At 37.6% G+C, this 72,089-nt stretch overlaps 1 long non-coding RNA gene across 2 annotated transcripts; it reads left to right on the top strand.

Moving 5' to 3' along the window:
* The first annotated feature begins 22,782 nt into the window (after positions 1-22,782).
* On the top strand, positions 22,783-45,381 carry LOC138151850 (uncharacterized). Of its 2 annotated transcripts, XR_011165942.1 has the most exons (3): positions 22,783-22,876; positions 23,798-23,964; positions 44,674-45,381. It is a non-coding gene; the product is annotated as an uncharacterized lncRNA (long non-coding RNA). The 2 variants fall into 2 exon arrangements; XR_011165941.1 differs by lacking the exon at positions 22,783-22,876 and having other exon boundaries at positions 23,680-23,964.
* Positions 45,382-72,089: the final 26,708 nt, after the last annotated feature.

Raw genomic sequence — 72,089 nt, 5'->3', positions numbered from 1 at the left:
TTCTCTTTGATCATTCTCTCTTTTTGGGGTTGCTATCTTCTGTATCCATCTGTGTCCTTGTTTTCTCTTAATTGTGGTTTTCTCACTCTCGGATAGATGTGTTATCTGCCACTTGTCTGGTCCCCCCAATAACATGGTGTATGATAGGTAGTAAGGGAGGAGAAAAGTTGGAAAGAGGGAGGAAAAAGGTTTTTCCTGTTCCTAAAAGCAGTTTAGCTCCCTATCAGGAGCTTGGCATAAACTGGAATCTTCACTTCCCAAATGGAAGCCTTCCACTGTTGAGCTGGATATTAATGGACTAAAGCAATTGCTAAAGTTGCTTCCCTATTTTAAATCTCCAGGGTCATGATGCGCTTCTTCACCTAATTAAAGAGGGTCAAATCTTATAAAGAGATCACTTTATTTATAATGATGGCATTAGCTGTCATGTTTATACATTTAAGTCTTCATCTTGCCCTTACACTGATTTTATTATATTAATTGAGGCAAGGTTTAGAACTCCATTTTGCATACATACATACATACATACATATGTTTTCATGCATAGAAATTTAAATGGAAATAAATCAATGAAAAATAATAATTATAATACCTACCATTTATAAAGCACTCTTGTCTTCAAAGTCTTTACACATATTATCTCATTTGATTCTCACAATAATCCCGTGAGCTGGATACTGTTATTTCCCTATTTAATATATAAAGAAAGTTATACCAAAAGAGATTAAGCACTTTGCCCAGTATATGTCATAGACAGTAAGTGTATTAGGTAGGAGTAGAATTGTGATCATCTTCATTTCAAGTCAAAAGTTTTATCCACTGTATTAAGTTGAATTTACATGCTAAATTGAAGGTAATTTGGAGGAAGTCACTAGTAACTGGAAAGATCAGGAAAGTTCTAACTTAGGTGGTAACATTTAGGCTGAGTTTTGAAAGGACCTAGGGCACAGGTGGGGAACCTGCAGCCTGGAGGCCACATATGGCTCTCTAGCTCCTCAATTCAAAGGGCTGTACTTGAGGACCTAGAGGGCCACATGTGGCCTGACCTAGGGATTCCAAGAAGTAGAGGTGAGGAGAGAGTACATTCTAGAAATGGAAGACAGTCTGTATAAAAGCATGAAGGTGGGCAATATCATATAACAGGCACATATATAGTGGTTGGAACTTAGACTCATCTTCCTCTTAGGAAGAAGAGTAGGAGAAGGAGGAGGAGGAAGAGGAAGAAAATTAAATATTTCTGGAAAGATACTTTGGAACCAGACATTGAAGGGCTTCACATGCTAAACTAAGAATTTTGTATTTTGTCCTAAAGGTAATAGTGAGTTATTGAACGTTTTTGAGCATGGGACTGACATGGTTGGGCAGTTAGGTGGTACAGTAGATACAGTGCTGGACCTAAAGTCAGGAAGACTCATCTCCATGAGTTCAAATCCCCCTTCAGACCTGATTTAAAATATGAACTCTTTCATTTATTAGCTGTGTGACCCTGGGCAAGCCATTTAACTTTGCCTCAGTTTCCCCATCTGTAAAACAAGTTAAAAAGGAAATGGCAAACCACTCCAAGATCTTTGCCAAGAAAACCTCCAATGGGGTCATAAAGAATTGGACACCATCTAAAAATTACTCAGCAACAACTATTTAAAAATACAAATTTGGGGACGGCTAGGTGGCACAGTGAATAGAGCACTGGCTCTGGAGTCAGGAGGACCTGAGTTCAAATCTGGCTTCAGAAACTTAATACAAAACTGGCTGAGTGACCTTGGGCAAGTCACTTAACCCCAATTGCCCTTCCAAAAAGCAAAAAAAAATAATACAAATTTGCAACTGTGTGAAGGATACATTGGATGGGGAAGAGACTAGAAGTAGAGAATATGATTAGAACTTTCAATTGTTAGGAAGAGGGGTGGATTTTCTTTCTTTCTTTCTTTTTTTTTTTTGACAGTGGGCAAAACATACTACTTTGGACATCATGAGTATGAGATGCTTATGAAATAGACAGTAATGATGTCTAGAAGGAAAATTGTGAGCTGGGATTCAGGAAAGAGCTCAGGGCCCAGATACTTGATTTGTGCCCTCAAAATGAAGCTGCGGAAACTACTGAGATCCCAGAAAGAAGGACAACACTGGCCAGAGTCCTGGGCTACCTACATACAGTGACTAGGAAATGCACGATGACCAAGCAAAAATGGTGGAGAAAGATCAGTTGGACTAGTAGGAAGAGAACCAGAAAATCAGTATCTCCAAATCCAGGGAAAAGCCAGTATCCAGGGAGAGGCTATAGTCAACACTGAAGACAGGTCAAGTAGAATCAAAGAAAAGAACATTGCATTTTGCAAATAAGAGATCATTGAGAGAGAAAAAAGAAACATGACTTATTTTAGCTTCATGGTCCCATTGAGTGTTAACGTATGAACTCCTGAGTTCACTTCCCAAGTTCTATCTTCAGGGATTGTAGCGTCTCTAATTGTTCCCACAAGGCTGCTGCTCACTAACAAAGGCATACCACACTAATAGGATCAGCAAGACTGTGGCCTTCTGTATGTACCTAATCTCTCCTTTGTAATTGAATGCATCTTTGGAAAACATGGGGAGTTTTGGATGACAGCCTTTCCTGGTCCCCTTTGGTGGGATAACCAGCTCATTAAATCCTGACGTGAAGGGTATTTTATTATAAAGTGACAGATTCAAAGATTTATTTTTCCATTTTTCACCTGCCTTCCCCCTCCTGCTTATGCCTTTATGTTTGTTAATGGCCTTTCTGTAAGTTATATAATCCTGTCAAGGGTGAAAAAAAAATCACTCTGGGCTTCTCATTTGGCCTAAATCACTCAGCCTTTAGCTGTGACAGGCAGTATGTAGGCACTCCTCAGTGCAGGAGGACAGCTGTCCCACTCCCCAGCCATTGTCACTGTGTGCTAAGGAATTGTACAATTTTAATAAGATCGTAAAGGGGAATGACATGAACTCACGTGATAGGTCGTTTTCATTAGCATTAAGAATATCTGGGTTCTGTGGGATAATAAATTAGAGCTGTTGAGCAGAAATGGGTAATGTGATTATTCAATATTTTTTACTATACCAGCAAATGAAGTCAAACCTAAGCAGTTCCATTTGCTGGACTCCTCACCATGTGATTTGGAGACATCCCCCACCCTGGATTTGACTTTTTTAGGGGGGTGTGGGTGGGTGAGGATGTCAAGAAGCCAAACAGCACAATAAATATACATTAATGATAAAGAGGAAGAAGTCCTCCAGGCTCTTCATGTACAAGGTTCTTAACCATTTCTGTCCTGGGACCCTTTAGTAGCCTGGTGAAGCCAATGGAGCCCTTCTCAGAATAAAGTTTTTCAAATGCATTAAATAAAATACAGAGGGTCACACAGGGAATCAATTATATGGAAATGCAATTCTCAGAATATAAAAAAATACATGTATCTGAGTTTAAGAATTCTTATAAAGAACAAGGTTTCCTTTAAAACAGCCCTCTGAGGATGGTAATTTCTATATTATTATCCTCATATTTCAGATGAAGAAAATGAGGCTTAAAAAAGGGAAAAAAATTTATGATCATAGATTTAGAACTAGAAGGAGCTTTAGAAGCTATTTATTCCAACCCACTCATTTTATACATTTTTAAAGTCATAAATGTAAGAGGGCAGAGATAGAACTTGAACCCATGTCTTGTGACACCAAATCCAGTCATTTAATGTATTCTGAGTATGCACTGTGTGCAGAAGCAATTCCTACTTACTGTGGGTCGCACTTCCTGAAACAGGTGTTATGGGTTAAAATGATAGTGTTGTTTAGTTGTTTCTGTCATGTCCTTCTCTCCTTTGACAACATTTGGGGTTTTCTTGGCAAAGATCCTGATGTAATTTGACATTTCCTTCTCCAGCTCATTTTACAGATGAGGACACTGAGGCAAACAAGCTTAAGTGACTTGCCCAAGATCACATAGCTATTAAGTGTCTGAAGGCCAGATTTTAATTTACAAAGATGAGTATTCCTGTTTCCACGCCCAGTACTCTATCTACTGTGCCATCTAGATACTAGTAAAATCTTATTTTCTCAAAGAAACAATGATATTAATAGAAGTTTGTTCTTTTTTTTCTTTTTCTTTTTGGAAGGGCGAATGCAGGCCAATTGGGGTGAAGTGATTTGCCCAAGGTCACATGGCTAGTAAGTGTTAATTGTCTGAGGTGGTATTTGAACTCAGGTCCTCCTGACTCCAGGGCCAGTGCCCTATTCACTGTGCCACCTAGCTGCCCCAGAAGTTATGTTCTTAAAGGGCTGATTACCATTGGTATGAAAATGAACACAAACACTTTAATCAACTAGAAAAAAACATTTCAGGCCAATACTTTGAAGAAGACCACAGTCATATATAGGTAAAAGTTTTGAGAGATCTTTTCCAAAAGCTTGATTGTTTGATTTTATCCTGGATAATAAAATTTGCATTTATCATTTCTATTTCACAGACAAGGATCCTTGAACTCAAAGTGTTCAAGAGATTTGCCTGAGATCACAAAGTTATAGTAAGGGGTAAAGTCAGGATTTGAATCCAAGTTCTTAGGAGTACTTAGAATTGCATTAAGATACAGTCCTGCTATGCTTTCCCTTATTGTCATGCTTCCTCAGAAGTTGAAGGAAACTTTCCTCAGGGTCATAGAATTCAGAAGGTCTTTGGGGGAGGGGGGGTGTTTATTTCTTGGAGATGTTTAAAGCCTTCCTGAAGTAGACTGAAATTGACTAAACATGACAAGCAATCACAGAAATTTACATTTTAAAAGATGCTACATCATAGCACACTATACAAAGTTAAAGTCTTCACTTTTTCGGCCTTTTTGTTGCTGTCATGAATCGTAATAACTCATATTTCTAGTTCACCTAATAGATATGATAGTCCTGCTGTACTTTTCCCTGAACAAACTATATCTAAAGCATAATGTCCAGGTTCTTTTCCTTTTCCCCTAATCATCTTGGGAAACAGACCTAGTAGTGGTATTACTGGATCAAAAGGTATAGGCAGTTTTTTGGGGAATAATTCTAGATTGCTCTCCAAAATGGTGGATCAGTTCACAGTTCCACCAACAGTGAATTAATGTCCCAATTTTTCCATATCTCCTATAACATTTGCTTTCCCCTTCAATTATTTTAGTCAATCTGATAGGTGTAAAATGATATCTCAAGGTTGTTTTCATTTACATTTCTCTAATCAATAATAGTTTTTTATATGACTATAAATTGTTTTGATTTCTTCATCAGAAAACCACCCATTCCTATCCTTTCACTACTATCAACTGGGGAATGACTTGTATTGTTATACGTTGGACAAAGTTCTTCACATATTTGGGATATAAGACCTTTACTGAGAATCTGTTTATAAATTTTTCTCTAATTATCTGTTTTCCTTTTAATCTTGGCTACATTTGCTTTATCTATACAAAAACCTTTAAAATTTAATATAATTAAAATTATCCATGTTATACTTCACACTGCTCTCTATTTCTTATTCATAAATTGTTCACCTGTCCATAAGTCTGATAGGTAATATATTTTATGTTCTTCAGATTTTCTCGTGATATTTTTTTTGGGGGGGGGGCAATTGGGGTTAAGTGACTTGCCCAAGGTCACACAGCTAGTAAGTGTTAAGTGTCTGAGGCCAAATTTGAACTCAGGTCCTCCTGACTCCAGAGCCGGTGCTCTGTTCACTGCGCCACCTAGTCTCCCCATGATATCTTTCTTTATATCTAGGTCATGCATTCATTTTGATCTTATCTTGGTAAATGTTGTAAGACATTGGTTAATGCTCAATTTATGCCAGACTGTTTTCTGATTTTCCCAACAATTTTTACCAAATAGTGAATTTTTATACCCAAAACTTAAGTCTTTACACTTGTCAAATACATGGTTACTATATGTTTCAAGTGATGCATTTCAAGGACATAATAAGCTAAAGACCACCTGTAGGAAAATCAGCAAAATTCTAAGGTGACTGGGGTAGTATTGTAGAAAAAGCATCTCCATCTTCAGGGAACTCCACATCTGATACTTCTAGGTTGTATGACGTTGGATAAATAACTTTGTCTCTCTGAGCCTAAGGTACTTTATCTGTAAAATTGGGGTAATATCCTCAGATGATTATCATGAGGGAAGCACTTTTAAAATTTAAATAAATAAATTAGTTCTTATTGCTGTTAGGCCATACAAGGATCCTCTTAAAGGTACCTTTAGAATAGAATGAATAAGGATGTGAAGAGTTTCTTTTATTTGAAGTCTATTATCTAGAAGAGGAACTAGTACAGCACATATCTGGGCTCAGTTTGGGCACTTGCACTGGTAAATTGAGTTCCCAGAGGACAGCTGAATACTTGTCTTCTCAAGATTCTAGGAGTGTTACTGTTTCTAGTATGGTTACTTATGAGCCCCCATCTGGCATGCCTACATATTATTAATCAACAAGCAGAATTCAATTAGTTTCTAGAAAAGAGTATTTATTATATAACAAATATTTATTAAAGGCCTGTTATGTGCCAGTCATTGTACTAAGCACCAAAGGTACAAATAAGAAAAACTTCCCTGACTTCAAGGAGTTTATAATCTATTTAAGGAAGACAATAAAGGAAAAGAACTAAAAAGCAGGAAAGGAATGAGGTGGGAGAGACACCAGAGGGTATCCTCCATAATGGCAGATAATCATGAAATTGAAACTAAGCAGAACAGCTAGTGGCAAAAGAAGAAATAGCTGAGATTTTGAGCCCTCTATAAAGGTAGGCTACAGAAGGAGATTTTTGCTCTATCCTCCAGTACTCCAATTAGAGGGGCATAAGCAATTGACAGTACTGATTTGGGATGATTACCAAAGTTGAAGCAATTTCCATGATGATGAGTTTCCTGGTGATGAATTTGGTAGAGAAGGATAAGGTTGATGATGATGTTGGAGTTGAAACCCAGCAGAGCAGCTAGAGACAAGTGAATATATATTGAAAAGATATAGCAACAAAAATATGATTATAAAACACGCTGGCCCTGACCTCTGGGGCATATTATCTTCTTGTACACACAAAGTTCCTGGGGAGAGTGTATTCAAACTTAAAGTAGAATGGGAATGTAGCACAAGTGTAGAGAATATGCATGTCCAAGGGGTACCTTTTTCTCCAAGACTAAGTATTCCTTTCCTTCCTTCATAGAGTACTTAGCTCTCTGCTGGCTCTAAGGATTGGCACTTTTCAAGGGAACACAGTCAAAGTTTCTGTCTGTCACAGGCTGAAACTGTCACTGTCCTGAAGATCCTGAAGATATACTACCATCTGCAGGTGCTTCCCCTAGCACTGGTCACTACTGCTCTTGTGGACTACTATCAATCCTGTTTTCTTGTGGGACCTCTGATGGCTTTGATGCATATTTGTCCAGGTACTCCTGTCTCAGGATAGTCATTTGTCTAAGATCAGCAAACATTAAATGCAAAAGAAACTATGTGTGCCAGGACATATGGTGACTAGGTAGGGGGAAAAGCAGCCAGCTTTTCTCCCATATCTAACATTTCACATTTAGCCTTCTCACTTGAAATCCACCAAGGAAGATAAAAAGAAGAAGAATGGATCATTGCCATCCCTTTACATGTTAATTCAGTTCTGACTCACTTGAGTAAACAATTCTGACTCAGAACCCCATGAGTCATCAGTCCTAGCTCCTCAGCAAATTAGGTGAACTGTTTTTGTCATCATACAGATCAGACCGAGTCAGGCATGACTATAAACAGAACACTCAAAATTCCACAGTTTGGATTGGAATTAGACAAGGAATATCTGTGCCATCTTTGTATAACCCACCAGGAAGGATAAATGTGGTAATTTGTAAGGACTGGGTACTCATTGACCCATTCCATCATTACAGTAGTCTAGTTCGATGTGGCACCAAAGGGAAGAAATGAAGGAGACATAATGAGAGTAGGCTGCAATGAGGCAGATTTTGGGAAAATGAAGAAACTGTTACAAATGAAGCAAACCAATAAAACAGAATGCCTGATGCCTGCATCCTTGTAAGTAGAAAGGATAACAGTCACCACATAATTGGAAATAAATGTTGTGAAATTATAAAGCATAAGCACAAATCCAAATAAGCCACAGAAGAAGATACAATCCCCCTGCCCTCACACCATGCTGTTGTAGAGATGTGGCAGAGGAGAGTCCTTTAGTGGGCAAAGCTGCATGTATTTTCATTTTTTCCATTGTATTAATTGGTTTTTCTGACTTATTTTTCTTCTTTATATAGGATGTATCTCTTGGCTGAGAGAAGAAAGAGGGGAAATTTTGTGCAATTTTTAAAAATGGCAATGCAACATGCATCATTTATTTATTTATTTGTAAAAAGAGAATGGCAGGAGAGCTTGAATTGAATAGCCTAAATTTTCATAGCAAAGTAAGAGAGAAGGTTATCACATGAAGGAGGGAGAAAGGGGAAGCCTGGAAGGCTGGAAAAGGAAAGTGAAGGTTTGTAATAGTTTCTGTAGGGAATAAAATAGGGAATCAATTAGGAAGAAATAAAAGGACTACCTTGAAGTGAGGGTTCAATTTAGGGTGCATAACATGAATTTCCAATTATGTTTGAGAGATACAAAATGTAAATAATAGGAAGGACTAGCCTGCAAGATGGCAGAATAGGAAAGAAACACCACTGGGATTGTGATGTTGGTGTTCACACATAGTTGTCCTACTTTTCTTGAAGTTGAAAAATAATTTACTACAATAATCTTATATATGTGGCGTTCAGAGACTGGGAATGTGACCTAGGACTCCACAGAAAATGTAAACTACTTTGAATAAATGTAAACAGCAAAAGAAGCTCCAACTGTACTTGGAAAAACTTGTACATGGTTCTGGGTCATCCTGACAATTTGCTTTCTTGGTTCTCTTTCTATATAACATCTGGCCTGGCCCGGGGCTGGTGTGGGGTCCACAACGTTACATTGTTCTTCTGCTGCCCAGGATGACTGGCCTCTTGTGAGTAAACTCCACCAATTAACCTAATTAACTCTAATAAAATCTATTAATAACCAAGCTGACTTGGGCCCCACTTTCTTTAGTATCTCAGTATTCTCTCTGAGGGCATTCCACCCTACAAATGGCATAATTAGGGCAGAACAGATCTGCCCCCTTACATCTTGTCAATTTTTCTCATTTTCCTCCTCTTTACTTTCCTGTTTCAATTTTTGTTCTTCAATGTCCTTGCAGTGACTTTGCTTATTCGAATCTCTTACTAAACTTTATTTAAACTGTTTTTACCCTCCAATGCCTCTTTCTGCTTTATGAGATAATACTCCTCCTAGTTGCCAACCATCCTTCTTTATAGATTTTACAAAAGAGTTTATATTCTAAACTTCTGTTGCCTTTGGCATTCATCTGTCTCTGCTTGGCAAACAAGTCCAATGTTTGCCTAGGAACTTTCTGGGCTTTGGTCTTTTTATTGTGCAATAGATTTACTATAGTTAAACTTCTCTATGAAGTTATTGTAATCAGTGTTAATGTCTTTCTCATTTCCATTTCCCATTTTTCATTGCTAGTTGCTTGTTTAATTAGTTCAGAATCAAATTGTTGCAATTGTATGCAGTATCTTTTCCCCCCTTCATTCTATTTTCTTCATTCTTACTAGTTCTGTTATTTGCCCTGACAAGTCAAGGGTCTCACTGTTCAAAGACAACTGATTCATGAAAGATATCTACTTCATTTTGTGGTTATACTTGCTGTTTACTAAGTTCAGTGCCTACCATTTTTTTTAAAAAGGATGTTACTGTTAATAGGCATGAGTCTTCTGTATGTTCTATATAAGCCTCTCTCATTTATCCCCCCCAAAATTATACCTTCTCATACTTTCTTCCCATTCTCATCTTTCTCTGCCTTTGCATTAATGTCACTGTGTATCAGAATATATACTAATTTAATTTGGAGGGTCTTATCAAGAATTTTATACAACTTCTTAACCTCTTCATCCTCAGCAGCTGAAATCGGTTGATAAATTACAATTACTTTCATGGTGTTCTTTTTGAAAGTACTTATCAACATGAATAATCCCTGAAAAAAATGCTTTTGGAGAAACTATAAGATCTGTGAACAAGTGACAGGGTGGGAATTGATCATAATGATTAGTTTCCCAAGGGTGTAAAGGATGCAGGCAATTACTCAGGGGTATTTGAATAAGAGTAGAGTCAGGAAGGAGGCTATTACAAGAGGTCAGGACCTATAGTAGGATGAAGGCAGTGGGAATGGAAAGAAGGGGTGATAGAGAGAGATAGAAAGAGAGACAGACATACAGAGAGAAAGAGGGGAGTGGGAGTGAGAGAGAGAGAGAGAGAGAGAGAGAGAGAGAGAGAGAGAGAGAATTATTACAATGAATTTTAATGCCTGAAATCTTTAATTAAGTGCCTAGGTGTTTGCTAAGTGCTGGGGATGATCAATTAATCAATCAACAAATATTTAAAAAGCCAGAGAGAAACTAAATGAAGACTCAAATACAGAAGAGAGATAGTCCTTGCTCTCAAGGAGTTTATATTTTACACAGCACTTAGAAAAGATAGTTAGTCAACACGCGTTTATTAAGCCCTTACTTTGTGCTTTGCACTGTGCAATGTGCTGGAAATATAAATACAAGTAAAAAGGAAGTCTAGAAATGTATATTCTAATGGAGAAGAGAACACATAAAAGGAAGGTGAAAGGGGGCAGGGAGGATGAAAGAGTACCTGGGAGGGGTAGGGGGCATCATGGAAGAAGATGTCCAGAGTACAGTCCAAGTCTTGTGTTCAGTTTTAAGGGCATTTTGACTAAATATATGTCATAAAAAGATTGATAAATGTTGATAACTTCATTGTCATCTGATTGTCTGGTTCTGCACCTGCAAACTGGTGGTTGGTTTCCCTACTTTGCTCTATGGCTACATCTGAGAAAATTGGACCCTTCTGTGACTGAGCTCTATGAGTTATATTGACCCCTCCCTGAATTCTCACCTCAAACCAAGGAACTGAGCTCATCAGGTGAAAAGGATTTACAAGCCCACAAGTAAGTAGTAATTGGTAAGACAGTGCAATCCATTCCTCACCTCTGGTTCTCATTTTCTTACTCTGTAAAGTGAGGTAGGGGTAGATGTTGTCTAGGTTTCCTTCACATTCCAATTCCTATAATTCAAAGCATATCAGAGAAGTGCAAGACAAAGTACTGGGAAATGCCTGGGAGGGAATGGTAGTTACTAATATATGGTGCATTAAGGGAGGCTTCCTGACACTAGTTTTATGACAATAAAAGCACTGACTGAACTAAAAAGGAAGCCTCTCAGAGAACCCAGGACTCCTGGAAACATTTTTCCTTTCTCATTGGTTAACATTCAAACTCAATGCAAAAAAAAAAAAAAAGAAAAGAAAGTAAAACCGCCAGGTAGGTTAGAGAGGCATCCAAATTAGTCGCAGCACATTTAAGGAATCGTACTTGGGGCAGTGAAGTATACACGACAATAAAACCAGTTTTTTGGGGGAAGGGTAATTACATTTTGGAATAGATGCTGGGAATGTCTCCCCTATGGTACAGTAGTAAGAAAAAGATAGGGATGGTTGAGATTGCTCCTAATAGGTGACTACCCTGTGGTGTGTTTTATCTCTTGCTTGTTAATATTTTGGAGAGTCTTTGGTGTCAAGACCTAGGTTCAAATCCTGACTCTGGTGCTAATTACCTCAGTGAGCTTGGGAAAGTCACTTAGCTTCTCTCATTTAATGACTCTCTCACTTAAAATGAAGAGTGTAGAATAAGTTAGAACTGGGTTTAGAACCAGAAGGGCCCTTAGAGATTATCTAGCTCTCTCTCTCACACACACACACACACACACACACACACACACACACACACACACACACACACACACACACTTTTTTCTCCAGATGAGGAAACTGAGATCTCTAAACCACTGAGCCTTCAGTCATGTTGGACTCTTCTTGAAGCCACATGTGGTCCTCTAGGTCCTCAAGTGTGGCCACATGTGGCCATAAAGCCATAGGGTCTCACCCTTGTCCTAAACCAACAGCAAAACAGGGAATTGAAAACTTAACACTAGCCACTTTATCTATAGGGTAAGAGAAGTTTTGGAGCCTGTAATCTGTGAATTAGATCCCATGCCAGAGCAAAGAAACAGCCCTTTTCTTCCCCTGAGTTGCCACCGTGGGAAACATGGCTCCTGAGGGTTATTATTGCTATTATCTCTTCTTCCATGAGGCGTCCTGGCCACAGTCTGACTGTTCTCTCCTGGCACTGGAGATTGTGTTGATTGAATGGGCTCAGCACGTTCTATTCTGCTCAGACTCAGTGTTTCCCCTGCTGGGCAACAAAAAGCCTGCCTGTACTATACAACTTTAGTTTCAACAGCTGGCAGTTACAAATTAACTTTTTGACTTCATTAGGCTAATCTGCTGAATTGTCCCTAATTTGAAACACCTGAAAACTTCCCTCCTGCCTTCCTCTCCTCCTCCGGCAACCTTCCCTCATCAATCAGAAACTGAGTAGGAGGGAAGTAGCATATGGAGACCTGGGCAGGCTTGGTCACAGCCAGAGTTTGTTTATTTTATTTTTCCTATCCAGTCTAAACCACTTAATAACATAGATGGCACAGATAAGCCCATGACCTCTCTGTAGGGGGAGGGAGCAGATGTGGACAGAAAAGGCCACTATGATTGGCAAAAGAGAGCAAGTGTGTTGAGTGACTTAATGACTAACCAATCAAGTAATCCATCAATAAATATTTTTAAGCACCTACTATGTGCCAAGCACCATGCTTAGTGCCAGGGAAACAAAAAACAGTTCCTTCCCTTAAGGAGCTTATAATCTAACCAAAACAACCAGGTAAAATTTCAAACTTTCATACACTCACACACAGGGAGATAATTTCAGTAGCAAAGTAGTAAAGAACCAGAGTGGTCTACATTTTCACCTTTTCTTTTCCTTGTCTAAATCATGAGGATAAGAATCTTTTTTGAGAAAAGATTATAGAAGAGAGTCTCCAGGTGGAAAGGACCTCAGAGTCTTCCCATAATTGAATAGGAATCCCCTCTATAATAGTCTTCACAAGTGATCATTCAGAATCCAATCAAGCAACCTCCCGGGAAGGTGAGCTCACTACAGGGTTCCTTTGGGGACCTCTTCTTGCTAAGCAATATCCTTTCTTACTTCACATAGACAAACATTGGCATTTCTATGATCTCTACCAATTTCTTCTTGTTCTGCCTCTGAAGGACAAAAAGACCAAGTGAAATATTTCATCCTTGGGAGACATTTGTAATTCCAGAAGACAAAAATCATATCTATCCTTTCTTGTCTTTTTTTTTCCTTTTGGATTTTTCCCCCCAAAGGAATTTTACATTCAAAGATTCATTAAGAACACATATTACAAACATGTCTCCCAATACTTTATGGGCATACTCCAGTCAATACTGGTTCAAGTCAATAAGCTTGTATTAAGTGCCTATTATGTGTCAGAAGACCCCAAAGAAACAAACAAAACAACAGTCCCTGTTTTTATGGAGCTCACAGTCTAATAGGGAAGATGGTAATGTAAACAGCTGTGCACAAAAAAGGTATGATGAATTGGAGATCATTTCAAAGCAAAGGAACTAGCATTAATGGCAATAGGAAAGGCTTCTTGCAGAAGGGAGGATTTTAACAGAGGCTTGAAGGAAGCCAGGAGTTGCATGCCACCTCCACTTCTTTGGGAATAGGACTAACCATAGCCCAGGTCCTATATAGTATCGGTCCCAGCAAGTTCACAGAAAAAGGGAGCATCACTGCTGAATGAGTTCTCTTATCTTCTGTTGGCAGGGCTCCAAAAGTTTGCTTCTCAATATCATTCCTTGCTCCTCAAGGCATGGGCTGCCTACAATAAATACCTGGTCTTTATTCTGACTATCAGAATATTGTATTTACTCCTTCTTTTTATAACATAATCTCCAGTCCCTTTCCCATCATGGCCATCCTCTTCTGAATGTGCTCTAAACTCTGCAGGACAGCAATCCCTTCCCAAAGGGAAAGCAGTATTTCAGTTTGGCAAATCAAACAACTATGGAAAGAGGTCCTACTTTCGATACCCAAAATCTGTATCCACTAATGAGGGACTCTCCCAACAACCACTTTTGGATGACTTTCCTTTAAACCCCAAAGCAGTCCAGTCAAATCTGTAGACAAACTAAGATCTTCCAACTATCCTGTCAGGCACAAGTGCCAATTTTCTTCCCAGTTTTTCCTAGAGGACCCTGATGGAAAACTAGCACAAACACACAACTCTTAAATTTTCTTTCATATCCTGATGCAGTGCACCCTGTAGATTTTAGAAAATAAAAGTCTTTTCATCATGAGATACTCTAAGAACTTCCCTGCCCTAAAAGCCCAGGCTAGAGAATGAGGCTGAGGAGACTGGAAAGGCAGATAGATAAACAAGATTTGCTGGAACCAAAAAGCCCAAACATCTCAGGCTTATATCTTAATACAGGAGTTGTACTGCATAAAAGCAATTCTGATACACTTTGTACATGTAGTTCCTGTGGAAATAGCTTCTTGGAACTAGGGCTTGAACATGGCAGGTGAACATTGCCTTTAGAACCTTAATTTTTAGCCATTTGTTTGAGCTTTGGGGATTGTATGGCATATGCCTTTATATTTTAGGGTTTACAAACTACTAACTCCCTCCCTCAACCTCTATCTTCACATACTTACAGAACCTTAAAATTAGACATATCTCAGGGCTTGAGAGTTGAAAGTACCTCTATCGCCATATAATTCAATTCCTGCATTTAAAAAAATCCCCTCTACAGTACCCTTGACTATAGGTGTTGTACCTATAGGTATTGCTGAGGAAGACCAGAATTCAAATCTGGCTGTACTCATATCCTTACTGTCTGTGTGATCCTATAGAAGTCATTTCACTTCTGTCTGATTTAGTTTGATTACCTGTAAAATGGTAATAATCACAGTAGCTGCTTCTTATTCTAGTGAAGATAAAATGAGATGATATTTCTGAAGCTTTGCAAACCTAAAAGTGCTATATGTTTGCTAGGTGGTGTTGTTGCCTTTGCTTGAAAACCTCTGGTAAGAAGGAGACCAAGTCCTCTTGAGGCAACCCATTTCACTTTAGGCTAGCTTTATTTATTAGGAAGTTTCCCCAACATCAAGCCTAAATCTGCTTCTTCTCATTTTATCCCCATTGGACTTTATTCTGCTTTCTGGAGCCAAGCTTCAGAAGTCTAACACCTCTTCCACATGTTGCTTTCCCAAGTTCATTCTTTTCACTTGGCAGATTAGGAACTTCAGGATGATAGGATGGCTGACAAAACCAAGAGTGAAGTCAGCTCTCCTAATTCCAGCTCTTTCCACAAAGATTTCCACTCTTCATTTCCTCTCATTTTAATAACCTCGCAGTAGTAAACCATATTATTAAAGAATTAAGAATTAGAAATCACTGAACTTAGTATACACATTTTATAAACAAAGGAACTGCATCTCTTGACTTTCTGGGCTTCCTTCAAGGCTCAAATATCAACTCAAATCCCACTTTCTGCAAGAGATCTTTCCCTTTTCTCTGCTATTGCCCACCCTCTGAGATCACCTCCCATTTATACTACACATGTCTTGTTTGTACATGGTTATTTACATATCACCTCTGCTGTTAGACTGTGAGCTCTTTGAGGGCAGAAACCACGGTTTTATCTTTCTTGGTATTCCCCAGTGTTTAGAACAATGTCTGGTGCAGAATAAGCAATGGACAAATTACTTTTGATACTACTGCTTATGCAGATGCAGATGATGATGATGATGATGCCCAGAAATGGGAACTGAGTTGAGCAAGTTCATCCAGGAAATATTTTACAGTTGGGTTTGTATGTAGGAGCTCTGATTCAAATTCACTTCTTTTTCCACTGCATCATGTTGCCTCTCATGGCCTACTTCCTCTTCCTTGATTAGATAATTCTGTTTTAAGGTGTGGTGCTCATGTAGGTTATATATACCATATATTGGAGGGTGCTGTTGGAGGGTGGTTTGAACAAATACATCTAAATCTTGTCCAACTCCTTCAAGTAAGACTGATTCCTGCCAGAGGGGAGCAGGAAAGTGGAGTCATGAGGTTGGCTGCTTTGCAGCAGTAGGTGGATATTGGACTAAAATTGCATCTGACTCCTAATTGTAGTACTCCAGTGTAAAGGACTTTAATATTTATGTACTTTTTTCTGGTTACATTTCCTTAATACAACTCTATCCAAAGGCATGACTTGCTCCCCACCAAATTCTAGTCATATAAAGACCATCTCGGTGAAAAGCAAATAAATCCATTTATCTGAAGTCTATAACAAAAAGAAATCAAAGAAGTTATGCAGATTAGAATATATTCTACAATATAACAGATATCTCAGCTCAACTGTGGCAAACAGTTCCCAATCTACCCCAAGTGGAAATTCTGCAAATATTGTGGTAAGCTGGAAAAAAGAGGTACTTGCTCAAGGTGTTCGTTTCTCTACATGTCCATTTTTTATCAAAGTCTTCTTCTTCCTTTAGGAGACAGCCAGAAACCATGGGTCTCTTTTCTCCAAGCTAGGAGCCAGAGAAAGAATCTCATCCCTCCCAAGCATTCCCTAATTCCAAGCTTCATGTAGGCATGATACCCAAGGAAGAAATTCTTATGTAAATGAGAAGCTAGAGGCCCAGGTTACACTCAGATTCTTTTTTTTTTTTACACTCAGATTCTTGACACACAGTATGGAAATATAGAAGACAGGAGACATGGCCTTTGTAGTTAAGAAACTTACAAACCTGTTGAACTAGAGGTAAGTAACAAAAAAACTGAGTTGGATATTATAATTGCTTTATCCCTTTCAGGTCTTAAACCCTTAACAGAGTATTAGTTACAAATTCAAAAGGACTAGAGAGAAATAGAAAAGCATATAGGAAAAAAAAAGTACCAAAGAAACATGGAAGGAGAGTGGGCCAGAAAGACATATTAGAAAAGTAAAAAGAAATTGGGTTGGTTTGTACAGGGAAGGGAAAACTAATAGATAAGGTGCAAAGAGCTCTGAACTGGGAGCCAGGTGACTGAATCCTGTTTCTTGGTAAGATTATGTCTATGGTCCCTTCCAGCTCTAGTCTTTTTTGTTGTAAATATAACCTCTAAGAATACAAAGGTTTTGAATGGAAAAAAAAAGATCTGACAATGTTTCTAAGACCACCAATCCAGAGGAAAAAGAATTAGATTAAGAGAGGGGATAGTTTTGTTGGATACAAGGAAGAACTTCATGTTTATAAGGGGAATAAAACTGAAATTGTTTTGGTTTTGGTTAGGCACTTTCCTATAGATATCTGTGAAGAACCTTTTCCAAATCTAGGGTTTTATGAAAAGTTATGGGCATAATCCATCAGGGAGAATGGACTCAACCAACATTCTAGAGAACGTCCCAGACTCTCAGGTTCTTGGGTACCTTTTCTTCTGCTGATGACCCCATATTCCTGCAGACGCTTTTCTCTGGGTTTTCATGACACTACCCTCTTTGTACTCCTCCTACCCACCATTTTTCACTCTTCTTATTCCACTCCACATACTTTATATTCCTCACATGTGGTATTGTCTTCTATTTATGTGCTTTTGAACTGACTGAACCCTATGTCTAGACTATGTTCACTCTTCTTATATGTTCTTATGTTCACTCTTATAATGCCTGGTTTCCTTCAAGATGGCTTAAGAGGTACATTCTACATAAAGGCTCTTCTGCTCTCACCAAGTTGCTAGTGTCCTCCTGTGCCAAACTAACTTGTTCTCATTTTAAAATGTATTCTGTATATGCTTATTTATGTGCATGATGTCTCATCCATTAAAATACAAGCTCCTTGAGAAAAGAGACTTTCTTTGGGTCTCCAGTGTTTAGCCCAGTGCCTGTTACATAGGCAGTTCATAGATATTCATTGATTGAGGATGTGAATATAATGTCTCCATTATTCTAGGACTTCCTCTCACTAATAGGAAGCATTTCCTAACCCCCACACCCCCAAAAAACCTGCCTAATAACTTGCTGTTGTTGTTGAGTCATAACGTCCAACTCTATGTGATATTACTTGGGATTTTCTTGGTAGAGATACTAGAGTGCTTTGCTATTTCCTTCTCCAGCTCATTTTACAGATGAGGAAACTGAGTCAAACAGTGTTAAATGACACGCCCAGTATCACATAGCTTGCCCAGGGTCACATAGCTAATAAGTGTTTGAGGCTAGACTTGAACTCAGGAATATGAGTCTTCCTGACTCCCCTGGCCCTCTATCCACTGCACCACCTAGCTGCCTGACAACAGCTCTCCAGAAATGGGATGTGCGTCTTTGGGAGCTGATAGTTTCCCCTCTCATTGCAGAACTTCAAGGAGAGGCTGGATGATTATTGTTATTTGGGAATTGCTCTTAGGCATGACCTGCATGAGATGGCCAATCCAAATCTTAAATTCTATTACTCTTACTAGCAAATGATCTCTTCCCCTCAAATGATCAGGTGTGTTCTTAGCTGTATGCATGTTGTATCTCCTAGTAAAAGGTAAGCTCTTTGAGGGAAAAGTGTACTTTTTGTTTTGCCTTTGGATTCCCAATGCCCAGGGGACCTAATATATCTTTGTTGGATTGCACTTGAATGTACAGAACAAAAAAGAAAATACAAGAATCATACAAATTTCCTGCATATCTTTTTCATGTGTTTTTTACACATTTGCAAAGAAAGTAAAGCATGGAAATTAAAAAACCACAGTAGGATTATTGTTCTCTGAAAAGAAGGGATTTGGTGATTTTTAATCAGTGGGTGCATAAAACCCTGCTGTGATGAAACTGTAGCATGAGATGTAACTCACACAATGGGACTTAACTTTTCACATTTGTAGTTATGGAGCCTGTTGGCAGCCTCAGTCTACTTTTCTCTTTCCCCTCCATTAGGCTGAATACAAATTAAAAACCAATCGAAACAAATAAAGCGAATCAACATTTTTTTTAAAAGTCAGCAATGGGTTTCCCTTTTAGTAGCCATTTCATTTTAATGTGTCAAGATTAATTTTTCACACATACCAGCTCATTAAAAAAATAACCCTGAAATATGGTGTCATAAGGAGGGTTTTTCTTCCTTTTTTAAAAATAAGATCTGCTGACAATTATGCAGCCATAAAGAACATCCTCACTAATTATCTTGGAGTGCACACATTGTGCTGACCAGTTTGTCATCTTGTTGGGGTTGGCAGTATTAGGTGAGCCCTTCAGTCCTATCTCAAGCATTGCCTGGCTCTTTTTGCACCCACGCTCATTTTATCCTGCATAGGTGAAGTTAATACGTATGCAAAACTGTTAATGAGACTAGTGAAGGTTATTCAGAGGTGCAGGGGGTTGGGGAATGATGAGAGCTCTGGCAACCAGGGAGGCTGACCTCGGGCTGTTTGAAATTGAAATTTAGGGGCTAAATTAATAACTCAACCTGAGAACATGTGGTTGAAAAGTCTATCAGCTCCAGGGTAGAAATGATAGCTTTTGACATAAGAAGATCCCCACCTGTGGAAGAGGAAGAAAAAAAAAAAAAACCTGGGGAGAGATGATCAAAGCCCAAAGGTTATTTTTTTAAACTGGCATAGCACTGCCAGTCATGAGTGGTGTTGAGAGTGGTCATGGTGGGAAGCCCCATTTTCCAAGATGCTTTTTGAATGTGTTTCCTAACTCTCCCTTTCAAACCTATGTAGCTTAGCACATTAAAGGGATGTATATTTAGTGATCTAAGATCTTGACTCTGTGTGTACGCGTGTGTGTAACAACAATAATACCATTTATTTAGCACTTTAAGGTTGACAAAATACTACATGTCACACATGGACATTATAACAACCCTGGGAGGAACTAGTGATTTTATTATCTCCATTTTGATGATGATGGAACATGGCTTGGGAGATTAATTTACTTACCCAGGATCACATAATCATTGTGTCTTGGGTAGAATTCAAACCCAGGTCTCTACTGACCCCAAGTCCAGCACACTTTTTATCACACCACACTCTGTGTCTTTGTGCATCTGCATGCATGCATTCAAATGCATGTGTTTGTTGCATGAAACAAGATCATTCTTCTCAAGATACTGTGAGGGTCCATATTATTCAGTTACTAAGCAAAGCCAGTGAAGGAGAGAAGATGTAATAACTGAACATTTAGCCATGTCTAAATGTTTCCTGTATGTTTACTGGGTCTGGAAACAGCACAAATTTCCTAATAGACATGGTATGATAGATGCATTATCAGTGTGTGATAGTTCAGGATGATAAATTTAATGGAAGAGACCTCTTTCTTGACCATCCTTGTGTTGGCTCTCATCTCTGGTCACATGGACTTTTGAATGGATTTCTTATTGGTCTTCCTTATTTTTTTTCTCTTTTAAGCTAATCAGTTACAATTCTTTCAAATTATCCCTGTGATTGTGTCCTCCAGTTCTCTTATCATTTCCTTATTCTCTTCTGAACATACTCTATTTTTTAATGTCTTTTCTAATGTGTGGTACTCAGAACACAGTAAACCACTCCAGATATGGCCTGACTTGAGCTTTTCTTAATGTTAACTATTATAGTGTTAATTTTGTTGACCTTCTACTGATGCATACTTGACCTTACAATGCACTAAATTCTCTGGTCTTTTCATAGGAATTATTGTCTAGTGGTGCCCCTTCCATCCCCTGGGCCTTCCCTAAATTCAAACAAATAGTAAGCAATGGTGGAAAGTCTGGATAATCTAGTAGATCTAATGTTGGGCTTGGACTTCAAAAAGGCTAGGTTAATATTCCACCCAATGCCTGTTGACTTTGTGACCCTGGGGATACTGCTCTACCATGCTAAAGCTCCATTTCTTCATCTGTAAAATTGGTTTCTCAACCCGTAATATTTACCTTACAAGGGCCATTAGGAGACTCATATGAGATTTAAACATCCTCTATGAATGACATGCAATGTTACTGTGCCAAACTTGGAGTCCTGGCACCTGAATTCAGATTCCCTTCTCTGTTACTTGCCCACGTGTGTGACCTTGGACAAGTCACTTAATCTTACTAGGCCTCAGTCTCCTCATATTTAAAATGAGAGAATTGGGCTAGATAATCTCTAAGGTCCCTTCCAATTCTAGAACTCTAGACTAAACCCACATTATTATTAGTGGTAGCAATGGGTAGCAGAGCCTGGATTTAACCACAGAATATCTGCAAAACTAATGTTCTTCCCTGACAGGGGTGGGGAATCTGTGGCCTTGTAAAAGCCAATCACAAATAGCTCTCCTGAAATCTGCTGCTGTGAATAACTTTAAAGATCTAACAGCATAGTATAGTGAACTATTTATATTCAGCAATAAACTAGAGCAAAACATTCAAGAAACTAAAGCACAATATTCACAACAATATAACATAACAACTTATCACTAAGGTAGCCACAGAGTCTTAAACAAAATATATCATTCAGTAAGTCACAATCTCCCCAATCAATATAGAGTACCCAAGTAGAGTCTTCTTCCTTCCTGACTGGAGACTGGCTTCCAGTCATCCTTAAGCCAATCACCCTTGAGGATGAGCAAAAAGTACAAACACCATCCACTCCTAGGACACAATAAGTCGCTGTCTCATTGGTCAGTACCGTGTAGCCAAGTAAAGTCCTCTCATCTTAACTGGAGGCTGACTTCCAAACTTCCTGGCTCCTCTGCCAGTTCTGCCAGCTCTTGCCTGGCTCCCTGCTCCAGTTCTATATCTCAGAGCACGGGGACTAGCCCACTCCAAGCCTCACCAGTTTCTGTTTTTAGGAAAACAAAATTTAACAGAGTCACAACAATATTTGCACACATTAAGCGTAGTAGAGTTACAATAATATTTACACACATTGCTGGCATTACCAGGCCTCGAGGCCACATGCGGCCCTCTAGGTCCTCAAGTGCAGCCCTTTGACTGAATCCAAACTTCACAAAACAAATCTACTTAAAAGGATTTGTTCTCTAAAACATGGACCCAGTCAAAAAAGCTGCACTCAAGGCAACATGTGGCCTCAAGACCACAGGTTTCCCACCCTTTCCAATGACTATACTATACTATTTTTTCATTTTCTCTTTCTATCTCTGTGTCACACACACACACATAAACATACACCTGACTGTCTGACTTCATCTGTCTATTCAGGATTTATATATGGGTTGTTAAGTCTGCCTCCCCTGCCATAGATGGATATAGAAAAGGTTTATATTGAATTTTTTGAGATGGGGTGGATTTCCATAAATTTAGATATTGAAAGTGTGTGTGATGAAAAATCTCATATAAAATTTAATCAAGAACATGGAGATCTCTTAGGATAGGAACAGAAATTTATTTTCTTCGCTGGGTGAAGAGGGTAGTCTTCCCCATGACCAATCATGAGGAAGAGGTACTTTGCAAAAGGCAGAACAAGAATTTATACCCTAATGGGGTCCCTTCTCCCATTGGTTGGGGTGGGGGAGACCTCAAGTCTCTGCATGAACATTTTCCCCAATGGTAAACAAGAGAGGAGCCTACCAAGGAGGCTGATTGACAGCAAGAGAAAGGGAGGAGGGGCGTGCAGAGGTGGGAAATCTGAAAGCCTGCTTAAAGTGCTTGCTGCTGATTAACAGCAGAAGAAGGAGTGGGGGAAGGAGGAGGGAAGTTCTGAGAAGTTTTCACTCCCACCCCCACCCCACCCCTCCACAGAAGAGAGAAATATTATCATCTGCTTCCCAAACATGTCCCTTGTCACTGCAGAAGACAGAAACCTGAGCAGGAGCAGTTTGGACCAATGGGCAATATAACTTAGTGATGCAATTTTTACATTTGTAAGTCTTGTTGCAGAGGAGGGAGTCTGGGATGGGGTAAGGTCTTTAGCAGGCTTGTATTCAGTAACTCTCCATGTCCATATAATAGGCAATGTTCATAAAAAAAATAACCATTTCAGTATTGTATCTCATTTTTTTTCTTTTTGAAAAGACCTAGGACCTGTCACACTCAAAAACTGAATCTTGGAGCTCGAGGGAACACACACTGGGTTATGCTACCTAGTCTTTAATTCCAAAACACGTAGTAAGGGAAATCTTCCGGGAAATCTTTTATGTATGTGTAAGGCTTGACTTGCAGATTTATAGTGTGGGATGCCTAAGGAATACCTTAAGTGATTAACCTGATATCTGACTGAGTCTTCTTTAAAAGAATGCCTCAAATATAGAGGTGCTATAATGAAATCATCATCCATCCCTCTCATGGGAAGAAAGAAGAATCATTATAAAACTGTGGTGGTATACTTCAGTATACAATTGATCTGTGATCTCGTTGCTATGGGCATTCCTTCCAATGAGGCAGTTCACAAGCTATCCAAGTGTACCCCTCCTATGTCATGCCTCTTCATGGCCCTCATTGGTTTTCCACAGGGACCTTCTCAGTGTGTTAGTAGCATTTCTGTTTTTCTAAGATTATAATACTATCTCTTGACCTATGTCTGCCTCAGATTCCTTTTCTGTGAAATAGAGATAATAGTGTACCTCCCAGGCTTGTGGTGAAGATAAAATGAGGTATCTGTAAAGAACTTTCCAAACCCCTTAACAGACTGTATAAATACTATTATTATTCATATTATTATAGACCTCAGAGTGCTTATTGGTTAGCTTTTGAGCAGTCTATTCTCTCTCTCTCTCTCTCTCTCTCTCTCTCTCTCTCTCTCTCTCTCTTTCTCTCCCTTTCTCTGATGGGATGTTTATTTAAAGACACCCTGCTTCTTCTTCATACTTCCTTGTTTATGATGTGCTAAGACCTGCTCACACCCATTATAAACCTCTCTGTTGTCCTTCCTGTGATATTCCCATCTCAACCCTTTGGATACTGCAGGGATTCAGCCAAAGGAACATCAGCAGAAGAATATTGGAATTAAAAGGTGGGTTTTTGTTTCATGGAAAAAGTATGGGGTGAGTAAGAAAGACTGTCTTTGAACCAAAGACAATGCATATAAGCCTCTTTTCCTTTTCAATTGTAGGCCCAGTTGTAGGGTTAATTGTCCGCAAAATGCTGGATTTAGCAATAGAATACTCATTTTATCAAAATCCTTTAATTGTGTGCTTCCTTATAAAGATCATTTACATTGTGGGTTTAACTTCCTTAACTTAAGAGTCAAATTCTCATTAAAGTAAGACAAGAACCGTAGGAATCCAGCAAAGGTCATAAACTTTTGTTGTTCCTTATTTATAAAGGAGGAGAAAGTTAGGGGAGAAGTAAGAGTGGGAAGATTTTTAAGTGAAATAGGGAGTTCAGAACTTACTTGGATTCCCTCTGGAATCTAGATCTCAGTTATGAAGGAATTAAAGCTGATTCGTTTGTTCCCATTATGATGAGGACTATATACTGTTACATAGTTGAAATTGATTTGATTTGATTTTTAACAAATAGCAGAATTTAGCCATCCAAATTAATTTCAACAATTATTTATTATAGGCTGTATATGACAACTAGGTGGCCCATTGAAGAGTGCTGGAGCTGGAGTCAGAAAGACCTGAGTTTAAGTCTGGCCTCAGACATGAGCTATGTGACCTGGGGCAAGTCATTTAAACCTGTTTGCCTCAGTTTTTTCATCTCTAAAATGTAGATTTTATTAACATCTACCTCCTGGGTTGTTTTAAAGATAAAATGAAATAATAATTGTAAAGCACTTAGCACAGTACCTAGCATGTAGTAAGTTCTATATAAATGTTTCCATTAATTAAAGCAGTCTGGAAAGCATTTTTTAAATTGTATTCACAATCTGCAGGCAGCTAGGTGGTGAGGTGGATTAGGCTTGGAATCAGGAAGACTTATCTTTGTGAATTCAATCTGGAACTCAGATACTTACTAGCTGTGTTACCCTGGAGAAATTACTTAACCAAGTTTGCCTCAATTTCCTCATCTGTAAAGTGAACTAGAGAAGTAAATGGCAAACTACTCCAGTATCTCTGTCAAGAAAACCCCAAATGAGGTTGTGAAGGGTCAGAAAAACTTGAACAATCACAGTCTGCAAACCATTATTTTGAACTGATAACCTAAGTGTTGACAAGACTTTACTCATTGAGGATGCTTGATCCTCTGAACAGCCAAAAGTCATTTAGAGCCATATCTGATGAATAAGGTGGTTGCTCAGTCTGAGGAATACAGTGTTTGCTTTTTAAGGAGGTGTGACAATTATTAGGGTTTTTTATTTGTTTACTTTGGTATGGCCTGCAAATTGCTTACTGTAGGAAGGCAATGAAGCAGAAAGTTTGAGCAGCAACAGATGCCTTGTCAGAGATTCACACTCTCAAAGTTGGGAGGGATCTCAGAATTCATCTAGTCTAAGCCCTATGTGAAGGAGAAATCACCTTTATATTATCTATAACAAGGGATCATTCAGCTTATAATTTAGGACCCTTGACCTTTTTGTGTCATTGACTCCATTGGCAGTTTGATGAAACCTCTTTAATGTTTTTAAATGCTTAAAATGAAGGGCAAAGGAAACCAACATATTGAAATATTTATTTCTATTTTTCGGAGGGTAATTGGGGTTAAGTGACTTGCCCAAGGTCACACAGCTAGTTTTTGTGTTAAGTGTCCGAGGCCAAATTTGAACTCAGGTCCTCCTGACTGCAGGGCTGGTGCTCTATCCACTGCGCCACCTAGCCACCCCCATATTGAAATATTTATAAATGTGTTGTTGTTGTTGTTGCTATTGCATGGACCACAGGTTAAGAATACTTGCTCTAATTGAAGTTGATGACTGAAGGAGAATCCACCAACTCCTTAGATTAAGCATTGCACTTTTGGAAGCCTCAAATTTTGGAAATTATTTTCTCATCTTGAGCCAAAATGTATCTCCCTCTAATTTCCATTCTAGAGGACCAAGTTGAACAAGTCTAATCACTTGACCACATGACAGCCCTTCAAATATCCAAAGATAGCTATCATATTCCTCATAAATATTTTCTTTTCCAAGCTAAAGATGCCCAATTTCTTCAACAAACTCTCTTTTGATTTAGTCTTGAGATCCCTCACCAAGCTGGTCACCTTCTTCTCAACAGGCTCCAGGTTTGTTTTCTTTTTTTTTTTTAATATCCTTTCTAAAATGTATGTATATGCCATGCACAACTGAACACAGTATCTCAGAGATGATCTCTCCTGCTCTGAATATGACAGAATCAACATTTTCCTCATTCTAGACTTTTCTCCTGGACCACACACTCTTAAAACTCAAATCTGAAGCTTCAAAAGAAAGAAAACCCTAATTGGAAATGTCATTTTAAAAAATCATGCTAGAAACTACTTTATGCTTTCTCTCTTATATGTCTGTGATTGTCCCTAAATAGAATGTGAACTTCCCCCAGGACAGAGACTATTTTTCCTTGCTTTGTATCATTAGCACTTAGCATAGTGCCTGACACATAGTAAGAGTTTAATAAATTCTTATTAATTATCTTTCTCTGTCTGTCTCTGTCTGTCTCTCTGCCTCTGTCTCTGTCTCTCTCTCACACACACATACACATACACACACACACAGAGCTGGATTCTTCACTTAGAGCTTTTTTCTTTCCAAGACAAGATTGTTAGTAAGTCTGGACCCAGAAACTCAGATAATCTCATTGATTTTAGGAAAAAAAAAAGAACGAGAGAGATTATGTAAATATAGTCATTTATTAGAGTCCAGACCTGGTTTCTGAAGGAGGCTTTGCCACTAGCTATGTGACTTCTTTCTAGATTATCTTCTCCTTATCTACAGGCAGGCATACGGACATGAAATAGTGGGTGGAGTGCTAGACCTGGAGTCAGGAAGACATGAGTTTAAATTTAGCCTTGGACATTTCTTATTTTTTGTGACCCTGGGCAAGTCATTTAACCTCTGCCTCAGTTTCCTCATATGTAAAATGTACATAATAGCAGCATCTACTTCCCAGGGTTGTGAGGATCAAATGAAATAATACTTATAATATATTTTGCAAAACTTAAATTTATATATAAATACTAATATTTATCATTTTAATGTAAAATGAGGGAATTGAACTAGATATTTTAAAGATCCCTCCCACCTCTAACCTTCTCTGATTTTATATTAGAAGATTGTCTTGGTTACTCCATTCACATGGGCCCTGTATCTTTTGGGAAGGGTTCCAGACACTTTTCAACATAGAGAACTGCAATTCAATCAAGTCCAATGCAATAGAATGAACAATCATTAACTGTTTACTGTGGGCAGGTAACCTTGTGGTGTGGAGATGAGGAGGAGGAAGGGGGGGTGGTGGTGAAAGTTGAAGAGACATACATCATTTGGATTAGAAATGGTCCCAGGTCTCACAGGTTTTTTAATTCAGTATACATATATACTGTCATCAAAACACTGCTAAACATAATACCCAGCATCATTTCTGTGCCCGAGCCCTGTACAGAAGGAAGTGCTATCTGAAGATGATGACTGCACATTTAGAGCTGGAAGGTACCTCATAGGCCCTCTAGTCTGACCCTCTCACTTTACAAGTGAGGACATTAGGGCTCAGAGTGGTTAACAGCTTTCCCAGGCTCACACAATTAGTAAATGTCAACTGAACTTCAAGTCCTCTGCTTAAGGATGATGTTTCTTTTCTATCACACTAGGGAGGAGATTCATTGTAGATGCAGGCAATTCATTTTCCATCTAAGCTTCAGTTTCCTCACCTTTAAATTTAGTTGAGTTTGAAACCTCTCCAGGATCACCATTCTAGGAAGATTCCTAGCAATGTTTCACCTCACTCATGACTAGATGAACTTCAGCATCTGTCTCCTTATGTCAGCATATGTCTCCTTACCCTGTCCTTACCTTTGTCCTTTTTCAGGAAACTCTCCTTTTCCGATTTCTCTTTGTGAGTTGTCTATATCCATTAGAATGTAAACTCCTTTCCTTCCTTCTTTCTATCATCATCACCTATCTATCTACTATGGCCATAAATGGATTCAAAGGATGTGCTACTGTATACATGAAGTACAAAGGGAAAACATGGAATCCACTGTGTGGAGAAAGGAAAGTTTCTTAGAGGACATTACACCGAATGGTGCTTTAAAAGGATGTGTTGTATTTGAAAGATTGTTATCTTTTTTGTAAAGTCTCAGAACATCTCAGTTCAGCTCATCAGAAACTTGAAAGAGAGACATTCCATTCTGTTTCTCAGACCAACCCTATAGCTAGGGGCACCAGGAAGCTAGGTGGATAGAGGACAGGCTCTAGAGTCAGAAAGAGCTGAGTCCAATTCCAACTTCAGATACTAACTAGCTGGGCAAGTCACTTACCCCTGTTTGCCTCAGTTTCCTCATTTGTAAAATGAGCTGGAGAAGGAAATGGCAAGCTGTTCCAGTGTCTTTGCCAAGGAAACTCCAAATGGTGTCATGAAGCGTCCAACGTGACTGAAGAGCAACCACATAGCTTTCAGTTTCCTGAACCTTTTCGTCAATTTCCCTTCCAATAAGGAGATTAGTGGGGGAAAAATGGCCATGTTCCCTGCCCAAGAAAAGAGTGCAAATGTACTGCCCTCCTCAGCCCTAATGGTAGCATCTGCAGCTTACCCCTCAACTGACCAACAAAATGTGCACAATTTCCTAAAATACCATGTGGCTTCTATGGCATGACATGTTGTGTGTCTTGTTCCCTTGGTCATTATTCTCTTAGACTTTAATGGTTTTCTGAAGTTGTTTAGGATTAATGAAGCAAATGTCCTCAATCAAGAAGCAATTTAAGAACACACTGCTAATTTCAATGAGTTCTGTAAATGAACTAATTTAATACCAGTTGACCTTTTTATTTAGAGGAATGATTTGTTGCTATATTTTTCCTGATTTGTGTCCTTAAGCTTTGAGAGTTGGAATGAGCATTATGAGCCTGGGGCTGAACACTAATCATGTTACAAGGACAGTGGGCGTGTACGTTGAACATGGAACATTCCCCTCAGGTACAAATTGGTCCACTGACCTCAGATACCAGTGGTGTAGTGGGATCAGTCCTGGATTAAAAGTTAGGAGAACTGATTTGCTGTGTGTTTTATGATAGATCACTTCTCTCTCTGGCCCTCAATTTCCTCTTCTGTAAAATAAAAAGATTATACTAGTTGACTTCTAAAAAGGAAGGAAATAGACATTTATTAAGTACCTGTAATGTGCCAGACACTACAAATATCTCATCTCACTTAAGCCTCATGACAACTCTGGGAGGCAGGTGTTATTATTATTATTATCATTTCCCTTTTACAGTTGAAGAAACTGAGACAAACAGAGGTTTAGTGATTTGCCCGGGGTCATATAGCTACTAAGTGTCTAGGTCTGAATTTGAACTCAGGTCTTCCTGACTCTGTGTGCGTCTTTCCTTCCATTGGACTGTGGGTAGTCTATATCACATGACCTATTACAATTTAGTCTCTTTTAAGAATATAGGGACCTTATCTTATCTATTGTTTTTCAGTCATTTTTCAGTTGTGCCTGAAAAGACCCCATTTGGGACTTTCTTGGCAGAGAGTGGTTTGGCATTTCTTCTACAATTCCTTTTACAGATTAGAAAATGAGGCAAACAGGTTTAAGTGACTTGCCCAGAGTCACCCAGCTAGTAAGTGTCTGAGGCTGGAATTGAACTCAGGAAGATGACCTTTCCTGAATTCAGGCCCAGCACTCTGTGCACTACACCAAGTAGGTACCTTATATCTTATCTAAATGTTGCTTAATATTGATTGCTCTCAGCACACAACAGGCATCTAGGAAAGTTTTTGTTTGTTTGTTTGCTTGTTTGTTTGTTTGTTTTCCCCAGCTATATAGTGAGGCTAACCAGTGTTTATCAGTTTAGTGCAGATAGAACAAAGAGTTCAGAAGAAAAAAAAAGCCAGGAGAAATTTGTTTGTTTGTTTGTTTTTTTTAATGGCTCATTGCTTTTGCTGATTTACCTTCCAGGAGTTTGGTTAATGATGGGGGAGTAGAAAGGGAAAGGGGAGACAATAGCAATTAAAACTACTAGAGCTGAAATTAGATCAATTATTTGTATAACCAGATGTAATGTATAGATTCTTTGACTTCTCTAGTTACCCTGAAAGATACTGGGCCAGGTAACCTGAAGCCTCAAGGCCACATGTGGCCCTCTAGGTCCTCAAGTGAGGCCTTTGACTGAATCCAAACTATATAGAACAAATCCCTTTAATAAAAAGATTTGTTCTGTAAAACTTGAACTCAGTCAAAAGGTTGCACTTGAGGACCTAGAGGGCCACATGTGGCCTCAAGGCTGCAGGGTCCCCACCCCTGGAGCAAATACTGACTCCAACAATTACTAGTTCTTTAAAGGTGGGTGGCACTTTCCTCTGAGCTTCCTCTTTTGTGAAATTCAGATGATACATGCAACAGAATTCTTATGGTTCCTCACATAGCCACTCCATCTCTTATCTCCATGAGTTTTTGCTGTCAATCATCTATACTTAGAATGAACTCCTTCTTTACCTCTACCCTCTTAGAATCCCTCATTTCCTTCATAGCTCTCTGTTCAAGTGGTATCTTCAACATGAGACCTTCCTATCCACTCTACCCCTCAGAAACTATTAACTAAACCCCTCCCCCCCAAATTACATTGTGTTTATTTTAAATGTATTTATGAATCTACATGTTGTCTCCCCATAGAATATATGGTCTTTGAGTGCAAGGACTATTTTATTTCATTTTATTTGTATTGTTTGGTATCGGCAGCATTAAGCACAGCATTTGGAACACTTAATGATTTTTCTTTCATTCATTAATTGAGAATAAATCCTAAGTGATACTGTAACATTTTTGGGAAGAAAACAAATAACTATTTTTCTCATCTTACTGCTCTTAAGGTTGTCATTAAAGGTAGTTACCATGATGGAGAAATGGCCTACAATCCCCACCACTACCACCACAAACTGCTGTAATTAGAGTGGACAAGTCAGTGTGGCTGAAGTAGCGGATACATAGAAAGCTAGACAGGAGTAAAATGTGCCAGTCAACTCAAAACACTGCCCCTACCTTCTCCCCACTTCCTCTCAGATCCTAATGGAGACAGTCCAGGACACAGAGCTCAGGAAGATTATGAATAGAATCATCTTTTCAGTGGACTCAAAGGTATCTGTCCTTCTCCACAAGGGACATCTCAGATTGAGGGACATGAGTTGTGAAGAGGTGGCCTTCCCTCCATCTTCGTGAACCCCAACTGCTTACACATTGCCACCAACGGGCAAGGCACTCCTGGACCACTGGTCTTTTTTCTGGTCATGGTCCAGGCAAACAGCCCCTATATACATGCTATTTGGCAGCCCCTGCCTTCTCAGCACCTCCAGCTACTGACACTAAGGAAAATAAAGTACTTGGCAAAAAAAAAAGTCCTTGGTACAGTCAAAAGGTCCATCATCAAAAACAAATATGATTTTGTCAATCTTCTTCTCCTTCTTCTCCTTCTCCTTCTCCTCCTCCTCCTCCTCCTCCTTCTTCCTTTCATCCTTCCATCTTTTCATCCTTTCTTATTTTCTTCTCCTCCTCCCCCTCCTCCTTCTACTTTTTTTAGTTTTTAAGTTATTTAAACTTAAATACAAAGTAAGAAAAGAAAAAAAATATTGTCATGTACACCACAGAACATGAGAGGATTCAATATTAATAATAAATTTCCATTTCAAGAAAACCTACATAATGAATATTACACATTATTTTTGAAGTTGTCCTTCTGATGTTGTTGTTTTGGTTTCCTTATATGTTTTATTTTGTTCTATGTTATACACTCTTACTTTATTTTTCTCCTCAACCCCTGCCCCGGCTACAATTAAATATACATACACATTCTCATATACATAGATCTGTATAAACATACATATATATACACTCAAACACACATATATAAGATATATTATACTTATTTTCACTTGTCATCTATTTTTCTGTGGGTGGATAGCATCTTCTTTCATAAGTCCAAGTCTTTCTAAGTTTTTAAATCCACCAGCTCATCATATCCTGCACCACAGCAATATTCCAACACAATCACATCCTGTCTGGGAGATTGCCTATGAGGGTTTTTTCCCAATTTTCTGCATTCCATTTCTTCCTGGCTACATAGGCATTATTTATATAGGAAAATTTTAATTCAAAATAATCAAAATTATCCATTTTATACTTCAAAACTGCTCTAACCTTATAATATAGTTTTAAGGTCTGGTACTATTGAATCTACCTCCTTCCAATTTTCCTCACTATCCTCACCCTTTTCCTATCCCTACTCACTCTTCTACTTTACTTCTATCTACTAACTTGCCTTCCTACTCCTTGTAATAATAATGTAATTTGAAGGTCCCCTTATATTGGCAAACACTTAGCACCTTGTTTCCAGTATGATTTTATCAAGTATTACAATTCAGAACTTGTGAATCCCACAGGGGGAGGAACTTCCTATTGTAACAGGAAGGGGCGAAACAGGGAAGAACTAATACCTTATATAAGGAAAAACCCAAGCTCAGAGAGGCCAGAATTTCTCTCAGGGGGTGTGTGGAGGCTGGGCTGCTACTGCTGGACTGAGGACTGAACTGAGAATCGAGAGGAACTGAGAGAAGAAATGAGAACTGAGGCAGAACTTCTAGGAACAAGCTACGCGGAGGCTGAGGAGGAGAGGGCGGAAAGTGATTTTGATTTTGAAAACAGAGCTTCTGCTGAGACTTTTCTACTTGGAACTTCTGATGAGAGCTTCCTACAACCAGGCTGAGGAGCTACCATGAGTGACCTTGATCCCTGCTTGAGGGAACCTGTTCTGTTGTGAAGGCTTGGGAATGTGGGTGTTCACTGCATTAACCATGTATACCAACTTCATAGTTACTGTAACGACTTTTTCTTTCTGGTTCTGGGACTCAGTTTCCTGGTATTTGAATAAGGACTTGAGGGGGATTAGACACTGTGAGCTTCAATATGGAACAGAAACTGCACAGAGAGATAGACAAGGAACTGGGAGCTTTCTGCCTTTGAACTCAGGTGGCAGTTGTTTAGATTTGGGCAGAAGCTGGGACCATGGAAGAGGAACCACAAAAGCTGAGAGCCTGCCTCAAATCAAGATGAAAAAACCTCTCCTTGCATATTTATTGCAGACAGATGAAATTGTAACTTACTTGTGACCTAAGGGTGGATGGCCTTTGTACTTTACACTACCCCTTAAGAGGGTACTGAGTAATGACTGATGATATTGTAATTTAATTGTGACCTAGGGGTGAACTTTGTGATTGACTAAATGAATGCACCTTGTTTAAAAGAGAACTTTGACCTTTGTACTTTGTGTCAAGGAGGCTTGCCTCCTTAAGGGTGATTGAATTAAGAAGGTTTTACTAAATGAAGGACTTACTAAATGAATGTACCTAGTTTTCACCAAAGTGGTCACATAGTTTTAAACAATGTGGCTATTTTAGTGATAAGTTGTAACATTGTGAATGCTGTACCTTGGTTTTCTTTGAATGTTTTGTCTTAGTTTGTTACTGAACAAATAGAGAGTTTCCTATACTGTGTAATCAGAATCTTGAAAGCTGTTCACAGCAGCAGTTCTCTGGAAAGCTGTTTGTGCTTAGCTTTACACTCCTTAACTCCAAGAATCCTTCCCTTGTCCTCTCCCCACTTCCCATCCCCTTACCCTCCTTTTTCTTTCTGAATGGAGAAAACTTTTATACATACATACATACATACATATATACATACAGTTCCCTCTTTAACCCATTCCCAGTGAGAGAAGCATTCCAGAACTACCTGTCCCCCTCCCCCATCTAATTCCTCTGTATCAGTTCTTCCTCTTATCCTGCATTTGTATGAGATAATTACTCTTTTTACCTTTTCCTACATCATTTTGCTTTTTAGAATCACATCATACTTAGCTTTACCCTACTCTTTCTTTTGAACTACCCAATTACTAATGACAATCTTAGAATACAGTTTATGTTTCAACATACAAAAAGTAAACAATTTGTCCTTATTGAATGCCTCATAATTAGTCTTTGATGTTTACCTTATATTTCTCTTGGATATTGTATGTCAAGTGTTCTATTAAGTTGTGGTCATTTTGCAATAAAATCCTGAAAGTCTGTCAATTCATTAAATGCCTTTTTTTTCATTCAGGATTATACTTTGCTGGATTTGATATTTTCAGCTATAACCCCAGTTCTTTTGCTCTTTATTATATGGTGTTCCAAGAACTTTTAGTGTAGTTGCTGCTGTGTAATCCTAATTGTGACACCATCATATTTGATTCTTGTCTTGTTGTTTGTAATACTTTCTCCTTAACTTGGGGGTTTCAGAATTTGACTATGATATTCTTGTAGTTTTTCCTCAAAGGATCTCTTTCAGATGGTGATTTGTGGATTTTTCTATTTCTACTTTTCTGCTTGTTCTAATACTTCAGGACAATTTTCTTTAATTATTTCTTATATTATTTTATAAGGATTCTTTTTTATCATAGTAGTCAAATTATTATTATATTTTCTCTTCTTGATTTGTTCTCCAGATTATTTATTTATACCATTTATTTATTATATATTTTTACTCTCTTCTCATCAATAAAAACACTCAATGAGAAATATGCTTTTGTAGATTTCTATTTAAAATTGTTCTGAGAACTATTATTTCTACCAATTAGAAGAAATACAGAATGATAATATGATGAAAGAAGATTGGACTTTTTTTTTAGATTTTTCTTTTTGCTTTTTGGAAGGGGGAAGGTAGGGCAATTGGGGTTAAGTGACTTGCTCAAGGTCACACGGTTAGTTTTGTGTTGTGTCTGAGGCCAGATTTGAATTCAGGTCCTCCTGACTCTATTCACTGTGCCACCTAGCTGCCCCTTGGACTTTTATTTTGAAGAGTTAGGCTCAAGTTGATCTCTTCTACCTTGGGCAATTTATTTCATATCCGTCAGCCCCAGCTTTCTCATCTACAAAATGAACTGACTGGGTTAGATGGTTATGTGATTCCTTAAATTTTCTGGGACAAGGGATTAGGAGTCACACCTAGAAACAATGGATATTTAGGACATTTTATAAGATCTTGGATTTAGTGCTGGAAGGAATCTTATAGGTTATATTGTCAAAGATGAGGAAACTGAATACTAGAGAGGTTAAGTAAATTACCCAAGATTATAAAGATGATAAATGACAGTCAGAATTTGAACTCAAGTCCCCTCTTTCTATTTCCACAACATTTTCCTCAGTATTAGGTTGCTTCCCATAGCGAGGACTTTTTAAAAGTCTTTTAGCTTAACTGTTGCCTACCTGATAGGCAATTGCCTCTTACAACATTCAGGGAAAGTTATTGTTCAGTCATTTTCAGTCATGTCTGACTCTTCATGACTCATTCGAGGTTTTCTTGGCACAGACACTGGAGTACTTAGCCATTCCTTCTCTGGCCCATTTTGCAAATGAGGAAATTGAGACAAAGAGGGTTAAGTGATTTGCTCAGGATCACACAGCTATTAAGTATCTGAGACCCAACTTGAACTCAGGGAGATGAGTTTTCCTCACTCCAGGCCCAGCACTCTATCCCCTGTGCCACTTAGCTGGCCCCAGGGAAAGTAGTCACTCAGTGTTCTAGTAGTGCCCTCTTCCATTAAAAATTGAGCCTATGCTTATTTTGCTCATATTTCTGTGTAAACATGTTGCCTCACCTCTGAATGACTCTCAACATCTAGAAGACAGAGAATGCTTGAGTATTATCTCTGTATTCCAAGTATTAAGCACAGAGTTGCCATAGGGTAGGAATTTAATAAATATTTTTTTCCGTTGATTATTTGATAGTCATCTAACATCTTTACTAGCATGAATTAATATTTCTACTAGAACACTGAAGAAGCCAAATGGATGATCAAGATCCTCCAGACTTGGGGTGGCTAGGTGGCACAGTGAATAAAACACCGGCCCTGGAGTCAGAATGACCTGAGTTCAAATATGGCCTCAAACACTTAATACTTACAAGCTGTTTGACCTTGGCCAAGTCACTTAACCCCAATTGCCCTGCCCTCCCCCCTCCAAAAAGCAAAAAAAAAATAAAAAAAGATCTTCCGGACTGTGACATATGAACATCAATTGATTAGAAAAAAATGCAGATTTTGAATGAAGAAAATTAAGGAGGGTCCTGATAACTCTTCACATATTTAAAGGCTTGTTATGTGGAGTCAGTTAAATACTATTTTTTTTAAACCCAGACATTATGAAGCATCTAAATTGTTTCAGGAACTGATGGAAATATAAAAATGAGATAACCCCCATCCTCAAGAAGTTTATATTTAATAGAAGGGATATTAGACATGTTTTCTTGGCTCCAGAAGGCAAAACTAGAATAAGTTTATAGAAGCTAGAGAGTCACTTTTTAGTTGTACGAAAGGGAAATCTTTCTAATAGTTAGAATTATGCAAAACTAGTATGAACCTCCTTGGTAGATATTGGGTTGCTCCATACACATGATCTTTACGCAAAAAGTAGACCTGCATCCCTAAGGGGGTTTTGAATATAGGATATCTGATTAGGACTAGGTGAAAGGTTGACTACAACTTCTAGATTCAGTGATTCTGTGCTTTTCAATGATGGAGTGCTTATTACCTCACTAGGGAGCCCATCTCATTTGAGGGCAATTCTAATTGACAAGAAAGCCTTCTTTTATTGACTCAAAGTCTGTCTCTTTGTAACTTTTCTGATTGGCCCTAGTTTTCCCCTCTGGAGAAATGCAAAATAAATCAAATTCTTTTTTAAAATCAGAGCCCTTCAAGTGTTTGACTACAGTGATCATTCCTACCTATATTCTCAGGTTTTCTCTTTAGAAAAAACACACCAAAGAAGAAGTAAAGTCAAAAGATTTTCAAAAAATATGATAAAAACAAGCAAACCCCAAAGCTATCACAGCATCTCAGTGTTCAAATGACTTCAAAGTCCTTCTAGCTTGACCTGTATCTGACCAAGAGTTCCCTCTACAACTTCTCTGACAAGTGATCACCCAGCCTTCATTTGAAAACATCTAATGAGGGAGATCATCTATTACTTTCCAAGGAAGTCCATTCCATTTTGGAATAGGTCTAATTATAAGGATGTTTTTCCTTACATGAAACTTAAATCTACCTAGCTGCAACTTTTACCTATTGCTCCTAGGTCTGCTCTCTGGGGACAAACAGTATATGTCTAGTTCCTTCTCCATGTGACAGTCTAACAGTCATTCAAATACTGAAAGGTTGCTTTCATGTTCTCCTCTGTTTTTCTCTTTTTCAGGCTAAACTTATCATGTCCTTCAACTGATCATTGTAAGCCTATGGCCTCTGGATATGCTTCACCTTGACAATGTATTTCCTACAATGTGGAGCCTAGAAATAGATTGTTCCATATATGGCCTGAACAAGGCAGAACACAATGAAGGGATCATCTTCAGTTCTGTAATGTGGAATTAGGCTTGATGAGGTGCTATTGAGCTCTGATGTCCTATCTAAAATTACTGCCTATTTTTCTACCACTCTCTGTTGCTTTCAGGATCTAATCTAACCTCTTCTGTTTAACTTTTAGAGGTCTTATAGCCTCATCCCAACAGATTTTTCTACTCTCATTATGCATTATTCCCCTTCCTGTACTTTGAATACCCTCCCAACGAGAACACACAGAACTCCAATGCCAAGTTTTCCTCATGAATGGAATGTATTTTTTCTTTACTTTCATCTCATAGAATTTCTTCCTTTAAGATGCAGTTCAAGTACCACCCTCTACATGAAGTCTTCCTATTTCCCTCAAATGCTAGCATCCTTCTTATCTAACTACTTTGTATTTGTTCTCTTTATATTTGTTCTGTATATACTTATATTTGTTTATTGTTTGTTCCAATAGAAGGTAATTTCTTTGAGAATAGAGATTGCTTTATTCTTTGTTTTTGTATCCTCAGTACCTACCAGAGTCTCTAGCCCTTAGTAGGTGCTTAATTAATACTAATCAATACTTGTTGGTTGATTGATTCAAGAATCTGTGATTTCACCAGTGTGCTCACTCCCCCTACCAATAAAGACTGAGACCATCTGAACATCTTAGAAGAGTCTATGGCATCTTTCCCTATTCCTTTGTTCAGGTGGAGAGTCCACAAGTGTAAAAGATTGCATATATGTTCAGATTTTTTAATGTATTAATTGGTTGTGCTGATTTTTTCTTTTCTTTTTTTTTTCCTTTTGAAAAAAATCTTTGCTAAATGGGATGTTTCTCTGGAAGGAGAGAGTGACAAAGGAGGACATTTGGGTAATATAAAAAATCTATCTCAAAAAAGAAAGTGTTCCTAAGATGCTGTTGCCAAATTAATTCATCAACTAATAAGCTTTCTGGTCAGGAGCATTCCAATCTTCAGTAAGGATGAGCCTTTCCTGCTTTGTTGACCCTAAAAGAGCCTGTTCCCTGCTAGCATAACCTATGAAATAGCAGGGTCATCTTTGTGCTACAATGAGCCATTAAGGTAGGACTTTAGTGGAAGGAGAGACCTTATATATTTCACTCTCTGTATATTTTCACTGAAAGGAAGCCACTGGATTAGAAACTGGAACTCAGGGTTATATTCCAACCACTGACAGTGGTTTATCATGTGACTTTGTCCAGGATGCTGAATGTTGCTGAGCCTTGATTTCTTCATCTATTGAATAAAGGTTCTGCATTAGATGACCTCTATGGTCCCTTCCAACTCTATAATCCTATAATTCTATGAATCTAAGAGTCTATTAATTTTGCCACTGAATCAGTTTACACTTTCCTGGTACTTGTTCTTTTAAAACCTCATTTTCAAATATGATTGAGTTTGCCAGGAGGCTGTAAACTGCTGATTCAGCCAAAACACACACAAAAAAATTATTTAACACAGACATGGAGGGAATTTCTCCAAGGGCATTGAATGGATGGAGGCAGACTCTAGCTATGACAGGGCTCTCTTTGGGACCTGTCAAAACTGGGAGTTTAGTGAAGAAATATCCCTAATTCCGCAGAGAGAAATGCTTGGACTTTGGGCTTGCTTTGTCTACTAGCTGACAGACCACTTCCCCAAGTGGGGTATCTAACAGGAAAACATATTAACAGAAATGCACCAGGGAGCATCAGATATGGGGATATTATTCCTGAGAAATTAGGGATTGTCTTTTGAATGAATTGCTGAACCTTTGAAATATTGTATTTAGATGACCTGGGTTCAACCACTGTACTTGCAATGTCTCTGTAAATCTTGGAAAAAGTCACTTCTCCTCTATGGACCTCAGTTTCCTTATTTGTTTTTTTTAGGATTAGATTATTTATAAAGCTGAATCCAGCTCTATTATCTATGATTCTATGATTCTGAGAGAGGTGAGAGAACTTCATATATAACCTATAAAGGATGCTAGAACCAACATGGGAGTCAAGAGACAAAAATTCTGATGGAGTTGTATTGCTTACTTACTGTGCAACTTTTAAAAATTCTCTCTCTCTCTCTCTCTCTCTCTCTCTCTCTCTCTCTCTCTCTCTCTCTCTCTCTCTCTCTCTCTCTCTCTCTCTTTCTCTTTCTCTTTCTCTCTCCTCCCCATGCTTCTCTCCCCCTGCCCACCTAGTTCTTAGTTCTCTAATCTCTGAAGTTAGTGGGTTGAATTGGATTATTTTTAAGGTTCTTTTTATACATTTTTGGAGGGCATTTGGGGTTAAGTGACTTGCCCAAGGTCACACGGCTAGTTTTTGTGTTAAGCGTCTGAGGCTGGATAAGGTTCTTTTTAGTTTGGACCTGCAAAACCTTATTCATTCAGGATTATTAAAACACCTACTATATGCAAAGTATTGTGCTGGGACTAGAACTATGAAAAATGACATAGTTCCTGCCCTCAAAGATTTCACACTGATGGGAAGTCTAAAGGGAGGTGCTGGGGCAGGGAGAAAATAATAATAATGAAACAATAATAATACCTAACATTTATATGGTACTTTAAGGTTTGTGAATTGTGTTAAATATATAATCTAATTTGATCCTCACAACATTCTTCTGAGAATTTGATGCTATTGTTTTCTCTTTTTTACAAATGAGGAAATTGAGGCTGAGAGATATTAAGTGACTTGTCCAGTGTTGCATAGCTATTAAGTGTCTGTGGTAAAAACCAAACTAAAGTCTTCCTGATTCCAAGTCCAATGCTTTATCCATTATGACACTAAGTTGCCTCAAGACATATAAATAAATAAATGTTCTCCAAGGAAAAGTGTGTCAAAATCAAATGAGAGTGCTGTAAGAATTGAGTCGTGTAAGAATACTTCCAGCTGGTGGGATTAAGGGAAATTTCATGGAAAGGATGGCATTTGAGGCTGTAAAGATATAGAAAATATTCACCTAGATACAATTAAGAGGGAATAAGTCCCAAGTGGAAAAGAAGGTGTAGAGATGGAAAATGGCAAAATGAGATTAGGGAGCACAAAACTAATCCAGTTTGATTGGAACATAGAAACCCCTGACCTTAAGGGTCTTATAGTCTAATAATAGTAATATCTGTACTCTCTACCTTAAAGAGTTGTTAGATGGATCCCATGAAATAACATAAGTTGACCATCACTGTAAGTGTTCAATTATAACCTAAATTCAGAACCTAGATAAATGCTTTTCAAGGGTTTTATTGAGAAGATCCTTTTTTTTAAGCTGGGAAATCATATTAGTTGAAGCATGAGTTGAATCTCAAAACTCAGGTTCTGTGATTCTAATCAAAGATAGCTGAAAGTGCTTTAAACATCATGAAGTCAATAATAATTTGTCTTGTTGTTTAGTTGTTTTCAGTTGTATCTGACTCTTTGTCACCCCACTTTGGGTTTTCTTGGCAAATATACTGGAATGGTTGGCCATTTCCTTCTTCTAGTTTATTTTACAGATGAGGAAACTGAGGCAAAAAGGATTACGTGATTGTCCAGGATCACACAACTACTAACTGTATGAGGCCAGATTTGAACTCAGAAAGATGAGTCATCGTGGAGTTAGGTCTAACACTCTATCTACTGTGCCACTTAGCTGCCCCACTAATAATTAGAGACATGTAAATGTAAACAACTCTCAGGTTCTACCTCAAACCCATCACACTGGCAAATGTGATAGGAAAATAAAATTATAACTGCAAGAGGGGATGCAAGAAAAGAGACATGCACTGTTGGTGATCTATGAATTTGTCTGATCCTTGTGCATGGCAAATTGGAACTATGTGCTCCAAATCACTTAACGTGGGCCTATCCTGTGGTCTGGTAGGTAACCTCATTAATAGATGTATGATATAAGGAAATCAAAGAAAGAAGAAAGGTATCCATAGGAGCAAGAGTATTTATAACTACTCTTTCTATTATAGCAAAAAACTACATGTTAAGGTGGGGCCCATCAGTTGAGGAATTCTAAATGTTGTAGAATATAAACATGAAGGAACATTATTATATTATAAGAAATTAGAAATGGACAGTGTCAGAACAACCCTAGAAAGGTTGTATAAATTGATGTGAATTGAAGTGAGAAAAAGAGAAATTTATATAATAACAGGAACGTTGTAAAGGAAAACAACTTTGAAAGATTTAAGAATTCTTTCTAATGCAGTGACCAATCATGATTCCTGAGAACAGATGAGGAAGCATGCTACTAATCTCCTGACAGAGAACTTAAAAAAAAAAGCCTCAGGGTATAGATTGAAGCATACATTTTTGGACATGTCCAACATAAAATTTTGTTTTATTTGACTATACTTGTATTTATTTTTTTATTGGACAAGAGGGAGTTGGGAAAGAGGAGGGTTAGCAACAGATTCATCCATCCTCTTTCTGCAGTCTCTCCCAAAAAGAAAAGAGAGTCATGAAAGCATCGTTTTAATGCATAAAATGTACAGAGAGTAACAGATAAGCTGAAAAACGTTCACAACTATGTGTTGAAATTATTGTGTACTTAAAAGGAAAAAAGAAGCTGCATATATTCAGACTTAAACTTCTATGTCTAATGCTCCTTTCTTGTTTTACTTTGTATATGGAAATAGTTGATTTGGTGTTTGGTAAGTTCTCAGTTTTAAAAAATACATTTTTAAATGGTGAAATATGTTTGTCTTTATTGCTGTTAATAAAGCAACAGCAGTTGTAGCAGTGCTCCAGTGATGATAGTAATAAATAATAGCAGCAATATAGTTGTAATTGACACCCTATTATTAGTGGTGGTGGTAGTACTGTAATAATAGGATCATACATGGTGAAAGAATAGAGATGGTAGTATCTGTGGGACTATTTCAGTACTAGTAGAATTACCAATTACCAATACAATATCAATGAGCCATAGGAGGTAATGAATTGTGGTGATGGAAATGTTTTTCATTATCAATGGAAATTCCAAGTGACAAACTGAAGTCGCATCCCACTATTTTTATTGCTATCATGACTGCTATCTACCAGGATGAAACAAACCAAGGATCTCTGAAAGTATTAAAACCCCTACTATCTGCCCAGGAGGGTAAAGAGAAAGCTGATCAAAAGTTATCTTGAAGCTTTTTGAAAGTTGAAAGGAAAGTTTCAAAATCACATGATTCCTACTCTCTTAGCACCATTCTAGTGTCAATTTCAGCTTCTGCTTTTTAGCTAACCCTTCCACCTAAACAATTCAACCATTCTTAGAGTGACACACATATCTGCCATGCTAAAAGCAGTAACCATTGTCAAATGACAGCCAGCCAATAATGCACTCATTTTAACCCTGTGATGAGACTACAAAGAGGATCTTAGGGAAGCATACCATGTTTTTATCAAGAAATGCACAATAAATGGATTTTCTGAGGATGCTTTAAAAAAAATTGCTTCTTGAGTTGAGCAATGGAAATCTTTCTCCAGAACTTTGCCTGATCCTTTTTGTGTTAATACACTTCTGTTACTCATTTTAAGTTTGAGGAGCTACAGTGACAAGAAATATCTTAAGTTACAAATGTTCCACAAACAAGAAATAATAGTGTTACAGATTCACGCGTCAATAGAGCAACATTTTAGGAACAAAGGGATCAAGGAGGCGACAGAAATGTAAGAAGCAAAGATGTCAGGTGTCTTTATTTTGTTAGTCATTTTCTTTGTTGCTGCTTTCCCTTCCCTCCTCTTTCTCCATTTGGATATGATTAATTCATGTTTTTTTGTTTTGAAAGACAATTGAACCTAGAAAATGGAATTCAAAATCCAGACTGGTGGACTTTGTTTCCACACCTTTTAATTCAATGTCATTGAGGCACTAGGTTTAAGAAGTGTGAATTGACTCTTTCTCTGACTTCTTCAATTATAGTAAATACATTGCTTAGAATAACAGAATCATAGACATTTGTAGCTGAATTATCAAGTCTAACCCCTTCATTTTTACAGATGAAATAGTTGGGACAAAATATTGGAGAAGTGACTCTTCCAAGGTCTTATTACTAATTAATGGTAAGTCAGCATTCACATACAGATCTCCTGTATCCCTAATGCATTTTCTACTCTAGGAGCATAGGTTAATAAGCTTATAGGTAGTAGGAAACTTAGAGGTCATCTATACCAAGTCGCCTGTTTTATAAATGAAGAAATGGAAGACAAGAGAGGTTATGTGATTATTTGAGGTCACACAAGTAGTAAGCATCAAAGAAGGGTCTTCTTGACTCCAATCTAAACACCATCTCCACTACACTATGATACCTCTACATTACACTTGTTATCATAATTAACCTTATCCTTCTTGTTATTATTGTAGAGAAAACAGAAATAGGTACATCAGTACCTATGATCTTTTACCTCCCCCCCAACACATACATGTAAATTATTGTTCATATGTTCATTGTGTCTGACTCTTTGTGACTCCATGGACCATAGGACATCAAGTCCTTTTATCCTTCACTATCTCCTGAAGTCTGTCCAAGGTCATGTTCAAAGCTTTCATGGCACTACCTATCCATCTCATTCTCTGTTATCCCCTTCACCCTTTGCCTTCAATCTTTCCCCAAACAGGGTCTTTTCCAACGAGTCCTGTCTTCTCATTATGTGACCAAAGTATTTAAGTTTCAGCTTCAGGATTTGACCTTCTATTGAATAGCCTGAATTAATTTCTTGAAATATTGACTGATTTAATCTCCTTGCTGTCTAAGGTACTCTCAAAAGTCTTCTCCAGCACAACAGTTCAAAAACATTAATTCTACAGCACTCTCACAGTTGCACATTACTACTGGAAAAATCATACCTTTGACCATATGGACCTTGTTGTGTTTTTTTTTTTAATTTTCTGGCTGCTGTCACAATCTGCTATAAACTTTGAGCCCCAGAAAATAAAAGTTGACACTGTATCCATTCCCTCTCCCTCTATTTGACAGGAAATGATGGGACTAGTCATCATGATTTTAGATTTTTTGTTGGTTTGTTTTTGTGAAGTTTCAATACATCTTTACACTCTCTGCTAACCCTCATCAAGAAAGAGACTGCTTAATTCTTCTTCACTTTCTACCATCAGAGTAGTATCATATGCATATCTGAGATTGTTGACATTTCTTCCAAAAAACTTTATTTCAGCTTTTGATTCTTCCACCCTGGCATTTCACATGATGCAGTCTGCTTATAAGTTAAATAATTAAGATGACAATATATTGCCTTGTCATTCTCCTTTCCTACAGAGCTATTGTGCTGACCCCATTGTTGTATGCCTGTGAAACCTGGAAAGTCTACCAGTGCCATGCCAAGGAACTGAATCATTTCCATTTGAATATCTGAGGGAGATTCTGAAGATCACCCTGCAGGATAAGATACCAGACACTAAGGTCCTTTCTTGAACTGAACTACCAAGTATTCAAACTGCTGCAGAGAGCACAACTCTGATGGGTTGGCCACATTGTTCAAATGCCAAGCATATACTTATCAAAAAGATTATTTTATGAAGAACTCACACAGAGCAAGCTCTCACATGGTGGTCAGAAGAAGATATATGAGGACACTCTCAAAGTCTCTCTTAAGAACTTTGGAACTGATTGTGTGACATGAGAGACACCACTCAGAATGGCATGCCCACAGCAGAGAAGGTTCTGTGGTCTGTGAGGGAAGCAGAATTGAAGTAGCTCAAAAGAAATGTGAGATGTGCAAATTTAGAGAATCCACTTCAAATGTTTACATGGACTATTTGTGCCCAAACTATGGTAGAGCACTTCAAGCTCATACTGGTTGACTGAGCTACAGTTGGACACATTGTCAATTGACTCTAGAATACTGATGTCATTTTGGTATTCTTCAAGAACAAAGGACAACAATTGATCAACCAACTACCCACCACATGAGAGAAGATGTATAACAATTCAATTAAAAATGTTAAACTAAAAAAGATGCTCTAAACACATAGACCAAGTTCATGATAACTTGGACAGCCTATCTGAATTATTATTATTCATATGATGCCAAAAGAAATAGAGAAAGGACCTTCAGCATATTGTATTCGATGCCAGTGGTATAATTATGGATAAGAGTTACACAGAATAAATAGGCATGAATGGATTGGGATTTAGGTTGTTGGAAGAAATACTCCTATCTATGGCATAAGAGATCCAGTGAAATATTGGAAGATTTACACAGGGCTTTAATATATTTAAAATGTCTTCCTTCCAAAAAATTATATGACAGATAGTACAAGTATTATATTATTATCCCCTTTCACAGATGAAGAAAATAAGACTCCAAAAAATTAAGTAATTTAAAATAATTACACAACTAATAAGTACATGAGATAGCCTGGTGGAACAATTTAGAACTGACCTGAAAGTGAAGCAATGATTTACTGTAGTATACAGCAAATATTTAGAAGAGGCATAGTCCATGCCCTCTAGAAGCTCACCGTACAGAAGGAATGTGATATCAGATTATACACAGCACACACCTGCCAACATGAAATCTTCTACAGGCTAGAAATGTCGGGTACATAGAGGACAAAGGAATTAGTTTATCTAGAAACAGAGCATAAATGAAGGGGAGCAGTAAGAAGTGGAATAGGAGGAGAAAATGCTGGAATACTAAGGAAAAGTCAGATTACAAAGACGATGAATGCTAGCCTAAGATGTTTGAAATTTTACTTGGCAGTCAGCACAGAAACATTTTAGGAGTTTGAGCAAAGATTGACCAAATCGAAATATAAGACTAGCAGTGATGTAAACAATGCATTGAAGGATGAGAGTGAAGGTGGGAAGATATCTCTCTCTCTCTCTCTCTCTCTCTCTCTCTCTCTCTCTCTCTCTCTATCCACCTACCTACCTATCTATCCATTTTATTTTATTTCTCCCCCTTCCCATTACATGTTTAAACAAATATTCAACATTTGTATTTTTTAAAGTGTTGAATTCCAAATTATGTCCTTCCCTTCCTCCTCTCTCCTTTCCTTTCCCTGAGAAGGCAAGCAATCAGACATGGGTTATAAATGTGCAACCATGCAAAAAATTTCTACATTAGTCATTTTGTACAAGAAGACTGGAATAAAAGAAAAATAATGAATGAAAGCAAGTGAAAAATAGCATACCCTAGTCTGTATTCAAACAACAGCAGTTCTTTCTTTGGAGGCAGATAGCATGCTTCATCATTAGTTCTTTAGGATTATCTTATACACAGCAGAGAATAACTAAGTCATTCACAATTCTTCATTATACAATATTGCTATTACTGTATGCAATTTTATCCTGGTTCTGTTCACTTCGCTTTGCATCAATTAGTATAAGTCTTTTTAGGTTTTGCTGAAATCATCCTGCTTGCCATTTAATATAGCATAATAATATTCTATCACAATCACATACCACAGCTTGCTTAGGCATTCCTCAATTGATGGGCATTCCTTCAATTTCCAGTTCTTTGCTTCCACAAAAGAGCTGCTGTAAATATTTTTGTACAAATAAATCCTTTTCCCTTTTTTAATGAATGTCTTTGGAATATAGACCTAGCAGTGGTATTGCTGGATCAAAGGGTATTCTTATATAGTTTTATAGCCCTTTGGACATAGTTTCAAATTGCTTTCCAGAATGATTAAATCAGTTCACAACTCCACCAGCAGTGCATTAGTGCCCCACTTTTCCCACATGCCTTACATCATCTTCCTTTTTTTTCATATTATTCACTCTGATAGGTATGAAGTAGTACCTCAGAGTTGTTTTAATTTGAATTTCTCTTATCATGAAGATCTATTGAGATAGAAATATTTTGCAATGGGTTAAGTATGTAGTGGTTGGAGCTCATTACAAATTGATGGTAGCAGGCATAAGAATTTTTTTCTTAATTTTTTTTATAGACTCAAAGGCCAGAACACAAATACAGAATAGAGAAAAGAAACAAAAGCATATAAACTTAAATATTGGAATTGAAATACAAAGTAAGAAAGGAAAAAAAGCATGTTGTATGCATAGCAGAAAATGAGATGATTCAAAATATGTAAGACTAAATTTTCATTTCAAGAAAGCCTGTATTATAAATAATATACATTGTGTTGAGAATTGTCCATCTTTTCTTTGCTTACTTGTGAGTTTTCTTTTGTTCTATGCTGTGCACTTTTTTACTTCATCCCCCCCCAACCCTCCAGAAGGCTACAGCAAGGTTCAGATATGTTTCTCTATAGCTACAGATATATACATACACATATACATACATATATAGACATATACTATTCCAAACATAGTCTACTCCTGATCTTTTTTTTATGTTTGTGCATATCTCATTTCCTATCCTTTTGCCTCCTCTACTTTTCTTCAACCAACTACGTTACCCTACTATTACTTGTCTACCCACCTCCAAGGATCCCTCTTCTATCTTCCCATTCCCATAAATCTAAACACCTTTCTATATACCCTTTTTACCTATTTCTTCATTCTCCCCTCTACAGATCCCTTCCTTGTCCTTTCCTCCATCTCTGTGCCCCTACCATTTTATTTCTTCTGAATTTAGAAGACCTATACTCTTCTAAGTATATAAGTATTGCTCCCTTTTAAGCTCATTCCTGATGAAAGTAGGTTACCAGAACTATGAACCCTAATCTCCCATCTAATTCCTTTGTATCGATTCTTCCTCTTGCACCTCATTTGTATAAAATAATTACTCTTTTTAGCTGTTCCTAAATGGTTTTACTTTTTAAATTCATATCATAATCAGATTTACCCCAATCTTTCCTATGAGCTACCCAATTACTAATAAGCATCTTAGACATACATTTTACATATATAAAAATACACAGTCTGTTCTTATGAATCCCTTATAATCAGTCTTTGTTATGTACCTTATATTTCTCTTGGTTCTTGTATTTTGAATCTTCTATTAAGTTCAGGATTTTTTAAACAAAGTCTTGAAGTCTGAGAGTTTATCAAATGACAATTTTAAAAATTCAGGATAATATTTAACTTTGCAGGAAATGATATTTTCAGTCAGAACCCCAGTTCTTTTGCTTTTTGATATATTTTGTTCCAAGACCTGTAGTCCTTTAATGTCTCTGCTGCTAGATCTTCTGTGATTCAAATTGTGGCACCATCATATTTAAATTATTTTAATCTTGATGCTTTTTGTTTTTTGGAGGGGGGAAGGTAGGGCAATTAGGGTTAAGTAACTTGCCCAAGCAAGGTCACACAGCTAGTTTTGTGTTAAGTGTCTGAGGCCGGATTTGAACTCAGGTCCTCTTGACTCCAGGGCTGGTGCTCTATTCACTGCACCACCTAGCCTCCCTAATGTTTTTATTTTTTTATCCTTGAGCTGGGGGTTTCTAAATTTGGTTATTATATTCCTATGAGTTTTCCTCAAAGGATCTAAGTGGTATCAGCGGATTTTTTCTATTTCTGCTCCCCCCCCCCCACCTTGTTCTACTGCTTCAGGACAATTTTCTTTCATTATTTCTTGTATCATCATATCAAGATTCCTTTTTTTGATCATAACTTTCATATAATCCAATTATTTTTATATTTTCTCTTCTTGGTGTATTCTCCAAATCTGTTGTTTTTCTTGAAAGATGTTTCACTTTCTCTTCTATTTTTTTCATTATTCATATTTTGTTTAATTATTTCTTGGCCTCTTATAATTTCACTGGCTTCACTTTGCCCAATTCTAATTTTCCAGGTATTATTTTCTTCCTTAAGATTGTGGATCTCCTTTTCTAACTGGTTGACTTTACTTTTATACCCTTCTTCTTTTACTTAGATTATTCTTTTTTTTTCCTTTTCAGTTTTCCTTCCATCTCTGTCATTTGATTTTTAAAGTCTTTTTTAAGATTTTCTATGAATTCTTTTTGGGCAGGTGACCACTTGACATTGCTCTTTGGAAATTTATTTACTTCAATATCCTCCTCTCAAGATGAATCCCAGTCATCTCTATTCCCATAACCACTTTTTATGGGTAGACTCTTTCTCCTTTTCCTGTTCAAGTTTTGTGGTAATAGCTTTATTTTTGTAATCACTTCTGGCCCTGGGGTGTGGAGGATGGTGCTACTTGCCCCAGATCTTCAGTTCTCCACTCTAACCTGGAACCAAAGTCAAACTTTCAACATCCTGTAAGTGCCCACAGCCAGGGGCTTTCTGCCCCATTGCTTCTTCATTCACCAGGCATGTGCTGGTTCCTTCTCACCCCTGTCACTCTTCACAGCAGACCTGGGTCTGGCATTCCTTACTAGCAGAGGTTCCCACAATCTTCTCTAGCTCAGATGCCCAACCCCCCTCAATATGCCAGGAGTAAAAGTTCCTGTGGCTGGGGTGGAAGCAACCTCTCAAACCAACCCCAGGATTGGTGCTTGTTGGCTTGTTGTTAAAATGGAACCTAGCCTGGAGATATTTACTCTTCACTGGAACCAAACCTCTCCTGGTATTATTCCTCTGAGTTTCTCAAATTGTCCCAGGAAGACCTCTGTTGTGCCCCTATTCTTATTTATTTTTACCCTCACTTTGTTTACCTTAGGGTTCTATTTTCTCCCTTTTGTGGGGGAAAATCTTGAGAGCTTGAAATTTTTGTACCTACTCCACCATCTTCCCAGAATTCTCTCCCTTATAAGAAATATTTTAGAAGTGCAACTGACAAGACCTGGTAACTGGTCAAATATAAGCAGTGCTGATTAGGGAAGAGTCAAAGATAAGATCAAAGAACTTGGGAGAATGCTGATGCCACTAGCAAATAGTCATCAGAGGGAAGATCACACTTGGGGAAAAGATAACAAAATCATTCCCTCCTCCTGCTTTTTCCCTCTTCCCCGATATTTCCTACTTTCTCTAGTTTCTATAACTATTTCTTTTTGGTCTCCTTTTCTGGATAATTTTACTCATGCCCCAACCTCGTAATCACTGTTCCCTGAGCCTCTCTTGTGTGCTGTCTTTTCTTTCTAAGATTTTTTTTCATTTATGGTTTAAAATTATAATCTATAATCTATAAAATTATAACCTATAATCTATAAAATTATAATCTATAAGCAAATGGTTCCCAAATCTATATATCTAAACTGAGCTTATCTATTGAGTTCCTACCTCCTCTCACCAGCTACCTATTGGGCATTTCCAAAACAATTTCACATAATTATCTCAGTTTAGCATGCCCCCAAACAAAACCAATTATTTTTTTCCTAAAACCCACAAAGCATTTATTAGCTCCACCAACTGCTAATGCCTACCAAATGCCCTTCCTCACAAACTACCTTGTATTTAACTTAATTTATACTATGTACTTTACTTATATTTATATTATATACTTTAATTAATGCTATGCATATATTTGGATTTAAGTTTATATTTATCCTGTATATAATTTTCCATATACTTGTGTCTCCTGTTAGAATATAAGCTTCTTATATAGTGATAGTTTCATTTTTTGCATGTTTCCCCAGTATTTAGTTCAGTGTGTGGTACATAATAGATACTTAATAAACACTTTCAGATTTATTCATTTAAGTTGAAAAGCATTTATTAAGCACTTACTACATGCCAAGAACTATGCTAAGCACTGGGATAACTGATAGAAAATGAGAGAAGTATTTCTATTCTCAAAGTACTCACATTTTAATTAGGTAAGGCCGCATATAAATGAGGGCTCCTTTCCAATTCATAGCAGATGGGAAGGCCAAGCAGCACTGATTCTGGCCAGTGAAATAACAATGTAGAGGACAAAATTCTGAAGACCTTGGGGACAAAGGCAAGGCATATCATTAGTGACAGAGAGGACGATGAGTCCAAGTTTCAGAGGGAATTGGGGTTTGGGATACTGGTAACAGAAGTGGGTATGAAAGACAACAGCATCGAGTTAATAATGAGCAATCTGTGCCTAGTGGAAATTGGGAAATGAGGCATTGAGAGTTGAGTGGTGAAGGGACAGCTCCTTGTTTCTCCTCAGTCTTTTCTTGCTGCTTTTTGGTGGATTTGGGAGGAGACAGAGCAGAGTTTCTCGGCTTATACTGATTGTTAAATTTTCAGTATGAACATTTATTCCTTGGAAATCATAAATTCCACAAATCAGGGCTTTGATGATTATTTTGTTGATTGTCTAGACTTAAGAGAATGATGGAGAAAATGTTAATGAGGCAGATTAAACTTAAAAACATGTAATGCGTTTTCAGAAAGTCATTTGTTAAATTTATCCCAACACCCTCTGGGAAGGGGAGGATAATATTTCCAGCTCCCCATAGATCCCATGGGTGATGCTGGCTGGTCCTTGTAGAATACTCATGAGTGGGCTGGGGTGGTCCTGATCTTTAAATTTTTTTCTTTTGAGGAAATATTACATCATAATGTTCAAAATGGAATTTTCCTCTTGACTTAGATGTGAACTATAATTAGACTTTTGAAAACAACTTGATTTGGGGCAGCTAGGTGGCGCAGTGAATAGAGCACGGGTCCTGGAGTCAGGAGGACCTGGGTTCAGATCCAGCCTCAGACACAACACAAAAACTAGCCGTGTGACCCTGGGCGAGTCACTTAATCCCAATTGCCCTCCAAAAAGCAAAAAAATAAAAAAATAAAACAACTTGATTGGATACAGATTTTCGGTCTGCAATTTACATGTAGAAATGTTCCACAAGGAAATAATATTTGTTTTCATGTGTTTGGTAGGCTACCCTATGGAAACATTATGTTGAACCTGGCCTCAGGAGACATGGGTAGTAACTATGAATGAAAATTGTAGAGAGGCTGATTTAGGATTAATACAAGAAAAAAAAAGTAGAAAATATCCCCTGATAATTAGGTCTGTTCAGTAGTGGAATGGGATACTTGAAGGGGCAATACAATCTTAGGCAGAATCTAAGTAATTTTAAGTCAAGCATGTCACACAAGGGATTTATGTTTGGGTATATGATATTGCCTCTCCCACTTCTAGGGGCAACTAGTTGACAGTGAATTGAACTCTAGACCAGGATTAAATTTGTCCTTAGACACTTACTAACTTTATGACCTTGGGCAAGTCACTTAATTTCTGTTGGCTTCAGGTTCTGCAACTATAAAATGAAGATAATAATAACACCTATCTACCTGGGTTGTTGTGAGAATCAAATGACATAATATTTTTAAGCTCTTAGCTCAGTGCCTGGCACATAGGAGGCATTATATCAATGTTGTTGTTATTATTATAATTATTGTTATTACTCTTGCACAGGACATTCACTCTGCCTGTCTTATGGAAACCTATTAGAAATAGGGGCTGAATTGCAACAATCATTTACATTTGCTCTGCAAAGTTTCAGTACTGACATTTGGATAATTAGATGCCCAATATTTTGAAAGTTGAAAGAATTTTAGACATGATTTGAAACTATACTCTGGAGACCTGATAAATTACCCAACTTCCCTGTTCTGTCTCCATGCTCAACTCCTTCCCTGATCCCTATTCTATGCTGAGTATGGACTCTGCCACCTCTTAGATTGATGAAAAAACTGTTTCTTTCTAATCCAAAACAAACAAACAAGCAAAAAAAACCATTTGTTTTTCTGAAATTACTAGAGGATCATTTTCACCATGTGAGTTTATTTATATGGTATCTTAAAACTTCTAATTCTAACCAAATAATTGTCTTGGTTATATAAACAAAAAAATCATCATAGATAGGAAGCACAGGTAAGGATTTGCTGGTCTTTAGTGTTGGAATCCATTGAACCTAAAGTCTTTATTTTCTAGGGCAGGAAATTTACACCTTGAAAGTTATTTGCCAAAGAACACGCAATTGGTTAGTGAAAGATCCAGATCTAAAAGAAAAAAAAGTTTACTGCTTTTCACTATAGCACATTGTCTCCAGAGACATTTGTTATTTTTTTAGGAGGATAAATTCTAGGTGCTTTTCTGGTAGTTGTTGTACATTCATTAAATATCCAATATAGTAAATTTGGAAATCTTCTAGTACAAAAATATCAAGGCACTCACTGTGGCTGGGGGCATGGGGGGAGGTGTTAGGAATCATACTAAATTAAAACTGGGAAATAGGGGCGGCTGAGTAAGAGCACCGGCTCCAGTGTCAGTACGACCTGGAGATCTAATCCCGGGCTCAGACACTTAGCATCCACCCAGAAACACCTGGCCGTGTAACCTTGAGCAAGTTACTTAACCCCGATTGCTTTAAAAAAAAAACTGGGAAATAAAAATATAATAGAACATAGAGAAAGTTAATATGTGTTTTGTGTTGTTTTCCCTAAGTTAATATGCATGCTCCAGAGATCCTTATGTATGGTTTAGTGGCCCTCTTCCAATTTAAGTCTGACACTTTGTTCTACTGCCTCTTAAAGATTAGATTTTTCAGAGGCTACACCAAAATCATGCCAAATCCTGCCATCTTAGAAAGACCTCCAACATAGACTAATAGATGATGTGTTTCTTGTCAGAGAACCAGCCTGGCTAAGTGAAAAGAGTTTTATCACGTTTGCATTGGTCACCAGGTGTTGATTTTAATTTTTATTGTTTGCCATAGCAGCACACAAAGACCATTTACTTACTAAGGCATGGAGTGATTGTGATCTATCTCAGAAAAGAAATTACACTGATGAAATTTTAGATACTTGGAGGAATTAAATATGGTAGGAGACATAAATGTCTTGACCTGTCACCTTGTGGAATAATAATGTCAAAGAAACAAGAAATAGACAGACTAACAAAATAATCATTCAAGAGATGTAGGTTGAATGTGTTATTTTTTATCATGTTGTCTGAGGTTAAAAGAAAATGGACTCATTCACCCCTCCCATCTCATATCATTTGTTTATAAGCCCAAGGGGACTCAGGATAGGCTTTTCAGAAGAAGTGACTTGAAATTCAAATGGACTTGAAATTAACTTTGCTCTCTGGGCTCCTGGCTTTCCCTTTCTCCATATAATGGATGATGCTGTCAATGATTCACTCACTTTTATGAAATAAGTTCTGTCACTTAAGGTGTTCTCTCAACTGGTTCCTGTTTCAGGCTCATGAATACTGAGTGGATTATGGGTTGCCTGTTTGTAAAGGAGTGAAACTTGGGACAACTTTCTTCCATTCTCTCCTCTGACAGAGACTTACTTTATAATTTACCTTGAGGAGGACATTTCCACGTGGGGTAAATAAGCATAGAACAACACATTGTGCCTTACCTGGAAGTTACATTGTGTACTTTCTGGGGATTTCACAAAAACTTGGAATGCCTTAGCACATCAAGGGTTAATTTGTAGTTAATCAAGTTAACAGAACAATCAAGGATTAACATAGTATTGGGGAAATCCCAGTCACCTGGTCTCAGGTCTGGTAGGAACCTCCTAGATTCATTTATTCACAAAATTGTTGAGTTGGAAGAAAACTGAAAGGTCATTAAATCAGCCAGTAGTTTAAGAAGATTTCTCCATACAACATCCTCAATGGTGGTAATTCATTCTCTATTTAAACCCTTTCAGTGATCAAAATGGATGTCTTTTTGGCAATCCATTTCACCTTTGGATGAGTTTAATTATAATATTAGGAAGTCTTTTCTTACATTGAGCTGAAATCTGTTTCTGGAACTTCTTTACTTTTGCCCTGTGGGACCAAGCAGAACAAAGCTTATCTCTCTTCCACATGACTGCCCTTCAAATATTTGAAGATATAGCTTATGTTCCCCTTAAATATTTTCTTGTCTAGGCTAAATATTCCTTCAAACTATTCCCTTATGGTGAAATCTCTAATTTGGTTACCACCCTGATCTCCCTTGGGATGTATACCAGTTTGTCAATAGACTTCCTAAAGCGTGTCCTCTAGGACCAAACTCTTGCTGTAGTCTGGCTAAGCAGAGCGATACAGCACCTCTCCTCTCCTCTTATGAACACATTACTGCCACCAACGCAACTGAAGATCACAGTAGTCTTTCGAAATGCCACTTCATAGCACTGAGTCACGATCAAGTGTTTACAACATTCTTAGAGACTCTAATGTACTATTAGAAGCTCAGCATACTTCAATAAAAAAATGACTTGCTTTCATCTCTTGCTCAAATGTCAGGTAGCTTAATTCATTAGTAGTTTAGAAAGTGCTTCGAGTTGATGGGAAAAAAAGCACTTGAGAAATGTGAGCTGGTATTCTTAATAATGAAAAATCACCAATAAATGGTTATTTTCCTCAGAGAAGAGGCATCAATATTGAGTCAGGTGATGGCAAAACATCTGAATCACAGTCTTCTGGATGATTCATCTACATACCATCCAATAATCTACTTGCACAAGTCACTTCTCTACTTTGGCCTCAGTTTTATCATCTGTAAAATGGGGGAAGGAGAGCTGTGTGGAAGATGATCTCTAAGGGCCTTCCTAGTTCTTTAATATTTTACAATGCCTTTTCTTCCCACTGAACTGGAAAAATTCCCCATTCATCTAAGAATCTGGGGGTTCCTCTGTGAACTGTCTGACCTGAAATCAGAGACTAGGGTCTCCTAACTAGCCAACTGTACTTTGTTTTCCCATAGCACACTGATTTTCAGTTTCCAGCTATCTTTCCCCATCCATCCTCCACCTAACCCTTTATGACCCAAGAGTTCTTTCTAATCTGAGAAGGCTTCTCTATTTATCTCCCTTTGCATTATAATTAAGATGAACTTGTCTGAAGAAGCAGTAATGGATAGTTGAGTATTTTTGCAGGTTCCTCAGAAGATGAGGTAGATTATTGCTTTGTTCAAATTTAGTTTCTTTTTCTTCCCCCACAATAATGTTGGACTGAAAATTAATGAACACAATTAGAGCTTTTTTGATATGGTAAACCTTTGAAACTATTCATTATTCTGTTAAGGGAAAGTTGCTAATTTTCTTCTAAATTAATGTATTCCTGTTGTGATGTAGATTGCGTTTTATAATGCAATTGAAGCGGCTTTCATTCTGCCTCCTTTGTTCATTGATTTCAATCTCCTTTGTTCATAATGTCATTCAGGTGAGTAATAAATGGTAGTAACATTTGTTCATATTTCAGAAGAAGAATTGCACTTTTCCCCATTGATAACCATTTATCATTACATTGTCCATTTAAAGCATTTAAAGCATTACCAAAATGCCAGGATGGAGAAGAGAGGAATAACAACCCTGATAATAACACTAGGAAAAAATGTTCCTATTAAGTCCTCTTTTCAATGGCACTGAAACTCCAAAACTCCTTTCTCCTTCTGGTTAGTCAATAAATTACACTTAATGTCATCTGTCAGGGCTCTTAAAACAACTCATATTTTGTAATTACTTTGTAAAGGCAATGTAAACTGCCAACAGAAACCACAGAATATGAACAATCGAGTCTCCAGACATATATTATGTTGATGCTTTTTGGCCTCAATAGCAAATAATTCCACATGGGGAATGGAAAGAAGCAAAGGTTAAGTGTTTGACTTTCTATAAATTTCAACTCTGAGCAGACCTCACTGGATCTTAATGCAAAAGAAAGGCTGGTTCATGCAAGCTCACAGACACTCAGGCTTCCAGGAAAAAAAAAAAGTCTGATTATTTCTGATTGACTGATATTAATTTCATAAATACTTCAACCAGCTAGAAGAGCAGGCAGCCCACTTCAGATAGCCCTCTTGGTGGCAAAGACAGAACTTCTAATCAATAAGACTGAAATTTAGAGTTGAAGTGAAGCCAAGAAATGAGCAGTTATTCCAGCTGATATTTCTATGGGGGAAAGAAATAAAGAATGTTGGGAGGAAAGCTGTTTTCTACAAAGTACAGGAATTTATTTCCTTAGCACTTGGTCTCTTTCTCTTTCTGTCTCTGTCTCTCTATGTCTCTTTCTCTCTCCTTCCTTCCCTCCTCCTTCTCTTCTCCCCCTTGTTGTTGTTCTGTCTGTCTCTTTTCTCTCTTCTCCTCTCCCTGCCTTACCAATTGTGCTTTGTGGATGAATTCAAAGGAATTAAAGCTGTCCAAGTCCAGGTTTGGGGAAATCCTTACTCCAGTTTCCTAGAGTAGATTTCTAAACTAACCTGGAGAAAGAGAACTGAACTTGAAATCTGTGTGGCCATGAGTAAGTCATAACATCCTTTGGACTCCATTTTCTCATATTAAAAAAGAAAATAATAAAAGGATTAGGCTAAATGATTTTTAAGTTCCATTCCAACTCTAACACTCTATAGTTCTTTGGTGGTACATGAGTATGTGTGCACATGTGTGCATGAGCTGGACTTTTCAGGCAGCTTTAATGACTTGAAATCTCTGGAGTGTAATCAAATTTAAATTCAGTAGAATAGAAAACCCCATGGAGGATTAAGATTCATGCATTGTAATAGCTACACTGAGCTTTTGTCACAGCAGAGTTTACAAATGTGGCTCTCAATGGGGTCCCAGGAAATTACATATCCAGCCTTCTTAGAATAATTCCTTGTGGCCCTTTAAATTCTTTCCTTTTCCTGTTGATTATCAAAGATGCCTTATAAATGCCAAACATGCTATGAATGCCAAGTGAGAAGAAAAGGGGCATGGTGTCAGAAGAGGGAATTTTGAAGGCTGGTGTCCTGAATTCTGCTGCTTCAAGAGACTGGGAGTACGACTAAATTTAACTGACTCGTGTTTTAAAAAAGTGGATACAGGCTCCCCAGAAAAATGTCAGACTCAAACAAAAGTTCCAAGCCCAATAATTAGACATAGATGGAATCAAGCTTTTCCCAATAAGTGTGGCTGATTTTAGCTTATTTCCTTTGGTGCAGTACAGAAACTAAATAGAATTTATGATGCTATTAGTCAAACTATGGAGCTTAGAGAATACACAGTTTTTATACAAATAATTATGGTGTATAATTGTTTGCATATGCATTTGTGTTTCATTTTATACTTTTGACACTTGTCCATCTGGGGTCTCATTTAATTTTCATAGCAGGTCTCATTATGCTCACTTGGCAGATGAGTAAATTGAGTCACAGGAGATACACAGAGAATTGGTGGCACCATTAGGAACAATATTCATATTCCCATTTTACAGATAAAGAAACTAAAAGAAGCTAAGTGCTTTGCAAATATTCATACCCTAATTGAACAAGAATATAAATCTTCACACTTGTGTTATTTTTGTCTCAATTGTCATGAGGAAAATGATTTATAAACTTTACAAAGTTAGTTGAACTCTATCTTGGAAATTAAATTACCTTTAGAGTTGTATCAGGGAATTTAAATCAGGAATGATTCTTAAAGATAATGAAGTACAACCCCTTTATTTTACCATTAAGATAAATTAAATGACCTGACCAAGTTTATAGAAGTAATAAATGTCAAAAGTAGAATTTGAACCCAAGTCTTCTGACTTCAAATACCAAGCTCTAGATCTTAGATTGGACTGATCCTATAATTGTATTAATAAATCATACCAGTTATCTCACAGCTATATTACAAAATTAACTGTTATCTCAGAATAGCAAAAGACCTCAGAGGTCATTCAGTCCATTCTGTATTGGAACAAGTAGTCTATTTAGCCTGTAGAATAGTCATTTTAGGAAGGTAAAAGAATATAAACTAGGTGTTAGGGGAATCCAGATGGAATTAAATGGCAAGAATTTCTAGTGTATCCAATTGGCATAATTATAGATATCATAGAATCTCAGAGCTGGAAGGGGAACTAAAAGGCTACATAGTTAAAGACATACCTTAGCAAGAATTCTTTTCTACAGTATTATTGTGAGAAATGATTCATTTGGACCCCTACTCTATTCCAATCAGTATTAATCAGTTCGATATTTTATATAGAGATAATTAGATAAGTTCTTATAGTAGACCTTTATCATAGGCCTCAAACATTAATCAAACATTCACCACTTGTTTACCAGTTATGAAATTCACTTGTGTAACCACAAGAATGCTGACAAAGGTATCTCCATCCTGTTTTGCTCAAATTCTGTGTCTAAGCCTAGCATGAGTAGAAGATTTTGGTGTAATATGGAAAGCCCCAGTTTATCTTGTTTTTACCTCTGTACCACCCTTTCTTGTCCAACATGAATAGTGACCGTCTTATGACCACTAAGTCAGAAAAGATAATCCTTGAATGACCAATCTTGTGGCCACTATACTAATGCATCATTTCTAGCTCTGCTAGAGAGTCAATATTAAGGTCTTTCAACCAATGAGATTCTATATTTTACCTTGCCTCTTTTGCATGTTTGGGTATCAAATCCTATAAAAGTAGGGCCCAGGGGAAAGGAGGAATCTCAGATCCTGAGGGACATCTGAGGTCTACTTCATTAGAGGGGGCCATGGACTCTTTAATAAAGTGCTATTGACTTAGAGCTCTGCCTCAGTGGTTTTTCTTGCATATTGGACAATTTCAGATCTCACACTATCTGACAGGTAGTCACTCCCTCTTTGAAAACCTCCAGTGATAGTGAACCTACTACCTACTACTCAATAGCTCTAGTTGTTAAGACTTCCTTAAGTAGCACTTACTATAACAGCATGGAGAGAGTGGTGGAGGAAGTTACGGTGTGAATAACCATGACTGAATATCAGTTAGGTATGAATATAAGTAGGATAAAGGGTCAAGTGATTCAAATATGTAAGACATTAGATAGTAAGGTTGAATACAAAAACTAGAGAGTCATGACTCTGAAGAGATGAAAGTGAAGACCTAGTAGAAATGGTCGTTTGACAGATTAAAAAGGGAAAGGAAGAGTGAGAGATGAAAGAACAGGAAATTATTATTAGAAATTGGATCAGAGTTTGAGATCATGGAGGTAATTGTGGGCAATGTTGAGATGTATCTTATGACTATCCCTATGAGCTGCTGACATACGGTAAAAATGTAGGACTTGACAGTTAAGAGGGTTGAACAACTGATGGGCCAAACTGTTTGAAGTGATAGACATATGCTTATTGAAGTTCCTGAGGAGAAGGATGACAGTTGACATGGAAAGAAAGACAATGAACTAGGTAAGTATTGGATTCTTTGAGAAAGAAATGAAAAACAATTAGAAAAATGCATAAAGCAATGTTGAGGTGCCATTTCACATTTATTAGATTGACAAATATGACATGAAAGGACTGATGCTGAAGGGGCCTTTGGAAAAACAGGCACTGTTGGTGGAGCTCTGAATTGGTCTAGCCATTATGGAAAGCAATTTGGACCTATGCCCTCAAAATCACTGAACCAGGCATATTTCATATAGCAGCAATAACTTTACTAGATCTATATTGTAAAAAGATCAAAGGAGTAGAAAAATAACCCATATTCACAAAAAATATTTTAGGCAATTTTTTTCATAGTGGTGAAGAAAAAGAAACTAGGGATTACCCATTGATTGGGAATAACTGAAGAAATTATGGTAGATGAATGTAGTGGAATAATATTGTTTTATGGGATGAGAAAAGTGATGAGTTCTGAGAAAACCTGGAAGACTTCTGTGAATTGATAGATGGTAAAGTGAACAGACAACAACAACAACAACAACAATACATGCACATATCTATATCTATATCTATATATATCTATGTATGCATGTGTATATGTATGTGTATATACATATGTACACATGCATGCATATGTGGGTATATGTATTTATTTATACATATACATATATACATACACACAAAAGTATATATTAAAAACAACATTGTAATGACAGACAACTTTCAACTTTGAAAGACCCAAGGTCTCCTTTTATAGTGCAATGATCAACAATGAATCCAAAGAATTGAGGACTGGTGATCATCTGTGTTACCTACTTCCTGAAAGTGAGGTGTTGCATTCAAAACGCAGGTGAGTTATACATTTTTGGAGATGGACAATATGGGAATTTGCTTTACTATGTTTATTTGAAACAAGGGTTTTTTCTGCTTTTTAAATTGAGGAGTGAGAGAGAGAGAGAAAATAAATATTTATTAATTGAAAAATCTAAAGAACGGATAGTGAGCAATCTGGATATTAGTATATTATGGCAATGAGGATCTGGATCAGGTACCATAGGGGGATGGCATGAACCTGAAAAGAGCAGATGTTGTGGATTGTTGGCAGTCAAGGGCGGGGGCGGTCTGGAAATGACAGTGAGGAACAATGAATGGCCCAACTTTTTCTCCTGGATGGGTTGGGAGGTGGGGATGAACAAAGGAATATTTCACACTTAGTGGTGTAGTCAGTGATCATGTTGGACACAGCCAGGTTTTCATGAATATCAGAAAATGGAAAAAGTCAGGAAGAGATCTCAAGGATGAGTTTAACAAAAAGGAAAGAATGTCAGAGGGTACACTGGAATGGGAGAACAGAGGAGGATATGAACTAGAGAGGAATAGGTCTCAGACATATTAGGATGAGTATGTGGGGAGAAGGAATACGGGAAAATAATTTTTTCTAAGCAGATAGACACATAATTATAGAAGTAAGGAAACTTTCCTGCCATGAAAGAGAAAAAAAAAACTAGGTGGTTAGGGCACCTTCTCCATTTTTCTCTCACCTTTTCTTATTTCTCCCAGGGACCTATTTAACCCTCCTGTGTCAATTCATAGTATCACCTGAAAGTTTTCCCTTCCTTCCACAAAAAGAGGGAAGACCTAGGTGTTCCTAAAGAGATAGTTTCCCCATCTATCTCTATCCCAATAAGGAAAAGTTCAAATATTTTATTCCTCTATATTGTGGCTCAGATCCTTACAGAATGCTCTTTCATCTCTGGGGTCATGTGATAGATAATCAATTTACAAATTCTTGTCACTCACTGATCTCAAAGTTTAGAGATTCATAAACTCATCTTCCTCCATGAATCAGGAACTATCACTACTTAAATACAGGATTCCCTCTCTATGTCTGTCATTTCTTTCACAGAGAGGTTAATACCTTACTTCTCTATGGGTAAGGCAAGGAATTTTGGGTTCAGAAACTCTCTCCTTGAACCATGTGGGTGAGAACATGTATAACTTAGATTACATAGTTATTCACCAAGGCAGCTATTACGGGCCCCTGGAGTAGAAACTGTGTGAAGGCAGAGGTTCCTTCCTGCCTCCAGGGCCCAAGTTCAATCTTAGCAATACCTTCCTATGGCCAATGCTCAACTCAAGATCTCTCACAAAATGGCCTGACTCTTCAAATGACCTCTTTATGTTGCTAAGCCTCTGAGGTACAAGACAAACGGGTAGTTAGCCCACAATAGCCCAAACCAATGAATTCATTCCCAAATGATGAAAATATATGACCTTAACCTCAAAGACGTGGTAAGGAACATGCACAGTGGATGTCCCCCAATCCTTTCAGGAGGTTATCATTGAACATGGCTGTACCTTCCATAGGAAGATACATAATCAAAGTCCCAAACAAAGGATCAAGATCCTATTAGGCAGCAAGATGATTAGGGAATTATTCTGGGGGATGTGTCTTTGTTTTATATGTATATGTTGTTCAGTTATTGTAGCTGTGTCTGACTGTGACCCTGTTTAGGGTTTTTAGTGCAGAGATATTAGAGTGTTCTGCCATTTCATTCCCTAGCTAATTTTGGAGATGAAGAAACTAAGACAAACAGGGCTAAGTGACTTGCCTAGGGTCACATAGCTAGTAATTGTCTGAGGTCAGAGTTGAACTTAAAAAGATGAGTCTTGGAGAGCAGAGCCAAGATGGTGAAGTGGAAGCACAAACTTGTCATGAGCTCCTGTTCCAATCACTTCCAATACATGTAAAAAATTACTCTAAGCAAACTTTAGAGCTACGGAACCCATAAAAGGACAGAGAGAATCAAATCTCCCACTGAAGGCAACCTGGCAGGCAAACAGGAAGGGTCTATCACCTGAGCTGGCAGCCGAGCACAGTCCTGCATGAGCCGAGCAGTTCTGGCCCCAGGGTGGCCCTGACCAGCAGTGGCCAGAGCAGACTTCAGGAGAGTGTATCACCAGCAGCTGTAGCAGTTTCCAGACTTCTCAACCCATGAGCACCAAAGATAAAGTAAAAGGTCAGTGTGGAGCTCTGTTGCTAAAGGAGACCCAAAAATAGACTGAAGAAGATAACACCTTAAAAAATAGATTAACTCAAATGGCAAAAGAGGCCCAAAAAGCCAGTGAGAAAAAGAATGCCTTAAAAAGCCGAATTTTCCAGATGGAAAAGGAATTTCAAAAACTCACTGAAGAGAATAACTCCTTCAAAGTTAGAATGGAGCAATTGGAAGCTAATGACTTTATGAGAAATCAAGATACTATAAAACAGATCCAAACAAATGAAAAAATAGAAGGCAATGTGAAATATCTCATTGGAAAAACCACTGACCTAGAAAGTAGATCTAGGAGAGAAAGTTTAAAAATAATTGAACTACATGAAAGTCATGATCAAAAAAAGAGCCTAGACTCCATCTTTCAAGAAATTATCAAACAAAATTGCCCTGATATTATAGAACTGGAGGGCAAAATAGGAATTGAAAGAATTCACCTATCGTAGCTTGAAAAAGATCCCAAAAAGAAGACTCCTAGGAATATTATAGCCAAATTCCAGAGTTCCCAGGTCAAGGAGAAAATACTGCAAGCAGTTAGGAAGAAACAATTTTAGCATTATGGAAACACAATCAGGATAACACAAGATCTAGCAGCTTCTACATTAAGAGATTGAAGGGCTTGGAATCTAATATTCTGGAGGTCAAAGGAGCTAGGACTAAAACCAAGAATCACCTACCATGTGGCAGCTAGGTGGCACAGTGAGTAAAGCATCAGCCCTGGAGTAGGGAGGACACGGGTTCAGTTCCGGCCTCAGACACTTAACACCCACACCAAAAATAGTAGCCATGTAACCTTGGGCAAGTTACTTAACCCCAATTGCCCTCCAAAAGGCAAAAAAAAAAAATCACCTACCATATATACTTTATATATATGTATACTTTATACTCAATATATATACTCAGTATACTCAGGTTTCAGGGGAAAATATGGTCATTCAATGAAATAGAGGATTTTCAAGCATTTTTGATGAAAAAAACAGAGCTGAACAGAAAATTTAACATTCAACTACAAGAAGCAAGAGAAGCATGAGAAGGTAAACAGGAAAAAGAAATCATAAGGAACTTATTAAAGTCGAACTATTTACATTCCTACATGGAAAAATGATAATTGTAACTCATAAGACTTTTCTCAGGATGAGGATAGTTGAAGGGAATATATATGTATATATATGTATGTATACATGCATATATCTATGTATAGCAGGGTGTATGTGTATATAAATATATATGTGAGTGTGGGCATATGTATGTTCATGTATACATAGACAGAGGGCGCAGGATGAGCTGAAGATGAAGGGATGATATCTAAAAAAATAAAATTGAGTTGAGAGAGGAATTTAATGGGAGAAGAAGAAAGGGAGTCATAGAATAGGGTAAATTATCTCATATGAAAGAGTCAAGAGAAAACTGTTACAATGGAGGGAAAGAGCAGGAAGGTGAAAGGAAATGGGACAACCTTATTCTCATTGAATTTGATTAATGAGGGAATATTACCATACAGGAAAATAAGGGGGTAGGGGATAAGAGGGGGGATGATAGAAGGGAGAGCAGATTGGGGGAAAGGGTAGTTAGAAGCAAACAATTTTGAAAAGGGATAGGATCAAAGGAGAAAATAGAATAAGTGGGGGGTGGAATAGGATGGAGCGAAATATAGTTAGTCTTTCACAATATAACTACTATGAAAATGATTTGGTAACTACACATGTCCAACCTATATTGAATTGCTTATCTTCCCAGTGAGGGTGGGTGAGGAGGGAAGAAGGGAAAAAATCTGGAACTCAAAGATTTAAAAAGAAATGTTTAAAAAAAAATTTGTTTTTACATGCAACTGGGAAATAAGATATATAGATACAGGGGCATAGAAATCCATCTTGCCCTACTAAAAAGTTAGGGGAGTTATGGGGGAGGATATAAGATAGAATAGATTTGGGGAAAGGGTATTCAGTAGACTTGCTATTTTGGGGTGGGGGTAGGGGAATGACAGGGAGAAAAAATTGTAACTCAAAATCTTATGGAAATGAATGTTGAAAACCAAATATAAATAAATAAATTTAAAAAAATGAATCTTACTGACTGTAGGCCCAGTACTCTATTGACTATAGTCTAGCTGCCTCTATATGTGCATAGGCATATGAATTTATGTGTGTATGTATGTTCAGGGATGATGATTGCACCTACCTCCCAGAATTGTTGTGAGGATCAAATGAAATAATATTTACAAGTGCTGAGCACAGTGCCTGGCACACAGTAGGTACTATATAAACGTAATCAATGATGGTTATAATGGTAATGTGCATGAATGTGTATGCATATATACATGTGTACTTATATATATATACACATATGTATATCTACATATCTACAATCACACATCAATTTATCTACCTACTTATGTATAGATCAACCCCAACAACAACAACAAAAAAATCTATGTTCATCTGACAGGATACAAAAGATTTTACTATGAAGATAGAAAGTCACATATAATTTCTTTGTATCTCTTCCCCCCCCCAAATGTGAGCTCCTTGAGAAAGCCTAAGATAGAGGTATTAACATGAAAACTCCCTTTTACTACAAAACTTGCATCCTGTTGAATTTTTTTTTTCCTTTTCTGATCAGTCTTGACCATATTAAACTTATATTGGCCTTTTTAAACCAATTCCAAATTCCATAAGTAGATAAATGTATTTATTTGTATGTGTTAAAGAAAAAAAAATAGGGTGAATTATCAACTAATAAAACATTAAATACTTGTTAAGTATCTACTACGTGCCAGGAGATGTGTTAAGTGCCTGGGTTCAAAAAAAGAGAAAAAAATGATTCCTGTCCTCAAGGAGTTTACAATCTAATGGGGGAGGAAAACAGGCAAACAAATACATACACACATAAGTATGTACACACACACACATATAATAAATGGAAAATAATTAAAAGAAGGAAAACACTAGAATTAAGAGTAGATTTCCTGTAAAATGTGGGATTTTAGTTGAGACTTACAGGGAGCCAGGGAGGTCAGTAGTTGGAGCAGAGAAGGGAGAGCATTCCAGGCATGTGGAACAGTGATAGAAAATGCCTGAAACTGAGAGATGGAGTGTTGTGTTCATAGGAAAATGAGGTTGTCAGTGTCACTGAATTGAAGAGTACATTTTAGGGAATGAAGTATAAGAAGACTGGAAAGATAGGAGGGGTATAGGTTGTGAAGGGCTTTGAAGGACAGAGCTCTTTTATTTTTCCCTGGAGGCAATAGGAAGCCAATGGAGTTTGAGTAGAGGGGTGACATCTCTCTTAAAGCCCCAACTACTAGCTATAATTCAGCATTCTTACTTCATCTCAGTAGTTCCCATATTTTATACTCTTGACCCTCAATCCCTCGTGTTAAAAAACAAACAAACAAGCAAAAATTTTCCTTTTGGGTTAGGGAGGTATTTGAAGCTAGTGTCTATGCTAAGGGGAGAATAGGATTCAAGGAAAATCACAGTGTGGCCTTCATGTCTACACTCTAAGAACAAAATCTAAGGTAGTCTAAGAATAGATACATTTCATACATTTATTGGAAGGTGCATGTGACTCTCTAATCTGACTGTGACTCTGACTTATTCTTTCTTTTAGAAATATATGTATATACATCTGCATGTGTACAACCACATAAGATTACTTTGTTTCTAAGAGTTATGTAAGAGAATGGACTTTCTGTGGCTTTGCTTGTAATTATACATACTGTTTGTTATGAAACCATATCATGTTGTCACAAGTGGTCTCCATGTTGAACTTTGCCTTGTCAAAATAGTTTTATCATTCATAAATATTTCAGTGAGAACCAAAGGCTGCTTATGAATGATTGATTCTTTATAGTTCATTGACCTTTCCTGTAAAGTCTTTTATTAAAATTCCAGTATCCCATCCTAAATCTGACCATTAATTGTTAATAATGTGGTTATTGAAACCCAAGTCCTCCAAGAAATGAGAAAGTAAATTGGTAGTTATAATTGTATATCAATGTAAAACCAAAGGAGATCATCATAGTTCAAATCAGTTCATTCTTAATCATGGTAACTCAATAAAGTATATTTGAGCATACAAATTAAATAAGGCAAGTTTTGTGACTGGAAGGCATTTATAATATCGTAGAACCCTAAGAAGCAACTGGATGAAGATCACTTAGATCTGGAAATTGAGGGGTTGACTATCTACATAGTCATAACTGAGAACTTGAGAAAGTAGGTCATATTCTGTGGTGGGTGGGAAAGGACTGCTGGGGATACTGGTGAGTGCTGCCATTGTCAGTGCTCCCAGGCATCCTCCATGGCATAAATCCTCAACCCTAGTGATGTAATTCAGGCATCATGAGTTGGTGTAGCTATGCATTAAAGCTCTTAATGAACCAAGAACAAAAGTCAAGACAGCAAAAGAATCCTTAAATTGAAAGTGGTCTGGGACCAGGTAAAGGAATTTATTTAATCAGAGAACCACTTCTAGGAGGAAATATGTACTGTTCACTCCAATCTAGTCACAGTTATGACTATATGTATTTTTTCTAATTTTAAAATTTAAAGCATTACCTCTGTGCTAGTCACAAGGCTTTCATTAGGGTTTTGATGACCAAAAATCAGCTAGTCTCTATGCTAGAAAGCTTTGAATGAATCATCTTCATTAGATAGTTGGGTGAATCTTTTATTGAAATTCAGGACTAGCAGTAGTCCTTGGGTTCTTTTTAATGTGTTAAAACCTTTTAAGAAAGGTTTGTGGAAAACCCCTCCACCAGAGAAGTTTCAGGTCTTACTTAAATTGAAGCTATTGTTGGATTAAATTTATTACTGTCAAAGTCCAGCCTCCCTTGGACATATTTATGAATACCAGATGGAGTTTTTTTGAACGACAGCACAGTAAAATAATGGCTGCCCATTAAGGTCATTAAGGGAAGACAGTGTAGAATTTATGATCAGTGCACTCCCATTTATGAAACCAAATAGGATCTATAAACTACAAGATAATCTGACATTGATTTGATTTCTAATCTGAGTGATTGCATAGCTTGGCATAGGAACCACTGTGACAGTACACTTCCAGGGATTTCTGGGCACTTTGCTAGTGCTATCCATTTTTTTCTTTCTATTGATTATCATTTTCACCATGTTTTTAGGAGATAAAATGAATTACTAATTGCTAGGATTCCTGATTTCAGTCAGTTAATGGTATAAATCTGTTTACTGCCTGCCAGATGGTTTCACAGTTCTTTGGGATGGGGCAGATATCTACCGAGCAATGGCTTCTCATTTTCTTTTCTGACAACCTAAGCTTCCAAAAAGCAGTTGTGGAGGGCCCACATACTGAGGTCTGAAGCTGAAAAAGAACATTGAAGTAGGAGGGGGAGAAGGAAGAAGGGACAAGGGAAATATAAAGACAAAGAGAAGCATCTAAAATAAATATAGGCAATTTCTTTAAAGAAACACTAACAAAAATAGGGAATAGCAGGGTCTATAAAAACCAATAGATTTCTGCAAAAGTTTTATTCCTTATTCCTTAGACAGTGTGCTGCCATGGAAACAATGCTGAATTTGGAGTCAGTGGCCCTGGGTTCAAATCTCATCTAGGCTATTTTGTGACATTGAACAAATCACTAAATGAATTTAGGCTACAAATTGAGGAGGTTGAATTCAATACCTCTTAGGACCATGGGAGTTCCAAATCTATAATTCTATGAATTCTTATATCTTTTCATTACTGTGAGCCTCCTTGAACTCCCTCCCTCCCCCAACATACTAGTTTTGAAAGAGACTAGAGGGAAAGGGGGAAGATTAGCTAGACAACAGGGACTTGGGAAGTGACAGAGAAACAACCAGGTGTTTATGGAGAATCTGTCACAAAATTTTGTCTATACTCATCACTGATTTCTTACAGGGACTTTTCTTACATAATCTATATGGGGCCTCATTTCTGTCCATGTTGTCTGTAATGCTAAGCCAAACCAAGAGCTCATGGACTATTGCAATGTGTTGTCCATATTGACGGATAAGTAGAATTATGACCAGAGAAGGATGACCTCTTCCTGTAGACACAATATGTCCCCGGTACATTAAGCCCGTCCCATCAAAGGGTAGATTGCCATTGGTGTATGGGGTTAGGAGCAGCAGAAGGCTCATGAATCTTTCAATATCCTCACTGAGATGTGGTAATTGTCTGAGTATGGAGGAGAAGATGGTGTAGCAAGGAGTCAGCAAGTCAGTGACCTTCAGCTATTAGTTCTTTTGGTCTTGACACTAACCAACCTAAGAATTCCACCCTGAAGGGAGGATCAATAGAACAAGATTAGTATAGGAGATAAGACCTGAGAACCTAAAGAGTGAGAGAACCCCCATAGCCTGACCACTGCAAAGTAAGGAAGGAGGAGGCATTGGATTGACAATAGGGACACTATTGCCATGAGATTCTACCCTCTCTATTTTCTCTCCATTTTCTTTCTGGGATCTTTTGTTCTGTAGTTAAGACAGCTGTACAGGATCATCTACAGACACTGGAGTTGAACAATGCAGATTATAGCTGATTATGCAAATAGGACGAATGGGCCACTGCCTCCTCATATGATCACTTTAGTGAAATGTCTAAGCCCTTTGCCTCATATCCTGAGTTTCTTATGAGCAGAAAGGGATGACAGTGATGGAAAGAGAGGTGGGTACATGGAAAATACATATTTTTCCTTCACCTCATGCCTGCCATTCCAGCTTAAATAACATTGTATTGCTAAGAATGGACAAATACAAAAATGGTACTTTGGGAGTTGTATTCTATGGTGTAGTATTCATGTGTTCCTGAAAATTCATCACAGAGGGTTCACTCATCATGCTGTAGGTCTTCTTTCCTTTCTCCTGACATCATAGGGTATCAGTAGAGCACTCTGCTGTCCACTCATCATCCCTCACTCTAGCAATGTGACTAGCCTAACTTCTCCTTCTGATATACGATTCTTTGATGATATGCTTTACTCCTGTCCTTCTCTAGATAATTTCATTGATTATATGCTATGTATATGTATCACATTCACCATAGATCTTTCCACCATTGCCCTTTATGTGCTTAATTTTTCAGAGGCACTGATGTTCCAGGTCTCAATGCCATATAACAACACTAGTAAAATTTTTGTATGGAAAAAGATGGACCTTTGCTATTATGAAAAGTTTGGGGACAACAAAAATGTTTATCAGCTTCCCTAAGTAGTTCATTCTGCTCTTCTCCTCCTTTTCAACTCCAGATCCAGCTCGTTATCTGTATGATCTGTCTCAAATGGGCATATAATCAAGTTTTAAAGCAGAGATGTTAAACTCAAGTTTCCTCCACCCAGTCGGTGGGCTACAAAACTGAAGTGTGGCTCATACAAGATCAGAATGTAATTGAAAAATGTTTAAGAAAATTAAAATGCAATCCAACATAGATAATGTTGATTTATGGTTTTCTAAGTCAATATGTGGCTGCAGAAATGTATTTCTATTTCCTTTAAAAAAGGTTCATTCAAATGCATGTTGAATTCTGAGCAATAGACATTTTTAATCCATTTGTAGATGGATGGTTAAACCTAACTCCTTTCAGTGAATACAGATCACTTCCAGGAAGTTCTTGTATTGTTTTGGACCTTGGTGCAATCAACATAATAATCATTTACCAACAAGTGTGTCTCTAGGAGCTTACTATCCAGAAAGAATCTTTTTTGTCTGACCTATAGGCTTGATCTCCTCCAACCTTGATGAATACTTTGGGTGAATATGTCTCCCTAGTTTATGCTCCCTTGATCATTATCTTATCATTAGAAGGTTATTCAACAGGGTTATTTCTGTTGTTATATTTTCCTACTTTTTATTCAGTCATTTTTTTTTTGTCTGATTCTTTGTGATCCCATTTGGGATTTTCTTGGCAAAGATACTGGAATGCTTTGCCATTTCCTTCTCCAGTTCATTTTACAAATGAGGAAACTGAGGCAAACAGGGTTAAGTGACTTGCTCAGTGTCACACAGGGTCAAACTGATAGTAACTATCTTAAGCCAAATTTGAACTTAGGAAAAGGAGTATTCCTGACTCCAAGCCCAGCATTCTATCCACTGTGCCACCTAGCTCCTCCTCATTTCCTAAGTAATAGTGAATAATCTTGATGTGTGGATAGGAGACAATTTTTACCAAAATTAGTAGTTATGGAAGCCCACTATAACACTGTTTGCCTAAATGCCACTTATAATATTGTTCCTATGTCATAGCTACGGCTATAATATAATCATAGCTATAGGTATCCCCCTGTGATATTGTTTAATTTAACATCCTATTTTCATGGACACAAATTAGTTGGACACCCTTACACTTCTGAGTTTCTGCCAGTTGCCGACAATAGAGCCAGGGATTGATCATAGGATCACAGATTTAGAATTGGCAGGGACGAACTAATTTATATATCATCTAATTCAAACCTATAATTTTATAACTGAGGAAACTGGGCCAAGAGAAGTTAAGTGTCTTGACCAAGGTCACATAAGTAATAATTGGAAGAAATGAGATTAGTTTCATAAAATTCCTAAGCTGAACAAGCTGTAGAAATGTAGACACAAATTAAGAATAAAATTGTTAAGTCCTCTGTCTCTTAACAAGTGAAAAGAAGCTGGAGAAAAATAGGCTCCAATGAGATTTTGTCAAGATCTTAGAAGCATCAGAAAAAAAAGACAAGGAGTTTGAAATACTGTCTCTTTG

Source organism: Petaurus breviceps, unplaced genomic scaffold (assembly GCF_028583685.1).
Source record: "Petaurus breviceps papuanus isolate PSGF00001 unplaced genomic scaffold, PetGlider_PUasm1.0 90919, whole genome shotgun sequence".
Taxonomy (NCBI): domain Eukaryota; kingdom Metazoa; phylum Chordata; class Mammalia; order Diprotodontia; family Petauridae; genus Petaurus; species Petaurus breviceps.
This window is presented reverse-complemented; position numbering and strand designations above follow the sequence as displayed.